The 72089-nt window shown below is 40.4% G+C and overlaps 1 protein-coding gene across 1 annotated transcript; it reads right to left on the bottom strand.

Moving 5' to 3' along the window:
* Positions 1-36329: 36329 nt before the first annotated feature.
* Positions 36330-71832, bottom strand: crispld2 (cysteine-rich secretory protein LCCL domain containing 2). Its single transcript, XM_072279892.1, has 15 exons — positions 71644-71832; positions 70005-70295; positions 67560-67678; positions 66573-66705; positions 64278-64393; positions 63068-63168; positions 60534-60686; positions 50738-50798; positions 49942-50008; positions 49169-49302; positions 47996-48039; positions 47821-47893; positions 45288-45363; positions 39758-39891; positions 36330-38549 (listed from the first exon to the last, which is right to left on the bottom strand). Exons 2-15 carry the CDS (start codon positions 70227-70229, stop codon positions 38498-38500), a joined length of 1488 nt encoding a protein of 495 aa, XP_072135993.1. The 5' UTR covers positions 70230-70295; positions 71644-71832; the 3' UTR covers positions 36330-38497.
* Between the last annotated feature and the right edge of the window lie 257 nt (positions 71833-72089).

Raw genomic sequence — 72089 nt, 5'->3', positions numbered from 1 at the left:
ATTATGGAGTTGCATAACGATGATTCATGCTGTCATATGGTGCAGTGGTTATTCCACCTCAGCTGAAGACAGAACATCTGTTAATTGCAGTATGCTTGGAAGGAATAAGTGACTTTGGTTTTTTTACTTTCTGAAGTTTTCCACATTTTCCATGTCTTGCTGTATTGTGAGCTGATTAATGGATATTGATTGTTCTGTTAGGCAGTGGCGTCCATAATGGTTGTGTCAAACCTGGATGTCAGAAGGCAAATCTCACGGACTTCGGTCTTCCCAGATAGCACTTTCCACCTTCCTATGTATCAGTCAGCAAGATTAACAGCCTCGTGTAAGTTCTCATAACTTTGGCATGCTCCCAACACTTAAAATTAAATGTTAAAAATCATTCGCTGTTTCAGCCATACTGAACTATTAATCTGTGAAATAAAATTTATGCATTCAGAGGTTCCGTCCATGCGTTCCAGAAGGAATTCACCAAAATAAATATAAGTGCATCAAGGAATTTCTTGTCTGCTAGCCTCATAAGATAATCTTTTCAAAGCGTATTTAATAAATATACTATTACAGAAATGATTGCAACATTGGGGCTTGAAAAATGGATTGTGACGCACAATTCAATTTGGCAGAAATTCTGTCCTCAAGTAGCAACTGCAGTATTCTGGCAAATCTCACACTACTTATCAAATGTACTGTGCTTTCAATGTAATCAAAAGTTGGTAAGTGATGATCTCAATCCTTCTGTAATTTTTATTTGGCATTTGCCCTGCCAAACCCTTCCTAGTAAGTACCTTCCTAATGTCTCAGGTAATCATAGTCATAGAGCCACAGCATTGGGTGGCATAGAATCAAACTTTATGCCCAGCATGTCTCTGCGCCAACCATCAGTTACCCTTCCACACTAATTCCACTGGCCACCACATGGCCTCTGGCCTTCTCAGTATTGGCAATTCAAGTCCAGATACATTTTAAATCATGTGGACGTAACTGACTCCACCATCTCATGTCCATTACATCGCACATGACACAGCCAAATGAACACATCACACCAATTAATACTAAAACTAAACAACTGGTGAATAAATTCCTCCCCTCTCCCTTCTGTCACCTACCCTTCTCCTCTCTCTGTTGCCCCTCCTCCCATGGTCTACCATACTCTCTTATAAGACTCCTTCTTCTTCAGTCATTTATCTCTTCTACCTATCACCTCCAGATTTTTACATCACCCCTCCCCCACTCACCTATCTTCCCCCTCACCTGGCTTCACTGATCACCTGCGTGCATTTCTCCTTCCCTCCCCCCACCTTCATATTCTGACCTTCCTCCTTCCTTTCCAGTCCTGATAAAGACTCTCAGCCTGAAATGTTGACTGTTTATTCACCTCCATAGATGCTGCCTGACCTGCTGAGGTCCTCCAATATTTTGTGTTTGTTGCTCGATTTTCCAACATCTACAACATCTCTTGTGTTTATGAACTACTGAGTAAGCACCATTGTCCTATCCTTAGCTTCTGAAATTCTTCCCTAATAACTGCAGCCAACCATAGAGTTTTCTCCTTTACAGAGATGGATTAACCCAAAGCAGGCTGGAGTTGGAAGGCATTTCATAGAAGCGACAACATTATGGTTGATGGCTGACAGACAACAGCAACAGCAAAGGGACATATGAAACATGGGATCATCAATGTTGCTATCTTGATAGAGGTTCTCTGGAATTACAGCATCTCCTCTGGAGCAGGGAATCATTTAACCTGGTGGAGAACAGATTGCTGTAACAGTGTGCTATCTTCCAACTTCCTTCAGAGACTGCAATCCAGAATACCGGAGGCAACATCCTCTGTTTGCGTGGGAGAAAAGGATGGGTTCCAGTCTGTCTGTAAAGCTAGAAGTGATCTTCCAGGTGCTCTTCAGTCTTTCATGCAGTTACAGGTTGATTGTAGCAAATGCAAAATGCAGGTTCATCAGCATTCAGTCATGTTCACTTCCTCATCTGATTCCTCTGGAGCTGAATATGTGTTGGTATCCTCCAGGGAACTGGCATATTGCACCATAGGACCGTAAGGCATAGAAGCAGAATTAGACCATACAGCTCATCGAGATTGCGGAGGCATTAGCGATGATCTTTCAAAAGTCGATAGATTCTGGCATGGTTCCGGAAGACTGGAAGATTGCAAATGTCACTCTGCTATTTAAGAAGGGTCAAGGAAGCAAAAAGGAAATTATAGACCTGTTAGCTTGACGTCGGTGGTTGGGAAGTTGTTGGAGTCGATTGTCAAGGATGAGGTTACAGAGTACCTGGAGGCATATGACAAGATAGGCAGAACTCAGCATGGATTCCTGAAAGGAAAATCCTGCCTGACAAACCTATTACAATTTTTTGAGGAAATTATCAGTAGGCTAGACAAGGGAGATGCAGTGGATGTTGTATATTTGGATTTTCAGAAGGCCTTTGACGAGGTGCCACACATGAGGCTGCTTAACAAGATAAGAGCCCATGGAATTACAGGAAAGTTACATACGTGGATAGAGCATTGGCTGATTGGCAGGAAACAGAGAGTGGGAATAAAGGGATCCTATTCTGGTTGGCTGCCAGTTACCAGTGGTGTTCCACAGGGATCAGTGTTGGGGCCGCTTCTTTTTACATTGTACATCAACGATTTGGATTATGGAATAGATGGCTTTGTGGCTAAGTTTGCTGATGATACAAAGATAGGTGGAGGGGCCGGTAGTGCTGAGGAAACGGAGAGTCTGCAGAGAGACTTGGATAGATTGGAAGATTGGGCAGAGAAGTGGCAAATGAAGTACAATGTTGGAAAGTGTATGGCTATGCACTTTGGCAGAAAAAATAAATGGGCAGACTATTATTTAAATGGAGAAAGAATTCAAAGCTCTGAGATGCAACGGGACTTGGGAGTCCTCGTACAGGATTCCCTTAAAGTTAACCTCCAGGTTGAGTCAGTAGTGAAGAAGGCGAATGCAATGTTGGCATTCATTTCTAGAGGAATAGAGTATAGGAGCAGGGATGTGATGTTGAGGCTCTATAAGGCGCTGGTGAGACCTCACTTGGAGTACTGTGGGCAGTTTTGGTCTCCTTATTTAAGAAAGGATGTGCTGACGTTGGAGAGGGTACAGAGAAGATTCACTAGAATGATTCCGGGAATGAGAGGGTTAACATATGAGGAACGTTTGTCCGCTCTTAGACTGTAGTCCTTGGAGTTTAGAAGAATGAGGGGAGACCTCATAGAAACATTTTGAATGTTAAAAGGCATGGACAGAGTGGATGTCACAAAGTTGTTTCCCATGATGGAGGAGTCTAGTACGAGAGGGCATGACTTCTGGATTGAAGGGCGCCCTTTCAGAACAGAAATGCGAAAAAATTTTTTTAGTCAGAGGGTGGTGAATCTATGGAATTTGTTGCCACGGGCAGAAGTGGAGGCCAAGTCATTGGGTGTATTTAAGGCAGAGATTGATAGGTATCTGAGTAGTCAGGGCATCAAAGGTTATGGTGAGAAGGCGGGGCAGTGAGACTAAATAGGATAAAATGGATCAGCTCATGATAAAATGGCGGAGCAGACTCGATGGGCCGAATGGCCTACTTCTGCTCCTTTGTCTTATGGTCTTATGGTCTTATGGAATTTCTTTCACCATTCAATCATGTTTAATTTATTTTCCCTCTCAATCCCATTCTCCTGCCTTCTCCCCATAACCTTTGAACCCTTTTAAGCAAGAACCTATCAGTCATTGAAAGTGGGCATGCAGGTACAGCAGGCGGTGAAAAAGGCGAATGGTATGCTGGCATTTATAGCGAGAGGATTTGAGTACAGGAGCAGGGAGGTACTACTGCAGTTGTACAAGGCCTTGGTGAGACCACACCTGGAGTATTGTCTGCAGTTTTGGTCCCCTAATCTGAGGAAAGACATCCTTGCCATAGAGGGAGTACAGAGAAGGTTCACCAGATTGATTCCTGGGATGGCAGGACTTTCATATGAAAAAAGAATGGATGAACTGGGCTTGTACTCGTTGGAATTTAGAAGATTGAGGGGAGATCTGATTGAAACGTATAAGATCCTAAAGGGATTGGACAGGCTAGATGCAGGAAGATTGTTCCCAATGTTGGGGAAGTCCAGAACGAGAGGTCATAGTTTGAGGATAGAGGGGAAGCCTTTTAGGACCGAGATTAGGAAAAACTTCTTCACACAGAGAGTGGTGAATCTGTGGAATGCTCTGCCACAGGAAACAGTTGAGGCCAGTTCATTGGCTATATTTAAGAGGGAGTTAGATATGGCCCTTGTGGCTACGGGGGTCAGGGGGTATGGAGGGAAGGCTGGGGCGGTGTTCTGAGTTGGATGATCAGCCATGATCATAATAAATGGCGGTGCAGGCTCGAAGGGCCGAATGGCCTACTCCTGCACCTATTTTCTATGTTTCTATGTTTCTAATCTCTGCTTTAAATATACCCAGAGCCGTCTATGGCAATGAATTCCACTGATTCATGACTCTCTGGCTAAAGAAATTCTTCCTCACGTCTGTTCTAAAGGGACATCTTTTTACTATGAGGCTGTGCTCTCTGGTCCAAAACTCTCCCGTGACTGGAAACATTCTCTGTATGCCCCCTCTCTCTAAGCCTGTCAATATTCAATCTGTTTCAATGAAATTTACCCCCCCCCCCGCAATTCTTCTAAACTCCAATGAGTATAGACCCAGAGCCATCAAATACAACTCAAATATTAACCCTTCCATTCCTGGGATCATTCTCATAAACCCCCTCTGGACATTCTCCAATGCCAGCACACCCTTACCTTACATCAATTCCTGGCTAGACACCACTTGAGTCATTCCATGCAAGGCCTCCCTGTATACTACTCTTCACTTACATCACAGTGTCAGTATCTGAGCTGCAGGTTGGTTTCAAACAGTGACTGTAACTTCGCAAACTGTACCCCATCCACGAGCAAACCAAAGGGCACAGTTGACTTTGGACAGACCCTGTAATCTTGTTAATGAGTGTTGCATAAATTAAGATGGAAACTGCACCAGGCATCTTGCTCATTCCAATATTTTGATTCCAATATTTTCAGCAACTGTCAAATTTCCAGACTTATATGTTGACCCTCGGTTGGTTTACTGAAGGAGGAACAAGGTTATAAGTCCTTTAATATCCACAATACTTAAACAGTGGAAACCATCCTTCACAATGCATTTAATAACAAATCTGCAGTAAGTCGCTGAAATGACTGATGTAAGGCTGTCAAACTGCAAAATAAATTGTTTCTTTCACCGCAGATGCTGCTTGACCAGCTGATTATTTGCATTAATTTTTGCTTGAGGATCCTGGATGTTGGAATGCTAATGATTAATGGCCAGGGACATGATTGTGTACTCACAATAGATTCTACAGTTGCTGGAAATCTTGATCAACACACACACAAAATAGTGGAGGAACTCAACAGTTCGGACAGCATCCGTGGAGGGGAATAAAGAGTCAACATTTTGGGCCAAGGCTCTTCATTAAGACCATACATCAAGACTGGAATCTTGTTAAGTAGCAATGCCCTGAGCAGAGAGATATTGGAGGGCAGAATCCACCAAAATAAGATAAGGGGCTTTTTACTTAAGGTTGTTTCTTACTTAAGGTTACTTAAGGATTATTGGTGTAATCTTGTGATGAGCCTTAGACTTGCTGTCCCCAAGAGAAAAGAGATAAATTACAGAAAGCAGAAGAGTTTATTTTAAAACACATTTGAAAAAAGTAAGTCTCCCAAGTAAAGCATATTACAAGACAGCATCTGAACAGTGATACCTTGATTGCATCCTTATTTTCTGAGACTGAAATCATCCTGTACAATTTTGAGTTAAATATTATATTGGTGTGGTCATGTGAAATTTCTCAGTAAACTGCTTCAGCAAAGCTGCTATTTTCAGAAAGGTATTAAATGGGCTAATATGCAGTTAAGGAAAGAAATTTGGTGTATTTAACACTATTTTTATGACCTCCAGAAGTCAGAAGATATATCACAGCTATAATGAGAGATTTTGCCAACAGAAGTTAAAAGCTTGAAAGCAGGGCATTCTTAACAAGATTTGGGTCCTGAATGCAATTATGAAGATTGGCTGGCAATTAAGAGACATAGAGTAGGCATAAATAGATTTTTTTTTCCCCTGGTTGATGAAAAGTAATGAGTGATGTGCCAAAAAAATCAGTGTTGGGATCTCAACTTTTTTACATTGTATACAAAGGTTTTAGATACAAATACTGTATATAGCTAGGGTGCCAAAGATCTTTGCATAGGACCGTAGAAATTTTATGTATTGCACTCTCCTGCTGCGCCACAAAAGGAACCTAATTTCATGACGTATATTCGTGATGATAAAAATGATTCTTATATTGGACTCTATTTGGGTTGAGATTGCGAAGGGAACAGGGAAAAGGGGAAGGGTGAAGGGAGGGAGTGGGAAACACCAGAGAGATATTCTGTAATTATCAATAAACCAATTGTTTGAAATCAAATAACCTTACTGATGTCTCAGGCTGGGTATAGTTTGTACCCGCACCTGGCACACTGTCTCTGCCTCCTGTCCCACACCCCTCCCATGGCATTCCACCCTCATCATTCCCAACATCCTTTACTCCCGCCAGATTTACAAACTTGCCCTCCACTCCACATCAACAAATAGAATACTATGCAAAAGTCTTAGGCACACTAGCTATATATGTTGTATGCGCTTAAGACTTTTGCTCAGTACCGTGAAGAACTTGGATGTAAGCATTGCTAAAATTCCTGCTGACATAGAGCAGGGTGGGCAAGTAAACTGTGAACACCACATAAGGAGGCTATAATTCATACGGATAATTTGAGTGAAGGGGAAAAGGTTTGGCAAGTAGAGCATAACGTGGGAAAATGTGAGTTTTTGCATTTTTGGCAAGAGAAATCAAATCAAATCAGCAGGAGAACTTTCAGAATTCTGAGATGTAGAGAGATCTGACTGTGATAATGTATGATTCATGGATGACTAGTGAACTGTTATAACAAGTGGCTAGGAAAGTAATTAAAATGTTACTTTTATTGTAGGGGAATTGAATGAAAAAGTAATGAGATCATGCTTCTGTTAGATCGCACGCTGTGAATAACCATCTGGTGTCCTCTGTACGTTAGTGGTGCCCTCTTTAATAGACATTATTAGTGCATAAAGATATTTGTGCATTGAAAGCAATTCAGGGAAAATTTACCCAAATGACTGCCTGTAAGGAGTTTGTATGGCTCCCCCATGACCACTGTGTTTCCTCCAGGTGCTCTAGTTTCCTCCTACATTCCAAAGACGTGCGGTTAGGGATAGTGAGTTGAAAGTATGCTATGTTGGTGCCAGAAGCCTGGTGACATTTGCCCACCACAATCAACTCTGATTTGATTTGATGCAAATGATGCATTTCATTGTATGCCCGGATGTACTGTACATGTGACAAATAAAGCTACTCTTTAATTTGAGAAATGGCTGGAGAAGCTTGGCTAGTAATGGCCGGAGTTTAAAAGAGCAGAAGGAAAATTAATTGAAGCACAAGGAGGCCATGGAGGTTTCCTCCTGGAGGAGGATCTCAAACCAGGAGTCATTATCAGATAAGGGTTTTTTTTGCTTAAGACATAAATGATTTTTAAGGGCCGTGAGCATTCAAAATTTCCTGCCCAAAGGGCAGACAATATTTTTTAAAGCTGTGACATAATGATTATGGATAAGCAACATAGTAAAAGATCAGAGCCGTTCAAGTCTGGAAATCAAAAATGCTACAAGGTGTAGGTATGATCTCCAGAAAGCCATCTCACTGACAAAGTGGATATTCCAGACTAGACTGGAATTAACGAGGGATGCTCAACAGCTGTGGCAGGGTTTGAATGCCATAACCTCCTAAAAGTTAAATCTTGTGACAAAGGGGACAGCTGAGCTTTGCTCCCAGATGAGCTCAATGTCTTCTATGCTCACTTTGACCACCAGAACATGGAGAAATCATTGCACAATCCCATGTCTTCAGTTGATCGTATGGACTCAGTATCTGAAGATGTCATGAGGGCTGCCCTCAAGAGAGCAAATCGAAGGAAAGTATCTGGTCTGGACAGAATACCTGGCTGAGTACTGGAGACCTGTGCTGACCCTCTGGCAGGTGTGTTCACGGATTTTTTCAAACTCTTGCTCGAGCAGCGTGTGGTTCCCATCTGCTTCAAGCAGACGTCAATCATAACAGTGCCCGAGGAGAGCATGATAACCTGCATCAAAGACTATCACCCACTGGCACAGTGATGAAGTGTTTTGAGAGGCTGGAGATGAAACTTACCAGCTCCTGTCTGAGTGGCAACTTGGAGGTTCACAAGGATTATTCTGGGAATGAAGGGGTTAACACATGAGGAGCGTTTGGCAGCTTTGGGACTGTACTCATTGGGGTTTAAAAGAATGCAAGGGGATCTCATTGAAACCTACTGAATGTTGAAAGGACTACAATCTGGAGAGATTGTTTCCTGTGGTGGGGGTATCCAGAACTAGAGGGCACAGCCTCAAAATTGAGGGGCGACCTTTAGAACAGAGGTAAGGAGGAATTTTTTTAGCCAGAGAGTAGTAATTTGGTGGAATGCTCTGCCGCAGACTGTGCTGGAGGCCAAGTCTGTGGGTATATTTAAGCTGGACATTGATTGTTTCCTGATCAGTCGGGGCATCAAAGGATATGGCGAGAAGACAGGTGTATGGGGTTGAGTAGGATCCAGGGTCAGCCATAATGGAATGGTGGAGCAGACTAGATGGGCTGAATGGCCTAGTTCTGCTCCTATGTCTTATTGTCTTGTGAAGCAACAGCTCTACAGCGGATGTCATCTCATTGGCTCCTCACACAATGCTGGAACATCTAGACAGCAAAGATGTATACATCAGGATGCTCTTTATTGATTACAGCTAGCATTTAATACCATTACCCCCTCAAAACTAATCTGTAAACTCCGATACCCCGTGTGCAATTGGATCCTGGATTGCCACACTTTAGACCCTGTCAGTTCAGATTGGCAATAACATCTCCTCCACTATCTCCTTCAGCACGGGCCACAACAGTTATGTGTACTGAGCCCCCTGCTCTACTCACTTTACTGCTATGACTGTGTGGCTAAGTATAGCTTCAACAACATATACAAGTTTTGGATAACACCACTGTACTGGGTCATATCAAAGGCGTTGAGGAATCAGCATACAGGACGGAGATTGAAAACTTTGCTGAGTGGTGTAATAACAACAACCTCTCACTCAATGTCAATAAGATGAAGGAACTGATCGTAGACTTCAGGAAAGGGAAATCAGAGCCAGTACTCATTGGAGGATCAGAGGTAGAGAGGGTAGTATCTTTAAATTCCTGGTTCTCATTATCTTATTATTGGACCAGTCCTGGACCAATAATATAAATATAATTGCAAAGAAAGTATGACAGTTCTTCTACTTTCTCAGGAGCCTGCGGAGATCAAGCATGCCATCAAAAACATTGGCAAATCTCTATAGACATGTGGTGGAATGTGCGCTGACTCACTGCATTATGACCTGGTATGGGAACACCAATGTCTTTGAGAGGAAAATCCTACAAAAAGTAGTGGATTCAGCCCAGTAAATCATGGATAAAACCCTCCCAACCATTACATGAAACAGTGCTGTAGAAAAGCAGCATCGATCGTCAAAGATCCTCACCATCCAGGCCAAGCTCTTTTCTCGCTGCTGCCATCAGGTAGAAGGTACACGTGCCTCAGGACTTGCACCACCAGGTTCAAGAACAATTATTACCCCTCTATCATCAGGCCTTTGAACAAAATGGATAACTACACTCATTCCACTTCTGGTGTTCCCACAACCAACGGTCTCACTTTAAGGAAACATTATCTTGTTACCTCATGCTCATTATTTATTGCTATTTATTCATATCTTCATTTGCACAGCTTGTTGTCCATTGACCCTGTTTATAGTTACTGTTCTCTAGATTTGCTAAGTATGCCTACAGTAAAATATCTTAGGGTTGAATGTAGTGACATATATGTACTCTGATAATAAATCTTACTTTGAACTTGAAAGATGTTATAGCAGGTAGATGGAATATTTTGATGTTATTATCAGGTCAGCCATGATTTTACCAAAGAACAGAGCGGGCTGCTCTTGCATATAATTAGTAATACAGCTGGCCATCAACTGCACTCTTTGTTGGGCAACATTGCAGCTGCTTAATTATAGTATTTGGGTTACAAAGGTTTTTAAGACAGATGCTTATATGTGTATGTTGTGCCATCTATAATCTCAAAAATGATTTGTTAACCTCCATTGTTTCCCCTTTCAGTTCCTAGTAGGTTTGAAGATTGAACGCTGGGTGGATGTGGCTGTATTGTCCCCCGTGCAAGGCCGATGTAAAGTCCATTATGTACAAACAAATCATGGAATGAAGCAGTGTAAGAGATCGAGTAAACAATTTGCTGTTCGTTCTAGTTTATTACAGCAACACCCAAACAGCCGAGAGTGCTGGTCCTGCAGCCCATTTCTGCAATGCCAAAGAGTCATCGTTTCCCCCGAATGTAGAGTTAAGACCGAGAAGTCATTATTTTGTCAATGCACCTACAGTTTAGAACTGGATTTAAGAAAACTTTAAGAGTATTGTGAGTCATTAAAAATACTGGAAGTGTCTATTCCAGAGACTGATGAATAAATATATTCAAATTACATGTATACTAACCTGAGCTTCATTTTCTTGCATTCAAGAAATGGAATAGAATCTATGAATAACTACACAGAAAGACTGACTAACAACCAATATGCAAAAGAGGGAAAACTATGCAAATACCAAATAAATAAATACATACATACATACATACATACATGCATACATTCTAAAAACATGAGTTGTAGAGTCCTTGAAAACGAGTCCATAGCTTGTGGAACCAGTTGACTGTTGAGGTGAGTGAAGTAATCTACGCTGGTTCAGGAGCCTGGTGGTTGAGGAGTAATAACTGCTCTCAAGTCCTGTGGTGTGGGAGCAAAGGCACTTTCTTTCCGACAACAGCAGCAAGAAAAGAGGCCAGGATGGTGGACGTCCTTGGTGAAGAATATTGCTTTCTCCCAAAGCAGACCATTGTTTTCCTGATAGGCTTATCAGTGAAATTCTATTGTGTACTAGGTAAGGACAAAACAGATTCATAAAAATAAAACGCTATAAACTTTCTGGTCTGTGATTAGTATAATTCCCAGTGTTGAACTGGCATCAACTATAAACATTGGCACATTTCCTCTCTGCCTCATCTGATGAGCTTTTCCAGGATTGTGTTATTATTTTGGATTTGCAGCATTCACAGCAGAACACAGAATAGTACAGCACAGCACAGTACAGGCCCTTCGGCCCACAATGTTGTGCCAACCCTCAAACCCTGCCTCCCAGATAACACCCCACCTTAAATTCCTCCATATACCTGTCTAGTAGTCTCTTAAGCTTCACTAGTGTATCTGACTCCACCACTGACTCAGGCAGTGCATTCCACGCACCAACCACTCTCTGAGTAAAAAACCTTCCTCTAATATCCCCCTTGAACTTCCCACCCCTTACCTTAAAGCCATGTCCTCTTGTATTGAGCAGTGGTGCCCTGGGGAAGAGGCGCTGGCTATCCTCTCTATCTATTCCTCTTAATATCTTGTACACCTCTATCATGTCTCCTCTCATCCTCCTTCTCTCCAAAGAGTAAAGCCCTAGCTTCCTTAGTCTCTGATCATAATACATACTCTCTAAACCAGGCAGCATCCTGGTAAATCTCCTCTGTACCCTTTCCAATGCTTCCACATCCTTCCTGTAGTGAGGCAACCAGAACTCGACACAATACTCTAAGTGTGGCCTAACCAGAGTTTTATAGAGTTGCATCATTACCTCGCAACTCTATCCCTCGACTTATGAAAGCTAACACCCCATAAGCTTTCTTAACTACCCTATCTACCTGTGAGGCAACTTTCAGGGATCTGTGGACATCTACCCCCAGATCCCTCTGCTCCTCCACACTACCAAGTATCCTGCCATTTACTTTGTACTCTGCCTTGGAGTTTGTCCTTCCAAAGTGTACCACCTCACACTTCTCCAGGTTGAACTCTATCTGCCACTTCTCAGCCCACTTCTGCATCCTATCAATGTCTCTCTGCAATCTTCGACAACCATCTACTCTATCCACAACACCACCAACCTATGCGTCATCTGCAAACTTTCAACCCACCCTTCTACTCCCACATCCAAGTCGTTAATAAAAATCATGAAAACTAGAGGTCCCAGAACTGATCCTTGTGGGACACCACTAGTCACAACCCTCCAATCCGAATGTACTCCCTCCACCATGACCCTCTGCTTTCTGCAGGCAAGCCAATTCTGAATTCACCTGGCCAAACTCCCCTGGATCCCATGCCTTCCGACTTTCTGAATAAGCCTACCGTGTGGAACCTTGTCAAATGCCTTACTAAAATCCATGTAGCTCACATCCACTGCACTACCCTCATCTATATGCCTGTTCACCTCCTCAAAGAACTCTATCAAGCTTGTTAGACATGATCTGTCCTTCACAAAGCCATGCTGACTGTCCCTGATTGGACCATGTTTCTCTAAATGCCCATAGATCCTATCTCTAAGAATCTTTCCCAACAGCATTCTCACCACAGACGTAAGGCTCACTGGTCGATAATTACCCGGACTATCCCTACTACCTTTTTTTCACAGTATTTGAGTTGATTCAGATCCAGCCTGATCTTATGGTATGGGAGAGATGGCCATATGAGATTGTACATTACAGCATTAAGGTTTCTAAAGTGAATGACTGGCGTTCGGCCTCCTCCATGCAAGCAAATCTCAAACTTAGCCAGATCTGCTGAATTTGATACATGCTGAGTAATCCATCTCTCTGATTTCATACTGGGTTAGAGCTGGTGTACAATTCATACTAGAGAATGAGAAAGATAATTGTTTCATTTTAAAGTTATTTTACTTTAGTTTATTGTTCTTAATTGACTTCTGAGTACTTTAAGATGTCGTTTTTTTAATTTTGAGTGCTTACAGCATTTTTAATGAATATCAGATCATTTTAAAAAATTCTGAGATTTTGACAGCTCCACCCCCAAACTCTGTCTCCTGCCAGTTTATTCCTGCCCAGGACCATAACATTATTTAACAGGAAGCCTACACACTTTCAGGATTTGTTAGATGCCTCCTGGAATTAGAGGCTCTGATCAATCAGTCTTCTGAGCATTGCTGGGCAGGGATAGAACCAGCTCAGTCGCAGGAGAAATTCAGTATTTTAATCAATGTGATTTGTTAGTTAAGCACCAATGTAGAGACTTCATGTGGACACGATCCAGATGGGTAGATGAAAGACATAATAAGACAGATCCACGTCTCAGGCTGTTGCCTAGTGAGTTTGATGAGGAGTTCTACATGTTTGAAGTTACCAAAAATGTGCTTGGCACCTGAAATAACCAAAGTTCTTACCAGATCATTAAAGTGACAACTCAAACATTCTCTTACCATCCTCGCTTAATACTATTTGACTTGTCTGATATACTGCCTTGCTGTGAAAATGACGCACAAAGGATAGGATATTTGCAAATATAAGGCTAATTTAATAAAACTCCTAGCTGACTGCTTCACAATTCACTTCATAATTACAATATTTGCTTTCTGGTTAATGTCAAGAGAAGTATTAATACTTAGAATTTCTGTCTGAAACAGAATAAAATAAATATCTTAATAATAGTAAAGCTGTAAAAAATTGAAAAAGTTATGTATCGTGCATTTCACCCACCTCTTTACATGAAGTGCACTTGTATTTTATATTTTTTTGGTAAGTAATTGAAATGCAATCCATTTTCAAACTTCCCTCATCACACATCCCTGGACTGATCTCCAAGCCTGATCTTCACTCAGCACTTCCCTCAGGAAGTAATGGACACCGGTATGATTCCTGGCAACTCACTGGTGAGTGAACAGAATCGACGATGATTGAAGCAATTCATCTGTCTGTACCATCAGTCTGAGATCAGGCTGAAGAAGCAACTAAGGCTATTTTAAGAAATGCAGATATTTCATTCTAATTTCTTTTAGGGAGAGACATTTTATTTAAGCATTGACATTAAAAAGTACAACACACAAAATAATTTATTTTCATAAATCCCTGAGCTTAGACAAGTATTCTTGTATAAAGTCTATATCCCATAATCTTTGACACATTTAAAATTTTATGCCCATGCTCTTTGATGTGATTAAACATATCCTGGCATATTTAGCATAAGAATCCAGAAACATTCTATGAAATTATTTTGTTATTTTAGAGCCCTATCTTGTTTAATCATGTCCTATAAAGGACAACAGAATTGTTTTACTTGTTCCCAGTTTTGCTCCTCCAAGTCATGCAGCAATGCTCTTCAGTGAGCAGGTAACACTTAGGCTTAATGACGACTCTTTGAATATCTCCTGGTTGTAGTCAGGAGTAGGAGGAACAAATTTTTCTTCATCAAAGTAAGGAGGAGGAAATATTCTCCTTGCATCAAGATGAAACAAGCCTGAAAAACCTTTTAGGATTTTTTTTGAAATAACCAAAAAGAAAGATAGATGAAGGTAGGCCAGTAGATGTTGTCTGTTCAGATTTTAGCAAGGCCTTCAACAATTTCCAACGTGGTACGCTGAAGTGGAGATCTAGATCCAATGGAATTCAGGGATTTAAAATTGCCTCAGAGGTTGGAAGCAGAGGGTGGTGATTGGGGTTTGTTTTTCAAAATGAAGGCCAGTGACTGCTGGTGCACCACTGATAGACCAAAAAACAATTCACAACCAAGGCAAAGAAACCATTCTTTGTGTTTACACTTCACCAGAAGGCCATAAAGCATAAGAGCAGAAATAAGTTATTCAGCCCATCAAGTCTTGCCTGCCATTCCATCACACCTGATTTATTACCCCAGTAAACTGCATTCTTTTGACTTTTCTCCATAACCTTTGACACCGCGAATAATCAAGAACCTGCTAATCTCTGCTTTAAATATACCCAATGATTTGGCCTCCGCAGCTGTCTGTCGCAATGAATTCCACAGGTTCACCACCCTCCAGCTAAAGAAATTCCTCCTCTTCTCAGTTCTAAAGTAATGTCCCTCTATTCTGAGGCTATATCCTCTGGTCCTAGATTGCCCCACTATTAGAAACTTACTCTGTATGTCCAGTCTATCTAGGCCTTTCAATATTCAATGGGATCCCTCCTCATTCTTCTAAAACTCCAGCAGGTGCAGGCCCAGAATCATCACCAGTCTTTTTATCTCTAGGTAACTTGCTCTATGTTGGCAGTACAGGAACCATGTTTCCAGGTAGCAGCAAGGAAGAATTGGAAATACATTTCAATTCAGCAGCAGGAATGCACAATTTTGTGCTCAGTAATAGGCGAAGATGCTGTTATATGACTGAAAATGAAGGATCAATTTTAGCGGCAGCAAGGCAGTTAAGCCAAGCAATGAGGCTGAACTCGCAGCTACAGTGTTACCTGAAGGCTCTATCACAGTTCAGAAAGCATCTGCAATCAAGTAACATGTCAAATAAAAATTCAAAATATATGAACTAATTGGAAGACAGCTGTTTCAGTGCAGCAGTAACATCACTTTGCCAATATTTCTCACAACTGGGTCAGGAAAGTAAGTTTACACAAGAACGTACAATGTCCCTCTTCTCTCTGTTCTGGAGGACAGCCAGCCTGAAAACAGAACACATCTGTTAACGTGAAGTTAAATTATAGTCTAGGAAGAAGGGTTTAGTTACACTAATATCTGTACAGACAAGGATTTCTAAAAAGTGCATATAAATAATGAATGATATTCTCAGATGTGAATTACCTTTATTAAGGTCTTGGTTGTTGTAGCCATCTGTTATTTATATTCAAATGCCTTCAGTGTTAAAATCACCAGTTAATGTAAGTTTACTATTTTATTCCATAAGGCAGTCAATAAACCAAGCTGATTGAGAGCAACTTGCTGAGTCAGATCACGTTTTAAGCTACCAATAATTGAACGAAATATAAATTTCAATGAACTGTGTGGGAGGGTGGAGGGGAGAACAGGCCCTCCTGCATTTTTAGTAGCATTCAGTTAACACACTGCAGTGTCTATTTTGGCAATAGCTCTGCTTTCACCAACATAATCACTTCAACTTTCCATTCTGCAGCATAGTCACAAAGTCTAACCACTAACAACACAAAATTAATGCTCAATTATACTAATTATTATGAATCTTGCTTGACCATTGGAACTTGGTGCTCCTTGAATATTTTATTCTGGAATTTGCTTTCAGCAAATTTCAAAAAAAATTATAAATAATCTATTATTAATTCGTTAATTTAGAGAAGAGGAAAATCTTTTTTTTAAACAAAACACTTGTTTTAAGGCAAGAGAGGTAAAATTTATCTTTATCTAAAATTTATCACACCAATATCACCTGGCCAATTGCTCCATATTGAAACTGACAAGCTGTAATTTCCAGAGTTATTGGAATAGGAGAAGGTTATTCAATTCCTTATACCCAACCCTGATATCATGATAAAGGTGTATCCCCTAAGTAACATCACAAAATAACTCATCTCACAGCTATTTGAGGGATTTTTCCATGATGAGATCTTCAGACTTTATAATGTCACATTATGAAGTCAAAATGAATTATATAGGAAGAAAGTTTTCTGTTTAATTATGAGGTAAGGACCTCAATGGATTAAAGTGCATAAGCACAATAACAGAGAGAGGTGGATACAGCCCAGCCCGTCACAGGGAAAGCCCTCCCCAACATTTGCAGAGTTGTGAACAGTTTTGGGCCACATACTAAAGAAAAAATATGCTGGCTTCAGAGGAGGTTGATGAGAATGATTTGGGAATGAAAGGGTTAATATTATGAGAGTTCAAAGTACATTTATTATCAAAGTATGTATACATTATACAACCTTGAGGTTTGTCTCCTTACAGGCAGCCTCAAAACAAAGAAACCCAACAGAACCCATTAAAAAAAGACCACCAGACACCTAATGTGCAGAAAAAAAAACAAATCATGCAAACAATAAAAGCAAACAAGTATCGTTCAGAACTGACATGCACAAAAATGTGAGTCCACAACCAATCCAGGAGCTTGCTAGTTGCAAGCCACAGCTTCAGTTCAGCACAGAGATGGGTTAACCTTGAGAAGCAATGAGCCGAACACTGGCCCTTCCCTCCCCATCCCTCCCCTCCAGCCCAGACACCCTGACCTTTTCAATCCGGCCCAACGCTTAAATCTGCCAAACAGCAGATCATTCCTTGCACTCCGACCCACTGCCCACTGCTTTGATATATTCACTGAGTCCACACTCGCTGAAGTTTAGAAGGAAGGTGGAGGGTGGATATTTTTGAAACCTACTGACTATTGAAAGGCCTAGATAGGACATGGAGAGGATGTTTACGTTAGTGGGTTAGTGAGAAAGTCTAGAACTAGACACCATGGCCACAGAAAACAAGGAGAATTTCTTTAGCCACTATTTCAAACGTTCTCTACCCATCTTTGCCACCTCCTCTTGACAGTTTGTTCCATATACGTACCCTCACCCCTCTGTGTGAAATACATACCCACAACCCTCTGTATGAAAAATGTGTCGCTCATATTCCTTTAAATTTTTCCCCTGTTAGCTTAAACCTACACCCTCTAATTTTAGATTTCCCTATCCTGCGTAAAAGATTGTGACCAACTTCCCTATCTATGCACCTCATAACTTTATAAACCTCTAACAGGTCACCTCTCAGTCTCCTTCACTTCAGGAAAAACTCCCTCTCCTTATAACTCAAGTTCTGTCCATGCAATATTCCTATGAAACTTCACTGTTCCTCTCTAGTTCAATCATATCATATCAAATACTTCCTTTCCAGAAGGTTTGCTATTCTCTCACTCCTTGTTTTTGTGAACAGTGGTGTAACATTGGTGTAACATTGCTCACTTCCAATGTGCTCTGACTGTTCCAGAATGAAGGAATATTTCCAATGTTAAAACATTCTCTATCTCCACAGCTAGAATCAGAATCAGGTTTAATATCACCAGCATACATCATGAATTTTGTTAACTTAGGGGCAGCAGTACCATGTAATACATGATAATATAGAATAAAAAATAAATCAATCAATCAATTAAAGTAAATATATACGTATATATTAAAAAGTTAAATTGAAAATAGTGCAAAAATAAAAATAATAGAAAAGTGAGGTAGGTTTCAAAGGTTCAACGTCCATTTAGAAATCAGATGGTAGAGGGGAAGAAGCTGTTCCTGATCACTGAGTGTGTGCCTTTAGGCTTCTGTACCTGCTTCCTGATGGTAGCAATGAGAAGAGGGCATGTCCTGGGTGGCTTGGATCCTTAATGATGGATGCCGTCTTTCTGAGGCACTGCTCCTTGAAGATGTTTTGGACACTACAGGGGCTAGTACCCATGATGGAGCTGACAATAATTATCACTACTATAAAAAAATGCCATAATAAAGGTAAGGAAAGACTTCATTCATTGTAAGAAAATAATAAATATCATTGATGGAAAGGCACTGAAGAAGCTAAACAGTCAGTTTCTCTGGACTTGATGATCGCTTGCAAATGAAGTTGTGGCTGCAGTGTTGGTGAATGGACTAATGGTGATCATTATACAACCCTCTTACTTCGGCATTCTGTTTTCTTCCACTTTACAAAAATTATGGTTATCTGTTGCTGGCTCCCAAATTCCTCCCAGTCAGCAAACTTTGCATTTTTCTTGCCAAGTTAAATGCCTCTTCTTTTAATGCAAAGCTAACCTTCACTCAGAGGAAGTTTTAGACAAGCACGTTCACGTAGGTTAGAAAGTGAAAGTGAAAGGTTAGAAGCATAGCTTGGGAAAGACTGTCCAGAGATTTTAAAAAAGGGCAAGGATGAGATTGTAGAGGCCAATTGTGGCAGCCTCTGCTTGACACAGAGTCAGACTAATTCAGCGCAGGTTGAACCATGTCCTTTCTGAGACTATTTTATTGAAATGATTTAATGTGTAGATCTCTCAGTACTACTTGCATTGTACATAGGGATGAAGTATATTTTGTTTAAGTGTGATTATTACCTTATCCAATGCTCCTCAACCAAATTGCAGATAAAATTCTTCAAAGGCAGAAAGTCCAATTGTTGTATTTCCTGATACTAATCAATTCTTAATTGCTTTGAGACTGTCTCTGAGGCCATTCAGATATTTAACAAAGTGGGATGCTTTTTCTTTTTTTTAAAGTGACAACAAAATTTATGTGCTTTCTAAAACTGGTGCAAAATATATCCTACCCATAGAATAATGGGAACATTACAATGTAGAGGTAGCCCATTTGGTCCATCAAGTCTGTGCTGACTTATTGTTCAGTAAGCCCAAACCAGCCATTCATCTGATTTTTCCCTGTAGCCTCATAAACACTCAGTGGCCACTTTACTGGATACCCCTTGTACCTAATAAGGTGGCCACTGAGACCATGTTCATGGTCTTCTGCTGCTGTAGCCTATCCACATCAAGACTCAATGTGTTGTGCATTCAGAGATTTTCTTCTGCACACCACTGTTGTAACACATGGTTATTTTGTTGCAGTTTCCTTCCTGTTAGCTTGAACCAGTCTGGCCGTTCTCCTCTGACCTCTCATTAACAAGGCATTTTCTCCCACAGAACTGCCGCTTACCGGATGCTTTTTTGTTTCTCACACCATTTCCTATAAACTCCAAAGATTGCTCGGCGTGAGAATACCAAGAGATTAGCAGTTTCTGAGATGCTCAAACCACCCCATCTGGCACCAACAATCATTCCACAGTCAAAGTCACTTAGACCACATTACTTCCCCAGTCTGATGTTTGGTCTGAACAACGGGTGCACCTCTTGACCACGTCTACATGTGGTTATGCATTGAGTTGCTGCCACATGATTGGCTGATTAGATATAGCATTACTGAAAAGATGTACAAGTGTACCTAATAAAATGGCCGCTCTTTTTTTAAAATTTGATATGATCCTGTTTCCATCCCCATCCCTACCCTAACTCAGGTCTCCCCTGACAACGATGCTTGAACCCAACAGAGAGACAGATCAACGTTAAATGATTTATGTGCTTGCAAATAAAGCGTTAAATTGTGATTTATTGCCTGGCTGGTAAATGTGGGTGGTTACTCTTTATTTACCAGTACAGTAGATGTAAAAGCCACAGACCAGACAAGCCCACTATGAATGCCTTAGAGTTGATGGTAGAGGGCAATGTTCAAGCCAAAGATGCCTCAGAAACCAACCACATGCAAAATGTCTCATCACACAGTTTACTCATTGGTGAATCTTGAAAGGACTCATGCCATGTCTATCAAGTCAGTAGGTGAGAATGCGGCTACTTCTCATCCTTATGACTGAAACAGTGGGACAGTTAGAATATTTGTTTGCTATTGAACAGCAGCCCACTCAATTGGTTCAAATCTGTATTTATACTTCACTTTGAAAATATGAGTCACTGTCCAGTGGGGACAGACAGAGTTTGTATGTTTAAACCCTGCCCACAGGCTGGAGCTGCATCTTGGTGTTGTCTCCTGCTGCTGGCATTTATTTTCATAATCCCAGCTATTTCTACATTCTATCATTTACTATTCCAACCCCAGGCCTTCATTTACTTTCTCCATCTGGGAAGGATGTCAACTCAGCCAGAAGACACATAGAATTTCTTTCTTCTTTGATTCGGAGGATAGCCGGGTTTATCACTTTTTCAATCCATTGCAGAGCAGCTGGTTCCATTTATCGCCTACCAGCCTCAATCCCACCATCACCCCTCACCACGCTACACCCACTTTCCCCCTCATCTGGTTTCACCACCCTCTCCCCCACCTTCTTCTCACCTCTTTTTTTCCAGTCCTCATGAAGGGTCTCAGCCCAAAGCGTTAACTTTTTATTTCCCTCCATTGTTTCTGCCTGACTTGATGAGTTTCTCCGGCTTTTTGTTTGTGTTGCGCATTTCCAGTATCTGCAGAATCTCTTGAACCTACAAACTGGCGACCTTTCCTGTTCCCATTCAGTCCAGGTGCAGGAACTTGGCCCAGAAAGTTGACTCCCATCTTTTCCCTCCACAGATGCTGCTTGACCCCTGAATTCGTCCAGCACTCTGATTTTATTTGAGATTCCAGCACTGCAGTCTCCTTTGTCTTCACTGCGAAGCAGTTCCTGGGTCGAGTTCCTGCATCTGGACTGAATGGGAACAGGAGAGGTTGCCAGTTTGTAGGTTCAAGAGACTGTGCACGTACTGGAAATGAGCAACACAAACAATAAAGAAACTGACCCGAGTTGACAGTGCGAGTAACGTTTAATCACAAAGATTTTAGTTTTCAACTTCAGCTGTTGTGCTTTAAGTTCAAAAGGTTGCGGGTTTGATCCTCACTCTAGTACATAATGTAGGCTGACACTTCAATGTGTTGAGGAACCTGTAATTCAAATGAGGCAGAGCAAAGCCCTGGGTGTCTAATCTGATGGTTTAGCTACATGCTAAAAATTAAAGAAAAGGAGCATTTGCCTCAGTACACAAACTTCCTTTTTTGAACAACAGTGGAAACAGAGGACTGATCCTTAATCAGAATGGAAATGAAAAACCTCTAGTGAACAAGGCTCCTGTTATGTTTGTACATATCATGATAAAATGTAATAGCATTTTTGTTTAATGCACTTGCACTGAGAGATGTGATGTAAGCTTTCCGATTGTGAGTTATTTTATTTAAAATAGTGTTAATTTTAAAGAATGTGTATTTTGCAGTGATCAAACTTTTTGACTGTGCTGGGAAACAGTTGGAGCAGGCTACATTTAAAGAAGCCAGGGACACCAAAGAGCACAGCCTGTTTTTGTCGCCATGGTATTTATGTAGCTAGTCCCAAATGATCTCCTTACCAGGGCTTTTGATGATAGTGGGGAGGTTTGGGAATTGTAATACCATTGGATACCAGGAATAGACTTTCTCTTGTACTTATCATACTTATTTCGAGATAACAGGCTCTTGCAGCCCAACAAGCCTGCAACACCCGAATACAGACAGGTGACCAATTAACCTGCTAACCTGTAGGTCTTTGGAATGAGAGAGGAGACTGGAGCACTCCAGGAAAACCCTCACGGTACAGGGAGAACGTACAAACCTCCTCACAGATAGTGGCGGGAATTGAACCGGATTTGCAAGTGCTGCAATAGCGTTATGATGACCACTATGCTGCCATGCACCCATCCCACCCCTAAACACGTATGTGTAACTATCAGTTATTTTATTTCTTTGTCTATTGTTTTGGTTCAGTTGCCTGCAGACATTCTTTCCTAAAATATACTCTATGACACACTTAACATGCAAACCACAGCTTTCTGTTCAGATGATAAAGGGACAGAAGATGTTCTGTTTTCCAACCCTCTGTGTACAACAATGCTGAGACTCAAATCAGTTAATGAAAAATTTAGAGGATCATCTCACTTCAAAATATCCTCCTTCCCTTCTTTTCCATCTGCTTGCCTGTGAGAGATTCTTTTCACTTCTCTGATGCCAAAGCAGTGATCAGGAAATTACTGAAGTGTAACTCTGTGTCTGACCACTCCATGGCACATCTCCATCAACGTTCCACCTGCTAGACATCACGCAGATTAAATGACATTGGGTTCAAGCCCTTCTGAAATAAGCCTGAAACCACTGGAGTTGGCAAAGGAAACTGAAACTGATCAGGTCATCATAAGTTCAGGTTTAATGGATTGGACTAAACTGTGCCTTTGCTGCCAAAAGGTTGACCTATCACACCACCATAAGCTCCAGAGAAGTTTCATAAATACCGGAGCACTCTGTCACAATTACAGTCCCAGAATTAGAATGTGGAAATAAATTAAATTATGCTATATCCAGTTAGACTATGACATGGCACATAACGATGATGATGAATGAGACCGAGCTCTACACCAGCTTCTTACCACCTGACACAAGCCTCCTCCACCACTGTCAATCATCTTGTTATATATTTTATAGAACAACAAAAGCTACCATGAAAAAATAAAGCATTTTAAAAATGCTGAATTGCCCATTTGAAGCTGAGTTGCTCTGAAGGTCTTGAATGAGGCCCAAAACTACCAACGTGGAACTGCTGAGGCGTGAAAACCAGCTCATTCACAGCTGATCCCCAATGAATCTCACAAAGTCTGGCTCTGGGCTTCTGTTGGAGTAATCTTTGTTTCATAGCTGGATTTTTCAGGATTCGCCTCTCTGTTCAATATATTATGTGCAAACAGAAATTAATGACAAAGGTGCTTATGTAATAAATATCATTAAGTGTGAAGCATGCACCCGTGCCCCGTGTCAGGTGAGTTTGTTGCTATTGAGACAGTCTCGTCACCTTGAAAGGTGGTGAAGGACTGTCTTTGTGCAATTTGACACAGCTGAGTACTAGACTTCTCCTAAGAGCAGCCAAGTGTTAACTATACTGCTGTGGAATTGAATTCGCATGAAGGTCAGGCCAGGTGAGGAGGTAGAGACTGGGGTTTGTTACTGAACGTAGATTAATGAAACTGATGGGATATTGCAATAATCCAAAGGTTTTATACAACTACAGTAAGCCTACAAACTTTCTCATTGATTGAAAATAAACAACAAAGTCTTTGTCAGTTTTTTGATTAGTTTTAATTGTCACATGCCCATCGCAACATGGAAACATACAGTGAAATGCATCATTTCCATCAATGACCAATACAGCTTGATTTTAAAAACGCAAACAACAGGAATTCTGCAGATGCTGGAAATTCAAGCAACACACATCAAAGTTGCTGGTGAACGCAGCAGGCCAGGCAGCATCTTGATGATGTGTTGGGGCCACCAAGATAGCATGACCACAAATTACTAACCCCAACCCGTATTTTGGAATGTGGGAGGAAACCAGAGCACCCGGAGGAATATAAATGGTTAATTTATTTCAGGCATCTAGATTTAGCAATTGGTTTCAAATAATAGTTATTAAGTAAAGAACATGCAGAAAATGTATGCATATGAATTGATCATTTGCTACACAGATAAGTGTAAGGGCTCCAACCCATTCCATTGCAAAGTCACAAGTAATGAGGAAAGCCAACTTAACCCAGAGCAACACGCACAAACTGCTGGAGGAACACCAGGTCAGGCAGCACCTATGGAAATGAATAAACAGTCGACATTTTGGGCCGAAGCCCTACTTCAGTACTGGAAAGGAAGGGAGAAGACGTCAAAATAAAAAGGTGAAGGGAGGGGAAGGAGGATAGCTGGAAGGTGATAGGTGAAGCCAGGTGGGTAAGAAACATAAAAGGCTGGAGAGGAAGGAATCTGATAGGAGAGGAGAGTGGAAAATAGGAGAAAAGGAAGGAGGAGGGGAACCAGGGGGAGATGAAAGGCAGATGAAAAGAGGCAAGAGGCCAGAGTGGGGATTAGAAGAAGAGGGGAGGTGTAGGGAATTTTTTTTACTGGAAGGAGAAATCAATATTCATGCCTTCAGTTTACATAAGAACATAAGAAATAGGAGCAGGAGTAGGCCATCCGGCCCATCGAGCCTGCCCCGCCATTCAATAAGATCATGGCTGATCTGTTCGTAAACTCAGCTCCATCTACCCGCCTTTTCCCCATAACCCTTAATTTCCTTACTATGTAAAAACCTATCTAACTGTATCTTAAATATATTTAGTGAAGAAGCCTCAACTGCTTCCCTGGGCAGAGAGTTCCACAGATCCACCACTCTCTAGGAAAAACAGTTCCTCCTCATCTCCATCCTAAATCTTCTCCCTTGAATCTTGAGGCAATGTCCCCTAGTTCTAGTCTCACCTACCAATGGAAACAACTTTCCTACTTCTATTTTATCTATCCCTTTCAAAAATTTATATGTTTCTATAAGATCCCCTCTCATTCTTCTGAATTCCAGAGAGTATAGTCCCAGGTAACTCAATCCCTCCTCATAGGTTAACCCCTTCATCCCTGGAATCAACTTGGTGAACCTCCTCTGCCCTGCCTCCAAAGCCGGTATATCCTTCCTTAAGTATGGAGATCAGAAATGCACACGGTACTCCAGGTGTGGCCTCACCAGTACCCTGTATAGTTGCAGCATGACCTCCCTGCTCTTGAATTCAATCCCTCTAGCAATGAAGGCCAACAGTCCGTTTACCTTCTTAATAACCTGTTGTACCTGCAAGACAACCTTTTGCGATTCATGATCAAGCACTCCCTAGTCCCTCTGCACAACAGCATCTGCAATCTTTCACCATTTAAATAATAATCTGCTCTTCTATTACTCCTTCCAAAGTGGATGATCTCGCATTTACCAACGTTGTATTCCATCTGCCAGACCTTGGCCCACTCACTTAACCTATCTATATCCCTCTGCAGACTCTCCACATCCTCTGTACAATTTGCCTTCACACTCAGTTTAGTGTCATCAGCAAATTTTGCTACGCTACACTCAGTCCCATCTTCCAAATCATTAATGTAAATGGTAAACAGTCGCGGGCCCAGCACCGACCCCTGTGGCATCCCACTCACCACTGACTGCCAACTGGAGAAACACCCATTTTTACCAACTGTCTGCCTTCTATTGGTGAATCAATCCACTATCCATGCCAATACACTTCCTCCGACTCCATGCATCCGTATCTTATTTATAAGTCTCTTGTGCGGCACCTTATCGAACGCCTTCTGGAAATCCAAGAATATGACATCCACCTGTTCCCCTCTATCCACTGCACTCATTACGTCCTCAAAGAACTCCGGTAAGTTTGTCAAACAGGACCTGCCCTTTCTTAATCCATGCTGCGTCTGTTTAATGGATCCACTCCATTCTAAATGTTTCACTATTTCTTTCTTAATGGTAGCTTCAAGCATTTTCCTGACTACAGATGTTAAGCTAACTGGCCTATAGTTGCCCGTCTTTTGCTTACATCCTTTTTTAAAAAGTGGCATGACATTTGCTGTCTTCCAATCTGCCGGGACCTGCCCAGAGTCTAGAGAGTTTTCATACATGATTACCAATATGTCTGCTATAACCTCTGCCAATTCCCTCATCAACCTGGGATGCATCCCATCAGGACTAGGTGACTTACCTACCTTAAGGCCCTCTAGTTTGCTCATCACTATCTCTTTAGTGACTGAGATTTTATCGAGGTCCTCACCTCCCATTTCGTTCATAACTTCCTTCTTTAGCATATTAGATGTGACCTCCACTGTTAAGACCAACACAAAATAGTTGTTCAATGCCTCAGCCATTTCCTTATCACCCAATATCAATTTCCCCTTCTCGTTTTCCAAGGGACCTACATTGACAGTGTGGACATGGTGGAGGATTACAAATACCTGGGGATACAAATTGACAATATGCTGGACTGGTCTAAGAACACTGAGGCTGTCTACAAGAAGGGTCAGAGCCGTTTCTACTTCCTGAGGAGACTGAGGTCCTTTAACATCTGCCGGACGATGCTGAGGATGTTCTACGAGTCTTTGGTGGCCAATGCTATCATGTTTGCTGTTGTGTGCTGGGGCAGCAGGCTGAGGGTAGCAGACACCAACAGAATCAACAGACTCATTCATAAGGCCAGTGATGTTCAGGGGATGGAACTGGACTCTCTCACGGTGGTGTCTGAAAAGAGGATGCTGTCTAAGTTGCATGCCATCTTGGTCAATGTCTCCCATCCACTACATAATGTACTGGGTGGGCACAGGAGTACATTCAGCCAGAGGCTCATTCCACTGAGATGTAACACAGAGCATCATAGGAAGTCATTCCTGCCTGTGGCCATCAAACTTTACAACTCCTCCCTTGCAGGGTCAGACACCCTGAGCCAATAGGCTGGTCCTGGACTTACTTCATAATTTACTGGCATAATTTACATATTACTATTTAACTATTTATTACTATTTTTCTATTACTATTCTATTACTATTTATTATTTCCATGACTATTACTATTACTATTTATTATTTATGGTGCAATTGTAACGAAAACCAATTTCCCCCAGGATCAATAAATTATGACTATGACTATGACTATTTGACTTTAGCCACCTTCTTACGCTTTATATATTTATGAAAACTTTTGCTATCTGTATTTATATTTTGTGCTAATTTACTTTCATACTCTATCTTCCCTTTCCTTATTTCTTGTTTAGTTGTTCTTTGTTGCTTTCTAAAGTTTTCCCAATCCTCCAGTCTCCCACTACTCTGTGACTTTGTACACATGAGCTTTTAATTTGATACTATCTTTTATTTCCTTAGTTATCCAAGGCTGGCTCTCCCCACACTTACTGTCCTTACTTTTGACTGGAATATACTTTTGTTGAGCACTGTGAAAAATCTCTTTGAAAGTATTCCACTGTTCCTCAACTGTCCTACCAAATAGCCTGTGCTCCCTATCCACATCAGCCAACTCCTCCCTCACCCCATTGTAGTCTCCCTTGTTCAAGCATAATACACTAGTTTTAGATCTAACTATTTCATCATCTGTATGTGAAATTTAATCATATTATGATCTCTCTTTCCAAGAGGATCCCTGACTACAAGATTGTTAATCTTACTTGTCTCATTGCACAGGACTAGATCTAAGATAATATTTTCCCTTATATGTTCACTAACAAGCTGCTCAAGAAAGCCATCACAGATGCATTCTATGAAGTCCTCAAGACTTCCTTGACCAACCTGATTCACCCAATCTATGTGGAAGTTAAAATCTCTATGACAACTGTCGTTCTGTTCTTACAAGCCTCAGTTATTTCTTGGTTAATCGCCTCTGCACTGCAACATCTTTATTAGGTTGCCTACAGACAACACCCACCAGTGATTTTTTCCTTTTACTATTCTTAATCTCTACCCAGATGGACTCAACATTCTGTTCTGTAGATCTTATATCGTCTCTCACAATCGCTCTGATCTCATCCCTAATCAAGAGCGCCACCCACCTCCTCTGTCTTCCTGTCTATCTTTTTATATTACCTGATACCCTTGGATATTTAATTCCCAGATACTTCCACCCTGCAACCCATTTTCTGTAATGGCCACTAAATCATTTGCCTTGGTACTGATCTGTACCACAAGTTCACTAACCTCTTTTCTAATACTACGGGCATTTAGATAAAGTGCCCTTATACTCATTGCCCTTTCAGTGACCTATGTGATTTTTGCTTTTTACTTTTATGCACTCTACTCTTACATTTTTCTTCACTAACTCTAACTTTGGTCTCTGCATCACTACCCTCTTCTTTCCTGTGTGGCTTCCCATCCTCCTGCCATATTAGTTTAAAGCCTCCCCAACAGCACTAGCAAATGATCTCCCTAGGACATTGATTCTGGCCCTGCCCAGATGTAGACCATCCGGACGGTACTGGTCCCACCTCCCCCAGAAGCGGTTCCAATGCCCCAAGAATCTGAAACCCTCCCTCCTGCACCACCGCTCAAGCCACATATTCATTCTAGCTATCCTGCTATTCCAACTCTGGCTAGCGTGTGGCACTGGTAATAATCCTGAGATTATTACCTTTGAGGTCCTTCTCCTAGCTCCCTAAATTCAGTTTGTAGGACCTCATCCCGCTTTCTTCCTATATCGTTAGTGCCTACATACACCACGACAGGTTGGAGGCTACCTTGTTATTTTGCTATGTCTCCCCTCTCGCTGTGAAATGGGGACAGCCCTTTTTCCCTTATTAGGGAGAGAGAGAGCCTGTGATATGTCGAATTATCAGGTGATCATCTTTGGGGTAGTGCAAGTCTGTGTCTTTATTGATGCTTTGCTGCATGCTTGAGTGCTCAGTGGAGGGTGCAGATGATTTTTTTGCTGGTGGGTGGGCTCGTCAATTTGCTGCTTTGGGGTTCTAACATTTAACTATCATTCATTCCTTGGGACACCCCTCTGTTTTCGTGGATGTTTGCGAAGAAGAAGAATTTCAGGATGTATATTGTATACATTTCTCTGACATAAATGTACCTATTGAATCTATTGAACCCAGAGAGCATATAAGATATTGCTCCTCTGCCCTGAGTGTGGGCCTCACTGTGGCATAAGAGGAGGCCATGGACCAACATGTCGGAACAGGAATAGGAATCAGAATTAATATATTTGACCACCGGGAAGTTTTGTTTTTGGCAGATAGAGCAGTGGTGCTCCATGAATCAGCCCCCCAACTTATGATGTGTCACCAATGCAGAGGAGCAGCATCTTTAACCAGAATGCACCAGGCAAATTTGAATACAAAAAGTCACACACAAAACTGTCTTCTATCAATTTATTGAAAAGATTGCATTTTCAGTCCTGGTATTTTGGAAGATTAAAGCTGAAGGGTTTACTTCCTACAACATGCTTGTGGCTTTGGTTTAAGTTACTCAAAATATTCAATTCAGGCAGTACTTAATTGAGTGCATAGATGGGTCAAGTAGTGAGAAACCTTTTCCTTAGTGGTGTCTAAAGCCAGAAGTAAAGTTTAAATATATAGGGTTGGTGATTTAGGGTAGAAATGGAAACATTATTCCCGTTAGGGGATGATTAAAATCTGGAATGCACAGACTTATGGTGTGAAGGGGGGTAAACTCACAAGACTTAAGAAGCTTTTAAGTGGCCACTGGAAATGGCTTAAAAGGCTGAGAACTGGAAAGGGATTAATGTAGTGATGGTCGGCACACTCAGTGGGCCAAAGAGCTTGTTTCTGAGCTGTGCAATTCTATGCTAAGTCTTGTGAATGAAACTGTGGTACTTATAATGTGTTGAAGTAAATTTATTTACTGTAGAAAGTGCATTGTCTGTGGTTTGTTCTTTTACAACTAAAAGGAACAGTCAACTTAAAACACTGACGTGACAACAGCTGCAAAAACTTAAAATGCTCAAGTATGGAGAAAATAACAAAGTAAGTCTGCCGATGAATGGCTAAAATGAACCCATGAGCAATTATGAAGAAAATAGCCATTTGATATAAGACTGATCCTTTAATATGACTACTTTTAAGGGATCAGCATTACAGACTCTCCAATCCAATTCATCCTTGAGAGGCAAAATAGTATTTACACACAATTAATAAAATATTCTTTCAGCCTGTATAACTCATCTCCTTCTACCTTAGGCCACAAGCTTATCAATCACCCCTGCTGTGGACACTTTCTGGAGGTCCAAGATCCGTATGCTCCACGACCGCTGGACTAAGTGTGTAAATGTAGGAGGGGACTATGTTGAAAAATAAATGTGCTAGATTTTCTAAAATTGACTCCTTCTACCTTAGGGCACGAACTTATTAATCACCCCTCATATGCTACACTGGAGACTCCTTCGATAATTGCAACTTTTTTGTTCCTGTCAATCCTGAGCTATAACTTGCTAAAATGAACTGCCAGAGGAACTCAGTATGTCAGACTTCATCCATGGGGGTGAATGGACAGGTTTAAAACCCTCCATCTAAAGCATTGGGTGTTAATTTCCCACCTTAAATGCCACCTGATCTGCTGAGCTCCTCCAGCAGTATATTTCTCACAGCAGATTCCAGTATCCAGTCTTTTCTCTCTTTCTCTCTCGGATCTATCAGTTTACGTCTTAGTCAGCCTACACCCTGCAGTGGATTGAGGGCACACACAGCAAAGGAGTCAAGTGAGCTTGATGATCATTTGTGAATGCCAAGAAACAGTGGGGAACACTATGTCACTCCCACTCCATCACCTCGTTTTAATGGCAGGCTTTCCTGTTGCTGTGCAAGTTGTCCATGCCTGTTGCCATGTGGAGAGTTCTTTCCTCTGATGCACAATGGTCAATACATCAACTATGAACTCCTAAGAAAAATGCTTTGTGCATGAAACCTCAGTGTTACCTTTAAGAGGTTTGTGCCCAGTTTTCCAGAATATTTTCAGGACATCTAAGAGTACATTAACACCATATTCAGCATATGTTCTGTGCACTGAAAGATCTTTGGTTGGTTAGCTTGAGTTGTCACATGTACATTGAAACATACAGGGAAATATTGTTTGTGTCAAATCAAATCAGCGAGGATACGCGGGGGAGTTGGCAAGTGTCGCAACACTTCCAAAGGCAACATGCCATGCCCACAATTCACTCTGCCATATGTCAGATGGAAAACCAATTTCTGAACACATTCTCTGCAAATTTAAATTCAACTATCCAGCAAAGGCATTAAGTGATTATTAAAACTTTTTTTTGGCAGCAATTTCTAGGCAAGATCTTCTACTTAGCATTTGCAAACAGGTTGATACACAGTCCGTGCATTTTTAATTTTATTTTGCCACATGGTTAAGCAATTTGCACGACTTTATGAAACATGCTTTTAGCTACTACATGGGTGTTTATTATATAAGATTTCAACAAAATATTTTTAGGAGCTGCAAATATATCAAAGTAAGAAGTATTGTAAGAAAGGCATACTATGAAAGGGCTAAATGAGATAGAGTTTGTCAAGTGTGTTCAGGAAAGTTTCCTTAATCAGTGCCTAGAAGCCAATACCTGATCTGCTATTGGATAATGAAACATGACAAAGTTTGTGTAGGGGAACACTTTGCATCGAGTGATCATAATGCCATTAGTTTCATAGTAAATATGGAAAAAAATAAGTTTGGTCGGCAGGTTGAAATGCTAAGTTGGAGAAAGTCCAATTTTGATGGTATCAGAAAGGAATCGACATGTGTGGATTGGATTGGGCTGTTCTCTGGCAAAGGTCTAGTTGGTAAGTGGGAAGCCTTCAGAAGTGAAATTTTGAGAGTACAGAGCATGTACGTGCCTGTCAGAATAAAGGTGAAGATAAAAGGTTTAGACAACTTTGGTTTTCGTGAAATATTTAGGCTCTGGTTAATTAAAAAAAGGAGCATAGCAGTTATAGGCAAGTAAGAACAAATGAGGTACTTATGGAGTATGAGAAATCAGGAGGGATAAAAGGAGGTATGAGGCTGCCCCAGCAGAAAAGGTGAAGGGGAATCCTGAGAGATTCTACAGATATATTAAAAGCAAAGGGACTGAAATCAATGAGTGGAGCAAAAGTGATAGGGGAGATCTTTAATGGATTTTTTGCATCTATATTTACTCTGGAGATGGACACAGAGTCTATAGAAGTGAGGCAAAACAGTATTGACTTCATGGACCCTATACAGATTACAGAGGTGGAGGTATTTGCTGAATTGAGGCAAATTAGGGTTTGACTAGGTGTTCCCTTGGACTCTGTGGGAGGCAAGTGTAGAAATTGCAGGGGCCCTAGCAGAGATATTTAAATCCACAGGAAAGGTACTGCAGGATTGGACTATAGCTAATGTTGTTCTGGTGTTTAAGAAAGGCTCTAAAAATGAACCTGCAAATTTTAGTGCAGTGAGCCTGACATTAGTAGTGGGAAAGTTTATCTAAAGTTTTCTGAGGGACTGGATATATGAGTACTGTATTTGGATCGACATGGACTGATTAGACATAGTCAGCATGGCTTTCTGCATGGTAGATCATCTCTAACCAATCATAGAGCTTTTCTAGGATGCTACCAGGAAAGTTGATGAAGGCAAGGCAGTGGATGTTGTCTGCATAGACTTTATTGAACTGAATTGACTTCATTACTTACATCTTTCATATACATAAGGAGTAAAAATCTTTACGTTTCCATCTAAATGTGCAATGTGCAATTTATAATAAATATTATGTACAACAGGATAGTCCATATCACATAGAAAAAGAATTGTATCAACATGAATTAATCAGTCTGATTGCCTGTTGGAAGAAGCTGTCGCGGATCCTGTTGGTCCTGACTTTTATGCTGCGATACCGTTTCCTGGATGGTAGCAACTGGTACAGTTTGTGGTTGTGGTGACCCAGGTCCCCAATGATCCTTAGGGCCCTTTTCACACACCTGTCTTTGTAAATGTCCTGAATTGTGGAAAGTTCACATTTACAGATGTGCTGGGCTGTCCACACCACTCTCTGCAGAGACCTGCGATTGAGGGAAGTACAGTTCCCATACCAGGCAGTGATGCAGCCAGTCAGGATGCTCTCAATTGTGCCCCTATAGAAAGTTCTGAGAATTTGGGGGCCCATTCCAAACTTCTTCAACCGTCTGAGGTGAAAGAAGCGCTGTTGTGCCTTTTTCACCACGCAGCCGGTACGTACAGACCACGTGAGATCCTCGATGATGTGTATGCCAAGGATCTTAAAGTTGTTCACTCTCTCAACCCCAGACCCATTGATGTCAATAGTGGATAGCCTGTCTCCATTCTTCCTGTAGTTCACAACCAGCTCCTTTGTTTTTGCAACATTGAAGGAGGTTGTTTTCTTGACACCACTGTGTCAGGGTGATGACTTCTTCTCTGTAGGCTGCCTCATTATTGTTTGAGATTAGACCAATCAGTGTAGCGTCATCAGTAAATTTAATTAGCAGATTGGAGCTGTGGGTGGCGACACAGTCATGGGTATACAGAGAGTAAAGGAGGGGGCTTAGTACATAGCCCTGAGGGGCACCTGTGTTGAGGGTTAAAGTGGCAGAGGTGAGGGAGTCCACTCTTACCACCTGCCAGCCTTTGACAAGATCTCGGATGGGAGGTTAATCAAGAAGGTTCAGTGGCTTGCATTCAAAATGAGCTAGTAAATTGGATTAGATACTGGCTTTGTGGGAGAAGCCAGAGAGTGGTAGTAGATGGTTGCCCCTCTGACTAGTGACTAATGGAGTGCCGCGTGGATCAGTGCTGAGTGCATTGTTGTTTGACACCTATATCAATGATCTGGATGATAATGTGGTTAACTGGATCAGCAAATTTGCGGATGACACCAAGATTGGGGGTGTAGTGGACAGTGAGGAAGACTATCTGAGCTCAGAGTGGGATTCGGATCTGCTGCAAAAATGGGTTGAAAAATGGCAGATGGAATTTAATGCAGACAAGTGTGAGGTGTTGCACTTCAGTAGAACCTACGAGGGTAGGTCTTACACAGTGAACAGTAGGGCACTGAGGGGTGCAGTACAACAACGATCTGGAAACACAGATCCATAATTCATTGAAAGTAGCATCACAGGTAGTTAGATATGGTCATAAAAAATTTTTGAAATATTGGCCTTCATAAATCAAAGTACTGAGAACAGTAGACAGGATGTTATGTTGAAGTTGTATAAGACGTTGGTGTATTGTAACTTGGAGTATTGTATACATTTTGTCACCTCCCCACAGGCAATATGTAAACAAGTTTGAAAGAGTACAGAGAAAATTTACAAGAATGTTGCTGGGACTGGAGCATTTTGTGTTATAAGGAAAGATTAAATAGGTTAACACTTTATTCCTTGGAGCTTAGAAGTTTGAGGGGGAATTTGATAGAGATATACTAAATTATGAGAGGTATAAAGCTTGCAGAGGGATTTGGACCAGCTGCAAAAATGGGCTGAAAAATGGCAGATGAAGTTTAATACAGACAAGTGTGAGGTAATGCACTTTGGAAGGACAAATCAAGGTAGAACATACAAGGTAAATGGTAGGGCACTGAGGAGTGCAGTAGAACAGAGGGATCTGGGAATACAGATACAAACTTCCCTAAAAGTAGCATCACAGGTAGATGTAAAGAGATCTTTTGGTACATTGGCCTTTATAAATCAAAGTATTGAGTATAAGAGTTGGAATGATATGGTGAGGTTCTATAGGCAGTGGTGAGACCGAATTTGGAGTATTGTGTACAGTTTTGGTCACCAAATTACAGAAAGGATATTAATAAGGTTGAAAGAGTGCAGAGAAGGTTTACAAGGATGTTGCCGGGACTTGAGAAATTCAGTTACAGAGAAAGGTTGAATAGGTTAGGACTTTATTCCCTGGACCGTAGAAGAATGAAGGGAGATTTGATAGAGGTATATAAAATTATGATGGGTATAGATAGAGTGAATGCAAACAGGCTTTTTCTACTGAGGCAAGGGGAGAAAAAAAAAAGGACATGGGTTAAGGGTGAAGGGGGAAAAGTTTAAAGGGACATTAGTGGGGGGGGGCTTCTTCACACAGAGAGTGGTGGGAGTGTGGAATGAGCTGCCAGATGAAGTGGTAAATGCAGGCTCACTTTTAACATTTTGAGAAAAACTTGGACAGGTACATGGATGAGAGGTCTATGGAGGGATATGGTCCGTGTACAGGTCAGTGGGACTAGGCAGGAAAATGGTTCGGCAGAACCAAGAAGGGCCAAAAGGCCTGTTTCTGTGCTGTAATGTTCTATGGTTCTATGGTATAGATAGGATAAATGCAAGCAGGCTTTTTCCACAGAGGTTGGGTGGGACTTCAACAAGCAGCCATTGGTTAAGGGTGAAAGGTGAAAAGGTTAAGAAGAACATGAGAGGAAATGTCTTCACTCAGAGGGTCGTGAGAGTGTGGAACGCACTACCAGCACAAGTGGTGCATGCAAACTCAATTTCAATGTTTAAGAGAAGTTTGGATAGGCACATGAATGGCAGCTGTATGGAGGGCTATGGTCTGGGTGCAGATTGATGGGACTAGACAGTTTAAATGGTTCAGCATCAACTAGGTGGACCGAAGCATCTGCTTCTGTGCTGTACTTTCCTATGACTCGAGGCATCTGGTATAAAATGCTTTGTTGGGTGTACTATCTGTATTGAGATCCAAACTGTAATATATTCAATAAATGAGGAAATGTTAAATGTAATAAGTAGTTCAGGATTTCATATACATTTTGTATAATACTATGAGAAATAATATATCAAATGGTAAAATAAAAGAGGCTTCTATCTAATGCTATCCCATACCTGTTACAAAATAATGAAATTCACATAAGATGGTTTACTCTGTGAATGTCGTGCCCTGACCAACACCCCACAGGAAATTCCTAATACATGTACATGTATATGGTGAATAAAGTTGATCCTTGATCCTATCAATTAGCATAAATCTATCCTCACTGTTGCTACTTCTGAATTAAACTGGCAACTTTATAGGACTTTCTTTCTATTTCTTTGCCTGCTTTTCACACATGTCCCAGAGATTAAGGATAAGGGGAGTTTTGTTCTTATGGAGAGATTTACTGTGAAAAAAGTTTACACCCTGTCAAGTGTTAATGGGCAATGAAAGCTAACAGAGAACAATTTTCCTTGGGAGTGCACTAAATGGTTGTGCACAATTTAATAATACTAAAACTGCAAAATAGTTCACATTACCAAAAGTCTTGAACTCCCTCCTCCTAGTCTTTTATCATATCATATACACAGTTTCTGTCTTGGTTACCCCTTCTAATTATTTTACAGCCAACAAATATTTCCGATGTCAATTCACAGCAGAAGTTTATAAATGTGCAGCTCTAAACCAATACACTGGGTAATCTGAGAGAAAAATAACATTTTATTGTGAAATAATGCACTCAGTTTTATAAAGTATTAAAAATAGTTAGCGGCCTGTAAGTCTATTTAGTCTTAAACATAGATATGAAAAAATATACAATGTGATGCAGTAACAAAAATCAAAGTGGTTGAGCGGTCATCTTCATCCCTGTTGCCCGACGCAATAAATTATATATAATATTGTCAGAATTTGCACATGCAAGTCTTCATTCCGACAGTTTGCAGATATCCAATAAAGAGAAATAAAAGATTTTTGTTCACAATTAAAGAGCTAAAAAAATCCTAAACCACAGTGGTGAATCCAATGCATTAATCCAGGGGTTCCCAAACTGTGCTAGCATGCCCATATTTCTTGTTTACTTTAGACTAGACAGGTTAGTCATTGATAAAATTTGATATAGTGCTGTATTCTTAAGTAACAAATGGAACAGAAAAAATATGTTGGGCACTTTTAATATTATTTAAAGTTAAATTGTTAAAAAGTTATTTATAGGCTTATAATATTAAACATGATGGTAACTTACAAATAAACAGTTGATAAATTTTAAAGTGGGCATGCAATTAAAAAAAGAGTTTCAGAACCTCTAATCCGATTCATTTATTAAAATATTGCTTCTGTTTCTTCATTGCTACCACATTATCCATTGATTACATTGATTACTGGGTAATCAAGGACTCTTAATAGAAAATTCTTCTTACTTTCCCCTCTGTTTTAACTATCCACTGTGCTAATGCACTTGAACTGTTAAGTTCATAAGGTCATCAATTACCTATAATTCATAAAAAACAGTAATAATAGGGTCATGTGGTCTCCATGACAGAGCAAAGAGTGCTCTGAGCAAATAAATAAGAAACATTTGTCAAAGACTGAGGGTAATTGAATAGGGGGAATGAGGGTGGTATCAATGTGAAAGGAATGATTTCACCAAGGGTTAGTTTATTTACAGAACATTAGATGGACGAGGGTGAAGTGCAGGGCTGTGTGTGGTCCTCTATTAACTTGAGCTAGTATTTACACGAGTGGCTCAGCCACAAGACACTTATAATCCTCAGTCAACAAGGCACCACATACACCTGTGTGCATCTCATTCCTTGCTTGCCGAAACATACAAATTCCTTCCTTTTGTCCCCGGTCATGCATGACTCATTTCATCTTTTACCTTACTCCTGTCAGGTGCTAGTGCTGAAGGACAACTGATGGGGAGGCAGAGGCAGAGAGCATTATTCACAAGGTATCTGCTTATGCACTGATTCAAGAAATGAGTTTGCATTCATTAGAATGCAACAGACCCATAAGACAAAAAAAATGTTTGCACAAAATGAATTCTTGGAACTTCAAGCAAATTCTTACATTATTAGCTCCTGAGGTTCCAATTAAACTCAAGGAACACAGGCATTTTTTGTTGTTGTGCAACTGAAAGCAGCTTTTTTTTAAAAAACATTTCACACACACACACACACACACACACACACACACACACACACACACACACACACACACACACACACACACACACACACACACACACACACACACACACACACACACACACACACACACACACACACACACGAGATTCTGCAGATGCTGGAAATCCAGAGCAACACACATTCTGGTAGATGAGCCTGCATGATCACCAGACTTATCAGGTACACCTCTGGGTGAAGAGAAAGCTGACGAAGCTCTGAAAGAGTCACGAAGCCCTGAAGGCTCCGCCATTAACTGTTCTCCAGGGTTCGTCTCCGGCACTGTGCACACACGGTACTTCGTCCATTCGCACTGATGCAAACAATTGTAAATGAGACATGCACCCATCATTTCCAATAGATTGCACTGAGGCAGAGATCAAATTAGGAGTAAATACTTAACTATGTTATACTGAGCAATATAACTTAGCAGCACTGCTGTAAATAACTATATTTCTGCATTTAAACAAAATATCAAATTTACTATGTACACTAATGAGAGGAATGTTCGAACCAGAGTCCATTTTTCTTTGTAGCCAATGAGATGCAAGATTTATAATCTGAGGATGGTGTTCGATTCTTCATTGATGAGGTTGATCACTACCGTTAAGTGCACACGGTTTGTGTAAATGTTTCGTTCGCTGATGCTTCCAGAGTAGTTCTGTCACAATTACCTTCTCGCTCATGCCACTGCAAATACTCTGAAGGCTTTTCCATCAGGAGGATTTTTTATACTGGAAGAGAAGAAAGTCATTGTCTCATTACTCCTGAGAGAAAATCCGTTAAAAGTATACCAGATTTGCTTCCCTGTGTTTTCACAGCATCCTTACAATTCAAATGGAGCTTTGCTTCTTCATGGAAGCCTATCTGACACAATTTGAGAATTGTTGTGGAGGTGCATGAGACAACAAGTTTAGGGGGATTTGTGTTTACTGTTGAGTTTTTAAAATATGAACATCTTGAAGATTTGCTATCCAACAATACACATAAAACGGTTAGGAACTCAGCAAATCAGGCACCATCTATGGAGGACAATGAATACTTGGCATGCCGGGCAAAGACACTTCATCAGAACCAGGGCAGAAGCCAGGTTAAAAAACGTAGGGGGAAGAGAAGGAGCACAAGCTGGCAGATAAGAGTCCAGATCAGAGGGGGAAGGTAGGTGGGTGGGCTGGGGGGTGATAGAAAGAGTCTCTTATGTCTCCAAAGATTTGCTTTCCCCATTTTGCAACAATACCCACAGTAAAAATATGACCTTAAGTTATTTTTCACCTTTGCTTAGAAGTGTTCATGCTTCATCACGTTCCATCAACATAAAAGAACATTCAAGTAGCACAGCTCCATCCCATATCGAAATTTAATGGGAACTTGCATTGCTTCAGATGGAAGCTTCTGCCAACTAGCCCAAATCCCAACAGGAACCAGAATTATGGATTCCTTAATGCACCATCTATACCCATGCCTCTAGCATATGGGTCTGTATGCATGGCTAAAGTCCTTTAAGGTAGCGTACTACAGTGGATTCCAGTTCTTCCTGCTCCCGCCCCTCTCCCTTTCCTTTTCCCAACTATGATTCCCCTCTCCCTGCCCCCTTCCCACTCACAGTCCACAATAGAGACCCAAATCAGAATCAGGTTTATCATCACCCACACGTCATGAGATTTGCTTCTTTTTTGAGGCAACAGTACAGTGCAATACATAAAATTACTACAGACTTAGCCACCCTAGCTATACTGTATATATGTGCCTAGGAGTTTCGCACAGTGCTGTATCTCAGTGTAATTTATGGCATTTTTATATACCCGCAAACAACAAAATTCATGACATATGTGGCTGATTATAAACCTGATTCCGATTCTAATTCTGCTCTATGCAGCACTATAAAAGAATTGAATTTCTCATATTGTGCAACGTGTTTTTCATCTGTTTTTCCGGTGCTTACCTCTCTGACTGAATTCCATTTTTGGAGGTTCCTTTATATCGGTTCTTCTTCTCCACTGGCATCACATCGACAAGTCCACCAATGTGGTTCTTAATTACACCAGCATGCACCGCTGTTCGACAGATACTGGATCTCTAAAAGATGAGCAGAAAGAGTGAGCTGAACCCTTCACCGCTCCATATAGCGCAGCTATTTCCAGATATCCACAGTTAAAAACGCTATCTCTAAATGGCAAAGATAAAATGAGCCTTTATGTTACTACTTGCTCTCAAGAGTGAGTGCCTTTTCTCCTCCAATACACTTATTGCAATCTTAACCAAGTAAGAAACTGTCCTTACAGTCTTGATGTAAGTGCTATTGATTTTTATTCAGTCTTGTTTTATTTGCAGTGCCTGGTCCCTGTCTTAAAAGATACTACTCTCTTGTTCATCCCTTCATCTCAGATTAGCAGCAGGAAGTCAAAAGCATCACCATCCTTCCTAAATGTGGCAAGTAAGGTGAGGGGACAGAAATTAATCATGTTTCCTCATTCCGAATTGAAGAGGGTTATTTTTCTTTTACTGTTCTGCAGCAAAAATACAGGAAATCTACTCAGGCTCCATCATGTCACTGACTTGAATAGACTAATACTTTCACTGGACATTGATGGATCTTGTAGTAATGAGATCAAATTAAACTGAGCTTCATATTCTGTTCAAAATGTGGCACTTGGTGCAGTTTAAACAAACTCCGTGAAGTGTACAGGTTCTCCCTCCTGAAGGTCTGCGGTACATTCCAGTTGATAGAAGGGATCATATGTGCACCATACAATATCAAGAGCTAAAAAATTCATAGCTTTTATGCTAAGTTATGCTTGCTGACATAGTTAATTTGTTTAGGTTTCACTTTGTGTGCATTAATATAGCTTTTAATGCAGCTTCTCTGTTAGTAAATAGTAAGAGGCTGGCCAAGGACAACTAAAGCTGCTATTAATAGGCACTGTAATCCATGGTGTTACACAATACCAGCAATGTGACCATTTACAGTGAAATTGTGAGAAAGTATCCTCGATAGTGTTCACCAAAGTCTGAAGGGGGGGGGGGGGAGATAACCTTTCAGATTTTAATAATTGGTTTGTTTAACATTTAGTTTTCTACAGAATCTAAACCCAGACATTAATCCTAGTACAAATTGCTTCCGAAATAGGTCAGGAACACAGACCCTTCTTGGCCAAGACCCCAAAAAAACTTTAAAGTACAAAAATATCTTCACCACAATGCCAATAAGACTTGGATGCAAACTTCACCTCAATTAATTAGCTCACTGTTGACTGGTCTAATAAAATCTTCATTCTATAATGTCAAATCAAAATTGCTTAAACTACCCCCCACCCACTTCAATCCCACTTGTACTGAGCAATCACAGATGAGACATGAGATGAGACATTTTGTAACTTTCCATTAGGTTAATAAGACTCAGGTACTTGTACCTCATCAATATTTTATACCTCAAAAAGCAATCACTTCCCAGGTCTTCCCCTTGAATCCTCACAAACAAGAAGCTGTGTCTGGGCCTTCCTTACACAAAGTAAATAAAACCCTCAGAGATCCACAGATTGACTTTGATAAACAACCTCCATCCATGAGCAACCTTTCAGGCAAAAGCAACCACAACAAGAGCCCTGATGGTAACCATCGAGTTGGAGAGAGGAACTAAAAACCTGCCTAAGATGATAGTTTTGAAGAAGCTTTTGAAGGGAAGTTGAGCAGACACAAAGTAGAGATGCTTGAAAAGATTGTTAATGATTCATCCAGAGACAAAACAGATAGAAGGCCTGGAAAAACATATGAGAAAAGGAATGGAGGCAATACAACAGTGCCTGAAATGAGAAGAGCATTCTTAATACCACATTTTGGGATGTATAACTACATTAAAGGTGCTTTGAGTGCAAAATTTGGCTGTTCTGTTGTAGGACAAAATTGCAGAATTTAGGAAAGTAAAGAACATAAAATTCAGTGAATTGGAATCGGAAGACAAAGATGAGTGTGAAAGAAAATTCAGATATTAGGGATGGCATATGAGTAGAAGAACTCTGAGTGAGGATTTACAACGGTTAGAGAAGGGCCTGGAGGTGTGGATAAGAGACCCAATAACTATGTGGGTGAGATAGGGAGTGGAGACATGCAATACTGGACCAGTAGAATGAAGCCATCTTGGTGATAGTTGGGATGTGGGTTTTGGACTTGAGCTTAGCGCCAAACAGTACGAATAGGATGTGCACACCACAGTGCAGTCTTCTGTAAAAAAGCTGAAGGGAAGCCAATATGCAAAAGTCCTAACGGAAGCAGAACAGTCCTGCTGTGTTGTTATCTATCAATAATTCGATACTCTACAGGCAGTCCTGTAGTCCCCCGTTGGCTGGGTGATGATTGCTGCAAGGACCCACAAGATCCAAATGAGGTCTGAACAATACATTGAGACAATGTCATCCAAGGGCAGCAGTATCAGTGAGGAAAACTAAAGAGCCAGCATACATCATTAAACCGCCAAGAAAACTTGGACACATTTGATGAAGACACAGGTGTATTGAAACCCCATATCTACATTCAAGTATTCACATACACGTCTACTGTCCCAATGCAAACAGAAAATCAGGCTTTCTTTTATCATTAACACCTAGCAGTTCAGAAACAAGAAAAATTTGTTAATTATTAAAATAATAATTCAGCCTAGGGAAAATACTCATGTTCATAAATTTAGTTAAATACAGAATAGTCAAGTTCCCTAACTGTTAAACAATAAAGCAACCATAATTTTTGGTCAGGATGACATAGGTCTCAGTGTACTGCAATAAAAATAACTGGTTGCATCCTTAAAGTTCAAAGTAAATTTAGTACATATATGTCATCCTTAGATTCATTTTCTTGCGGGCATACTCAATAAATCCACAATAGAATAATAACCATAACAGAATCATTGAAAGACCACACCATCTTGAGTGTTCAACCAGTGTTCAAAAGGCACAAACTATGTAAATACAAAAGTAATAACAGTAAATAAATAAGCAATAAATATTGAGAACATGAGATGAGGAGTCCTTGAAAGTGAGTCCATAGGTTGAGGGAACCTTTCAATGATAAAGTGAAGTTGAGTGAAGTTATCCTCTTTGGTTGGACTTCCCGATGGTTAAGGGTAATGACTATTCCTGAACCTGGTGATGTGAATCCTGAGGCTCTTGTACCTTCTTTCTGATGTTAGCAGTGAGAAGAGAGCACGTCCTGGGAGATGGGGGTCCCTGATGATGGATGCTGCTTTCCTGTAATAATGTTTCATGTAGGTATGCTCAATGATGGGGACGGCTTTACCTGAGATGGACTGGACTGTATTCACTATTTAGGGTAGGATTTTCTATTCAAAGGCATTGGTGTTTCCATATTAGGCTGTGGTGCAACCAGTCAATATACTCTCCACCACATATCTATAGAAGTTTGTCAAAGTTTTAGATGCTTTAAGAAATGTTATTACATTCTAGCTAGACAACAGTAATGTCTCATTGTTCTTTTTTCTATTTTGGTCACTGGTGAAGAAGCCGTACTCAATTGCTGGCAAAGCTCCACCTGTCAGCCACGATTTACTGCCACTGGGTATAGGAGTGTACGCTGGAGATGTGCAGGAATGCGTTTACTTTAATCGCAATCACACTGTGTCTCCACACGTTAACAGAACTTGGTTTGTTGAAGAGTCATGAGGATTTATCACTTCCAGACTCTTTTCCCAAGAATTGTTTATGTACAGTTTTTCATAAATTCTATTGTATTTCTTTATTTTTCTGTAAATGCCTGCGAGAAAATGAACCACAAAGTAGTATACGGTAACATATACACACTTAGAAAATTAATTTACGTTGTTTTTGAAATGCAAAAATGTTGTATGACAAAATGGACTGAATGACGGTAGGGTCTTTTAAGAGACTCAGGTACATGGAGCTCAGAAAACTAGAGGGCTATGGATAACCCTAGGTAACTTCTCAGGTAAGGACATGTTCGGCACAGCTTTGTGGGCCGAAAGGCCTGTATTGTGCTGTAGGTTTTCTATGCTTCTATGAACGTGAACTCAAAATCTTATGCATTTAATCTTAAATGGTATTGCCTCTTAATCTGGAGTCATTTAAAGTGTCGGCTTGAAATATTACAGGAGGTTCTTTTGCTGTAATTACTAAGGAGATTAGCCCACATATAAACACTGTAACTTTCTATTGTTCTTTCAGGTTTGTTAGTGTAGTTAATGTTATTGTGGATTCTGTCATAGGATGCAAAATAGTTAGTCCTCTCACAGTATACAAAAGTATATACAATATACGAACTATCAGCTCAGCTGAAAAGGTCAGTGGCTGCAGTCTATCATCACTGCAGGACTTGTATGTGGCAGCACAGGGAAGTGGTCAGGAAATGTAATTGCAGACACTACCAACCCAGTCTTTTCCAAAAGCTCCCTTAAGGAAAGCCCTATAGGGCTATTAAAGCAAAAACTTCAAGCCATCTTAAAAGTTTCTTCTTCCAGGGAGTTAAACTCATTAGCCATTCTAGTTAGGTCCACACCCCTCTCTATTTATTACCCCAGTCACTGATCCTTGAACCATTTTGAATGGAATAAAATGGAGACAAAGTAATTGTGATCAGGGTTCACTATCAGACCCAGTAACATCATTAGATCCTTCTCTTTAAAAAAAAAGTGGGTTTGGATTTTTACTCATTTGTATTGAACGTTAAGAAAAGTAAATTCTAAGAGGTGGTAGAGCAGTGGCAGAGACAGAGGGGGAGGGCACAGTGTGAGCTTATAGAGGTTTTGCCGGCTTCTCGCTCAGCAGAACCCACTCAGTTATTATACAACATTCTGCAACAGTTTAAGTAGAACTTGAGGCCTAGGGAAGGGAGTACAATCAAGCCTAATGCATCAGCCAGATAATATCTGTCTACTGTTGCTGCATCTGTCACTGAAGAAATACATCAATTTCCTCTGGATTTTTCTTTTTTCTTATGAAATGTACAGGCAGCAAAATAAGTAAACGAGAGGGGCACAGAACAGCAGAACGATCTAGAATGAGCTAGTACTAAAACCGTAATTGTCCTTCAAATATAAAAACAAAATTCAGAAAGAGATTAATCTCCCTGAAGGTTCAAATTTTCTGTAGTGAATCTATAGTAACCCCAGCAGCTTCAGCTCTGACTTTTATTTTCCTTGTTACAATTATCCAGCAATCAGAAATGTGTTTTTAATATTAATAAAAGAATGACGCATAATGATTAATGTTTTATGCAGATAGGCAAATTTTCTTTCCCAATAGTATATTGCATCGGATTAAAATCAAAAATTGAGAAAGTAAACATGGACATCCATACCGCAAAAGGGGAAGCAAGAGGGCGAATTGTGACATCTCAGTTTTCCTACTGCAATATTGTACAACATGAGGTAGTTCCCTATGATGCTGAGGCAAACATCTACACTTACTGACAGGATCTCAATCAATGTAAGAAAAGTACAGTGTACTTACATCAGAATAAATTTTATTGCCAATGACCCGTGCCCAGAAGGGAAACTCCTCTAAACAGTTTGATGGACAGTTAATCCTACAAATCAAAGAAAGAACTCTCTGAACTGACAATTGCACAATAAAATATCCATTATAGAACTTAATTGCATGAATGAGATCAAGTTCGCAAATCTACTGGTTGATATAATAAAATCTTCACCTTAAATACACGGACAAACTTACATAAAAGTTTTAAAAGCGATCAATTAACTCAATCAACTGTAACAGTAGTAACAGAAAGTGGCACGTAGAGACAAGCAATGTATATTACTCTGTGGTCTCACAAAATGGCAAGCGGTTTGACTTTTGAATTACACTTTACATCAAGTGGTTTAGATAGAGAGTGCGTGACAAAGCCAAGACTGACGCAGTGATTGATACCCACATAATGGGCAAGGATGCAGCTTCATTATTGATCTTAGTGTCCCAAGGTGTTCAATAAATGGAAATATACTGAGAAAACAGATACCTAGTCTTTACGGAAAAGGTTGGTGGGATGATAGGGGAGATGGGTGTAGAAAAATCCTTAGCTGAGAGAGAAAAGCAGAAAGAGAGGTCCAGAGATTAGGACCAAGATGTTGAGAACCCATTAATTCTTATGAAACAAAGGGAGAGAGTACACACAAAAGAATCAGAGGATTGCAGATTGCTTGAGGATGGGATTAATATTGCAGGAAGAGGCTAAGGAGATATGCAAAACAACATGAAATTAAGATACGGGTTTTAATTAAAATACATGTGGGAACAAAGAGCTAATATACAGTAGGTAAATAATTTAAGCATGAAAAATATAATGTCTGTCACTCACACAGGTGAAAGCGATGGACAGCAAGAAGGGCAAATGCAAAATGATCATAGCATTACAAATGACTTTAGCAACGTTAAGACTGGAGAATAGCTGGAGACAGAGGTGTTACTGATAGATTAGCTAAGGGATTTGAAACCAAAAATAAACAGGAGCACCTGATGCCAGTGTAAATGGAAAATATAGAACGGGTATTCTGTGCTTCAGGGAGGTGGTGTGAAGTGCAAGGTGCTTCTTCCCTCCGCTAGCCTGCAGGTCACCTTCGGGCAAGGTGTAGCACCTGCTTAGGGTCAGGGTCATGTGAAGCCATGGAAGCAGATAGTGGATGGTCGTAAAAAGCAGCTGGTGCATATCACAAGTCCTGGTTATAAATCTCCGAAGAGTATTGATAAAGGGTAGGGTCACCCATCCTGTAAAGACACTGTCCAGAAGAAGGCAATGGCAAACTACTTCTGTAGAAATATTTGCCAAGAGCAATCATGATGAATACCACAATCACATAATGATGACGATGATTCTGATCTTCAGTTGGAAGAAGGGGCAACTTGCAGCATGCAGCCTATTGTTGGGAAGGATACTATGTTGATGAGAGGGGTTGTAGGGACTGCGCCACTAGCTGCAAATAAGTGGTAACTGAGGAATGGCCAAGGATGTACGCATAGAAGACTAGCAAAGTGATGAAGGTGGAGCCATGGAACAAGTCATTGTTCTGATGCATTGACCTTGTTTGGAACCACGTAGTTAGAAGATGCAAAAGAGAAAAGTTCTACGCTCAAACTTGACTAAAAATACTATTAAGAACAGTAAAATAATAAATACTGCATAAAATGGGAACGTAAAATATTCCAAGCAACGTCCTTGGATAGGATTAATTCTGTATGTCAATAACCATGAAGGAGTAGTAATCACCAGCTTTGGCCAGACTTAATCCAATGTTACTATTTAAGAATAGCAACATCTATGTGCAAGAGCAAAAGAAAGATGTTTTCATTGGATAGGAGGCAAATACACTGAATATTCCAAACTGTAGTATTATATTAACACAAAGCATTTCCAAAACAATAATTATGAGGAGCTAAACAAGAGAAAATCCATAGATGCAGGAAATCCAAGCAACACTCACAAAATGCTGGAGAAACTCAGCAGGCCAGGCAGCATCTATTGAAAAAAGTACAGTCGATGTAAAGTAACGTCGACTGTACTTTATTCCATATATGCCGCCTGGCCTGCTGAGTTCCTCCAGCATCTTGTGTGTGTATTACGAGGAACTAACATGTAGAATCCTGTATTACAGTTAACTGCATTTTAAAACAACATCACTAACCACAAAACATCTGAAAAGTCCTGAGATCTGGAATACTTTCTATAAAAGGATAGTTTTTTTCCTTTTCCCCCCCCCAATAAACTACCTTATCATCTTAATCCAAGTTTCACTATACCATCAGTGAACTGAATCTACAGGATATTTTCACTCTTCCTTTAATCAGTTTAACAAGATCTGTTTAACAAGTTTATGACACACATTTATCATGGACGAAGGGTTTGAAACTACATCTTCATCCATGCAAAACCTACTTCTTATTAAATGTTCAATACATAATTTACTAGTAAAGTTCTTCCTAACCAACCATAAAGTTGTTATGAATTTTGCGGGGACTAATAAGTAAATAAATGTTTCTACTATCTTACCTTGGACAATGTGAAAATGGCTTTCTGTAAGGACAGAGCTGAGCCACTGTGGCATAACAGTCAACCGACCGGGCTGGTAATGCAAATTTATAAAATTACATTCAGTACATTGGAAATATTCAGAGTAAAAAAAATGTCTTTTGCAATTTATTAAAATTTGAAGATGTTATCTTACTGGTCACTTTAGAAACAGTAAATCCGTTGGCTTGCTTGAACTTGCTGTAAATAAATATCACACAGATTAAACTGAAGGTTAGCATTGGTTTATGAAGACAACGATTTTAAAAATTGTTGTTATATCTGCTATGTTTTGTAACTTCAAAACATTAAACTAATTCAAAGGAAGCCAAAATGTGAATCTAACTTTATATTTTACTTTAAGTGAGGTGGACATTATCACCTGGTAGCATGATGACATATACAGTTCAGTATTTAAACACATAATCTGTAATGAATTATTTAAAAATGCTTAATCAATATATACAAGATTACTCAAATATTATTTAAATATTAAATACACAACAATATCTGCTTATCAATTCATGATATTATGCATATTACTGCAATAGAATCAAAAAGAAGCCGATTCAATGTGCTGAATGGCCTAATTCTATCCTATATCGTATGGTCGTATGTCTTATGGAAACACAACTAAATCTGAATCTCAATAGATCTGCATAAACTCCCTTATTCTGTCACTGGGTGAAACTGTTATTGGCAAGAAAACCACAAGCAGCCAATAATAAACAGATTGATTTTGCATCCCAAACCTCACAAATTGGGTGGGTATTATTAAGTGTGTGCACACATTCACAAGTGCACAAGGGAGGAAGATGGAGCTGTTCTGATCCATATATTTATCTTCCATCTCCTGCCTCCTTAAGAGGTTACAAATAATGGCACAGCTTCACTTCTTCAAGGGTTTATTCAGCAGACAGATAGGACAATTCCCACACTGGACACATCCTTTAGGCCTTGTACTGTACATAACCCTCCAAGTGTGTGATATTCCACACAATACCATATTTTGAGCTCATGTCTCATACTAATGGAAATCAGATCAGGGAGCGTGAATGCTAATTTTTAATTTCTTACTAGGCTACCTACTTTGATATCCAGTAAATTAATTCATCACGCCCAACAGCAACATTACACAGTCTTTGATGTTTTCTCTCCAGATGACCAATAATCCTAACCTTTTTATCTTTATGGTGTCAATTTAAATTATTATGTGGTGGTGTATGGGGAAAACTGAAAATTCATATGGATAGCCATTAGGAATTTGTTGCAGTTAAGTCAAATACAGGGAAAATTATCCAACACTTTAAGTAAGTCAGGATGCTCTTACCTTATGGACTGAATATGATTTTTGGTAGACTTGATAAAGAATGGGATTTTTTTTTTCCGAGTGATATCCACAAGACCACCATATTCGTTCCTAATAATCCCTTGGTGTATTGCAGCCCGACAAATACTGGATTGCTAAAAAATAAGCAAAATAAATCGGTTGAAAATCTCCTTCACTGCTTGATAAATCCCTTAAAAACTCCATTTTGGTTCTAGAAACCTGTGACTGCAAGGCTGAAGTAAGCCTACCAAATACCAGATGTTCCAACCTAATTAAGACATGCAAGGATGGGCTTGATAAAAGCCCCCACCTTTGCCTTAAATAGAGAGGTGGCAGATTTTCTGCCCCAGGGCTTACTTAATTGGTATTGAGCATCAGTATTAGTCGGCAAATCTCTGCTACCTACAGAGGGGTTCCAGAGATGGGCTAAGTTCTGGATCTTAGAACTGGGCAGGGCAATTTATTTTTTTTTTAATAATTAACTGTTGTTCCTTTCAAAGGAAGAAGTTGGCCCAAGATGCATTTGTTTCCTCATGGCTATGAGGGCTAGGGTGGGTAAAGCTGATCACCTTGGCCTATTCCTGCAGAGGGAAAGAGTAATGAAGGTTGAAGTTTATCCCAGATAAATTCTTGATCTCTCTATCCACCAAAGACTTCCTTCTTCCAGCTCCAACTACAACGCCATACATCCTGCTAAGGTTCATAGGCATAAACTCACAAGCACATTGGGAAAGGACCTTGAGGCATTAAGTGAACTGAGAGAATGTCCTTACCGTTTCATAGTAGAGTGTCCCAATTACTTTAGCCTTTGAGGATTTGCAATTGGCTGGGCACTTGTACCTAATCAAAAAGGTACCCAATTAGACAACATTTTTAGAAAGTGCAGAACATGTGGGAAATCCGCAGGTCGCACTTTGAAGATACATTTAATTGTTTTAAGTGCTAAAATACTGCACGTCATTACAGTGTGTTCCCCACTGCCTAATTGATAGTGTAGGCTTTCTGCTTGCTACTCCCGCATAAAATTTTCTGTATAATTAGTATTGCAAATTAAAGAATAAACACAAGAAATTCTGCAGTTGCTGGAACTCCAAAGCAACACACACAAAATGCTGGAGGAACTCAGCAGGTCAGGCAGCATCCATGAAAATGAACAAACAGTTGACGTTTTCCGACCGAGACCCTTCTTCAGTAATCAAGAGGTCACAAAGAAACAACCTGCCCGAAACATCAACAATTTGTTCGTTTCCATGGATGCTACCTGACCTGCTGAGTTCCTCCGGCATTTTGTGTGTGCTGCAAATTAAATAATAAATATAAGTGGGTCAGATGGAAGCCATCATCTCCTTTGGAGGACACTTTGTGTAATAGTCAATTTCAAGATTAAGTGTTCTACTGTCACAATTTTTGAAAATACTTCCTCTGTAAATAAACTAAAACTGCCTCAGACAACTGAATTTGTGCTAGCTGTGATAATTATGCCTATTATTTCTGTCAATGTACAACTTTATAAATAATGAAAATGAAGGAATAATACACAAATAATACAGACAGAGAAAGTAATGATACCTGTTGCATGTTGTCCCTTTGCATTTGTCTCTCATTTTCGTTTCACATTTGATGACTTGAGCTGGAAGGCAATCAGAGTTTATATAATGATCTGAAAGCAAGACAATTCAAGTCCAAAGTGAAAAAGAAATGGCAACCAAATAGCATTTAGGATGCAGTGGAGAATCCATAACATTCTCAGTGAATCAATAGGTATTGTACAGTGAACAGTTGTGGCTTTGGGGCTCCAGAAAGAACTCAGAATTCAATGTCTAAGTACTGGGAAGCTGCCTAGAATGAGAACATACAAACACAAAGGAGGACTAAAAACAATATTTTAATTTGAACAAAAGAGTGATTTGATACAAGCATTTGAAGGGATGAATGGATAAGACTGGGCAGTTTGAAGAAAACTGCTACCATAAGGTCTAGATTAAAGCGATATAGACACAAGTTGAAATAAAAGATCTAGGATAGAGAAAGATAAATATTTTTTTCACTGTTGCATAGTTATAGACTTGACTAGCAGCGAATTACTAATACAGTATTAAGCTAATAGGTGAAAAACACAATAAGGGAATATAGCTAGCACAAAGATATTGAACACGAGAGGATAAAAAGTGAAGATTGACCATGCTGATCATTTCAGGGTATTTTAATCTGACACAAGAGGTTCTGCAGATGCTGGAAATCCACACAAGGTGCTCAAGGAACATCCATACATCATGAAATGTCTCAGCCCAAACGTCAACTCTTTACTCCTTTACAAAGATGCTGCCCAACTTGCTGAGTTCTGCCAACATTTTGTGCCTGTTGCTCATTTTAATCTGACACATAGCTCGGAACAGAATCAGTTGCAAAGGAGACCTGCTAGTATGCACTTCATTGAGAGCTATCTAATTACTTGAGTAGATTTAGAGGATTCAGGCAAGTAGGAGAATAGTGGTTTGGTGGTGTAAATTCTGAAATTGCCTGCTCAACATTCCTAAAAAAAGGCCCTTTACGAGAAGAACTGCAGCAATTCAAGCAGGCTGCTGACACCACCTCATCTGTTGAGGTGGACAACAAATATCTGCCTTGTAAGTGACATCCAGATCTTCAAAAAGCAAACTTTTAAAAAACTGAAAACTTCAGCAAATGTGAAATAATTGATAACGTGATTTTTCTGCCTTTGCGGGAAGCCAGCGGAAACTAATGTGAATGTGGCAGCATTTATAAAGAGCTGAAAGACCAAAGGTAATTGTTCTCATTACTGCTCTACTCACACAAAGAGATAATAATCACAGAATGTCCTCCAGTTGTTTCCAAGACACTAAAAATGGGGCCACATGCATTAATTTGTAGATCAGGCTGTAATGTATGTTTCTGGTCCATTTCTGGACAGACAGATCATTTCCATACATGGTGGGTGACGAGAACATTGCCTTACAGTGATCAAATTGCTTGCTTCACAAATACACAGGAAATGTTAGAAAAAAAAAAGCTTGCACGTTAGGGAGCATTCGAAAAAGAGAAAAGTTAACGTGAATTCTAATTAAAAGTCATTGAACTGAAATGATAACTGGTTTTTGTTTACACAGTTGCTGGCTGCCCTGCTAGCAACAAATAAAATTATAGCAAAACTCAATAGGGTAATTAGTATCTGTGTGAGGAAAGGAACTGTCCACATTTTGGGTTCAGCACCTGCATCACCTGACCTTGCTCCAGATTCCAACATCTGCAAACTCTTCTGTCTGCCTGACATGCTCATTTTTTCTAGCATTTTCCGATTTTGTTTCAGATTTCCAGCATCTGCAGTGATCTTTTCATACTTTATTTTGTACAACTAACTTAACCTTAGAAATGTGATTATTTCACACCATTAATTTTCATGAAACCACTTTTATCCTGCAAACAAACCCAGTCTGATTTTCATATTTGCTTTTGTTGTCATATATATTATAATAATGAAGACAAAAACTCCACATAATCCCATGTTGTACATGTTAAATATATTTAGACTGAATCACATTTTAAAACAGTTTTAAATGCCTATAATTTTAAAAAATGCTTATAATTAAACAATATCTTAAAGAAGCAATATTATTTTAATAATAGGAAAATAATACTAAGTTCTATCCCACACCACCATAAATTGCTTTCAGGCTTTGCTCTGTTCCGCACTGTACAAGTAAGTTATATGATTTGGCACTTTCTTTCTGGGTTCATGTAGTCTTCTGTACTTGGACAACAGTGGATCTCAGCTAAGGTGATCTAGTCCTTTACTGAAACTACACAAGACCATTGCAGTTCAAGCAGACTTGATGGGCCAAATGGCCTAACTCTGCCCTAATGTCTTATGTTTTAAGAACCGTATAACTCAAGAACAATAAGCCTACAGAACCACAGGCTGCTCAGAGTTACCGCCAATAGCAAGACTTCATCTGCAAGAATCAGTCTGGACAGCTACCTTTCTCATTATAGCTGAATGGAGAATTCATACAATTTCTCACACAAGTCTTAAATTACAATGAGATGCAAGGAGAAAGCTGTGAGCAAAAAACAAGTTATCCATAAAATAGTTATGACCACAGTAAGGACTGTCCATAAACTGCGATCCCAGCATATTTAGATTTATCAGTAATTTTGTGGAATATTTTATAATGAATATAGAAAAATTATGTCAGCAGGTAATTGCATCCTGATCTAGCAATGGTTCATTGAATAAGGGTGCCTGAGCAAAAAGAGAAACCCATTGTAGTTACATTCCCAGACTCCGGAAAGTGCCTGGAAGACAACAAAGGAGAGCCAGGCAAAGAGGCCAGTGCTGCAGCAATTGTGTGAGGATATAGAATCCCCTCCTGAACAACGTAATCACCAGTCAGAGGTGTATGTGCAATTGGAGGGGTAAAATCAGGAGCACATCCCCACATATAATCACATTAAATGAAAGTAAATAAACATGCGGTCTTGGTGCATGCACATCTCTGCTCTGCAGCATCAATCATGCATGCATTTGCCCCAACAAGAATCAGTAAAGATCCTCTCCACAGGAGGTGACAGATACTGGAGCTTACAGTCTCAAGATCCACAACTGCTCAGCTAATGTCTAGGAAAAGAGCATATAAATAGCAAAGAGGCAGCAGAGAGTCAGAGAGAGATAGATAGGCAGAGAGACAGCAAGAGAGAGAGACAAAGAGAGACATGCAGAGATGTTTTCCAGGGTAGAATAGTAGTTAGTGCAATGCTACTACACCTCAGGGCATCGGAGTTCAGAGTTCAATTTCAACGTCATCTGTGAGAAATCTGCATATCCTCCCATGGAATGTGTGGGCTTTTAGGGTCGGCACAGTAGCGTCGTGATTAGCACAATGCTTTATGTACCAGCAATCTAGGTTCAATTACCGCTGCTTTCTAAAAGGAATTTGTATGTTCTTCCAGTGACAGCATGGGCTTCCTCCCATAGGTAGGTAAATAGGTTATTGTAAATTCTCCCGTGATTAGACTACAGTTAAATTGGGGTTGCTGGGCAGTGCAACTCGAAGGGCCAGAAGGGCATATTCCATGATGCATCTCAATAAATAGATTAAATATAGAGGGGGAGAGGGGGAGAGGGGGAGAGGGGGAGAGGGGGAGAGGGGGAGAGGGGGAGAGGGGGAGAGGGGGAGAGGGGGAGAGGGGGAGAGGGGGAGAGGGGGAGAGGGGGAGAGGGGGAGAGGGGGAGAGGGGGAGAGGGGGAGAGGGGGAATGAGAATGATTAAAGATTAAGAACTTTCTAGGTAGAAGTTCAGTTTTGCAACTCAGGAGAAATACATTGAGGAGTTATAAAGACATGAATTCAAAACTGAAAGAGAAGAACAAATGGAGATTTGAGGAAGTGATAACTAAAAAAAGGAGTTAAGCTTAGCAAGAGAAACGGGAGTGCTCAGAAATAGATCTAGGTATTACTGGATAAAGAGTAGTTGTGTCATTTTCATAAAGTGAATGAGAACAAGACGGACTTTGACAGAACTCGCTTCGCCCAGGCCTCCTTCCACCCACCCTTATTCTATGGCTCCCTGCCTCTTTACTCCATGTGGAGGAAAGAAAAAAATGTTGGCAAGCAATTGGGATTAACTGTAGCTCTTACAAATGACAAAGACTATTCAAAGTGACCTCAACTACTCTCAACACGTGCAACAAACAACAAAAATTAAACAATAATCATACAAGAGATGAAATTAAAAGAGTAGGTTATAAGATTTGTGCGGTTTTCACGGAATTGTCTCTATAATACCATCTGAGACTGATCAGTTTTTGCAATTGTTACTCTTACAGCACTTCTACAGATGTGTGCGGCATGCTCCACACCTTTTCCTGTCTGCAGTGTTAACCCATGCATAGCCCCTACTTTAGGTACAGTAAGGCTTTTCCTATTATTCCAATCTCTGTTTACCCCATAAGACAACCTTTTAAATTTGATAGTCTACTCTTCTCCTGTATTTACACGCTTGTGCCAATCTGAGACCGCCTGCATACCTGAGTCAGAAATAGAAGAAAGAAGAAAGCCCTTAACTCTGAGTGGAGTCATCGGGACGCCATCGTGACAGTGTTTTTTTTAGCAGGCTTTCTTATTTTTAACGGGGCCGAATTGCTAGCTCGACGCTCAACCCAGCACGGATGGAAAGTGTGCAAGGGAGCCGGCTGGTTTCGAACTCGGGATCCTTCGTTCTGAAGTCTGGCGCTAATGCCACTAGACCACCAACCCGCACACTGAGTCAGAAATGACCCTGTATAATTGACCTGGCTGCTCTGACTGTATCTGATCAAGTTATTAAAATATAAGTCAGGGCTCTGTGGAAAATAGTGTAATTAAATTATTGAACAGTTTCTAATGTCGTCACACATAACATGAATTAAATAAAGGGCTATGGCAGAAAATATGCAGCCTTTCAGCATCTTTAAGGTAACAAGGGCTACTAAACACTGAGCAAGGGGTCTAGCTTGGAATAATTCTCTAAGGGCCATCCATTTCTTAAATCAATTTAATGTAGTGCCCCAGATTTCTGGGAGATTTTGATTGGCCTCTATGTGCATAGAATGGAGGGAAGAAGTACCATGCTTCACTATAAATGTGATGAATACTCTAATTCTGTAAATAGCTCAGAATGGTGTTAAACAGTGAAGGTGAAAGTGCAATTAAACAACCTACGGCTTCTACTTCCTTGGGTTTTCTGTGCTTTAGGTGTCCCTTGCCTTTAAAACCCTTGTTTTTAGCTATTCAACAAAAGTGTAGTGCTGATATTGGAAACACCATATGCGGAGGCACAGTAGCGTAATGGTTAGCACAACGCTCTCCAGTATGCCATCTTGGACAATGTCTCCCATACACTACATAATGGACTGGTTGGGCACAGGAGTACATTCAGCCAGAGACTCATTCCACCGAGATGCAACACTGAGCATCATAGGAAATCATTCCTGCCTGTGGCCATCAAACTTTACTACTCCTCCCTTGGAGGGTCAGACACCCTGAGTCAATAGGCTGGTCCTGGACATTTCCTGGCATAATTTACATATTACTATTTAATTATTTATGGTTTTATTACTATTTAATTATTTATGGTGCAACTGTAACAAAAACCCTTGGGATCAATAAAGTATGACTATGACTATGACTATCAGAGACCCCGGTTCAATTCCCACCACTGCCTGTAAGGAGTATGTACATTCTCCCCGTAACCACATGGGTTTCCTCTAGGTGCTCCGGTTTCCAGTTTCTTCCCACTTTCCAAAGACATACCAGTTGGTCATTGGCCACTGTAAATTGTTCTGTGACTAAACTAGGATTAAATTAGGGGATTGCTGGGCGGCGTAGCTCAAAGTGCCAGAAGAGCCAACTCTGCATTATATGTCAATAAATAACTGTTGCCTGTTTCATAATAAACACAAGAGATTCCGCTGATCCAGGAAATCTAGAGCAACACACACAAAATGCTCGAGATGCTCAGCAGTCAGGCACCACCTATTGAGGGGAATAAACAGTCCCACATTTCGGGCCGAGATCCTTCATCAGAACTGAAAAGGGGGCAGAAGTAATAATAATAAGGTGTGGGGAGAGGAAGGAGTACAAGCCGGCAGGTGATAGGTAGGACAGGTTAAGGGGTAAAATGGATGGGTTGGGGAGGGAAGATGAAGTAAGAAGCTGGGAGTGGATAAGGGAAAGAGGTAAAGAGCCAAAGAAAGAACTCTAATGGAGAGAATAGTGGAACATGAAAGAGAGGAAAGGAGGAGGGGGACCAAAGAGAGGCATTAGGCAGGTAAGGAGAAAAGAAGGGGCAAGAGAGAAACCAGAATAGAAAATGGGAAAAAAAAAAGAAAAGGAGAGAGGGCGAGAAATTACCAGATACTGGAGAAATCAATGCTCTCAATGCTCCTGGTGTGGTCTCCTCTACATCGGTGAGACCCAAAGCAGACTATAGGAACTGCTTTGTCAAGCAGCTTCGCTCTGTCCATTGCAAAATGCAGGATGTCCCACTGGCTACCCATTTCAATTTGTCTTCCCATTCCCATTCTGACATGTCAGTCCACGATGAGGCCAAACTTGGGTAGAGGAACAACACCTCGTATTCCGTCTGATGATATGAACATTGATTTCTCCAACTCCTGGTAACTTCTCTCCCACTCCACCCCCAATTCCTTCTCTCTCTGCCTGTCGCTGTTCAGGCAAATGGTGTTTGAAACAGGATCAGTACACTTATTTTCATGACTCAGATCTGTGAATTATGTTTTTCCAATTCAGTTATGAATCTTTATAGTTTACTTGACATGTGCATTGCTTGAGATGCTATGATAAAGTAAGCTCAGAAGTTCATTTACTGACCATAGAGACCTTTTAAAATGCTTTGTATAATTTCAGCCCCACTTGAAAATTCACTGGGCAAGGACCTTTACTAAGTTGCAATGTTGAGCATAAACAGATCATGCTTTACCAAGTGTCAAGTTTCAGGTTAATCTAGCATGTCGATTTAACACAGACATTTACAAAGTGATGGAAAGAGATCAGAGAAAAAAAAATGAACATCCAGACAGTGCATGCCATGCAACATTAAACATTCCAGAGCTCTCCAGAAGAAGCATGATAGATGCTGGTCTTTATTACAGGTGATCATAGTTCCCAGGACCGCGATGGTGACATTGGCAAAGGAGCTGCAAGAGTACTTCTTTTGCAGGAAAAGATATTGGTGCGAGAAGGAGATCCAGCAATGATTACGGGTGTGGCTCAAAACCATTGAACTGATAACACAAAAAAAAGCCATAAGAAGAAATATTGCAGAGTGAATGGAAGGGTTAAAGACGCGCAACATGATCCCCTACTGGGTGAACATCAGCAGTAAGCATACCAGATAGTGAACAGCAATGAATGGATGATACAAAGTGGCCAAAAATACGGACTTAAAGTCATTGTGACCACTAAAGCTCAAACCTTGTTCCATTTTTTCATGTACTATAAAACATGAGCAACATAATTAGAGACAAAACTAGAACATAGAATATATAGATCGCATTCGAGGTCCTTCGGCCCACAAAAGTTGTGCTGATCTTTTGATATACACTAAGATCAATCTAATCCTTCCCTCCTACCTAGACCTCCATTTTTCTAGCAGCCATGTACCTATTTAAGGATCTCTTAAATGTCCCTAATTGCCTCTACCACCACCTCTGGCAGGGTGGTGAAAAACTTACCTCTGACTTCAACCCATACTTTACTCCAAACACCTTAAAGTTATGCCCCCCCCCACCATACTTATTAGCACTAAACTTAATTTGCACAGTGTTTGCGGTCACAAAAGAAAAACAGGGTATTGAGAATAGTTAAGAACATGAACAGGAACCAGGCAGTCGTGTTAAATGACAAGAAAATAATTAACAGGAACTTGGAACGCAAGGCGTTCATTAATATTAGGAAAGGCGAATTGGAGAATATTTGGAGTAAGTGAAATTAATGTTAACTGTAACCTTGATTTACAAAATAATATCAAAAACTATAAATCAGCTTTTATGGAAGATTACACTTAAATCAGATCTAAAAAATATTTTAAACTACAGAGCATTAGATTCCAAATTTTATAATGATACAATATATCACGTCAACATTCAATATGGAATGGTGTCTTGGAAAAGTTTCTTTAATATCAGAAAGTCTGTAGCTTGATCAGGGAGGTCCTGAGAATAATTCTGAAAGCAGTAGCTATCATATGCTGATGGAGATCAGTAAACCTATGGGTTCCTTCATCTTCAGCATTCTAGATCGATACAGGAAGCATGCAATAATGTTGGTAGGAAGGCAGTGGACACACAGGAAAGACCAGGCAGTGACAGTTCAGATAGGATGATTTGCATTGCCACTTTGTGGCATCGATGTGGATAAAGCATATTCACCACCGTCCCCTACACGTTCTGTGCAATTTCAAGCATAGAGCAGGACAAGGATGACACCATTTGAATGAGTTATTCAGTGGCCGTGAGCGTTTGCTTAAAATTTTCCAACCTGAGGTTGAATATTGATACTTGCACAGGCAACGAAATAATTCAGTCAGGCCCATCCTCAGGGCAGGAGCTACAGTAGATTTGGACAGGAACTGTTCTCACAGTCATTTAAATCTATTCAGGAGAGAAACAGAACTTTGCAGAAACATTAGTGAATGCTGGTACACAGTGATTCATGAATCCTGTAGTTGGAAATGGATAGGTGGGGGAGGGGGTACGTAAGTGTGGTGTTGTACAAGTGGGATTAGCACCTTTGGCTCAGAATCATGTCTACAATGTTCACCACAAGGAGATAATAATTTTAACCACCTGATTGTTGAGGTAAGAAGTCCCTGGATGAGTTGAGATGAGATGAATGAAGAAGACCAAAAGAAATAGTAGTCATGCCATGGCTACTAGTGCTGAAAAACTGATAGAACCCTTCATGATTAAATGCTTTGTTATCCTTCTCTCATAATAATCCCGGTTTCTCTTGAAGGGCAGGAATTCTCAAGGACTGTTCTGGTTAATCTCTACTGAACCCTTTCCAAGGCTTGAAAATCATCCTTAAAATCTAATAACCAGCATTAGATACAACACAACAGCTTGGGTCTAACCAGTGATTTATAGAGATTTTGCATGACTTTCTAATTTAACTCTATGCCTCAAGATTTAATGTCAAATGATCCTGTAAATATTTTCCACAGCGTTCTCAATAACAGTGCACGTAATATTTGAGAGCATAACAGGGAACTATGGTTAACTGGGAAATAATAGACACCATCTACTACAATGAAGGTGCAAAAAAGCTAAAAATTAGGAAAGAGGAGAAGAGTTAAAACATGAGGAAGGGGATAAAATGATGGATAAGAGAAAAAAAAAATCAACAACAATCGAAAGGAGAAATCTGCCTCCAGAGCTGGATAACGTTGGTAGAAGTAAAGATTGAGAACACCCCTTCCTGGGCATTGGTGAACTTCCATTTCTATGGTAATTATTAAAACATAGGGAGCTTTGGAAGCAAGAAGATTCCAATCCCAGCAACCTGCACACAGGTTCCTAGCGGATCATCATTTCCACGTGCACAATTACAGCCTTCTCTCAGAGTTCAGGAATTCACTTTGCAAGGCAAATGACCAGCCTTTCTAATGCTATGTTGCTGAAGTAATACTAGCTAGCACACTCTCATCTTATTTTGAACCATACTTTCCATCTGAGCTCCTGAGACTAAGCACCGAACATTTTGTTTTAATTCAGCAGCACATAAACATCTTGAAAATATTAAGTAGCATTTAAGTAAACAGCATATACAACTTAAATGCTTCCTTACTCATGTAATCATAGCCGCTATGTTCCCCATTTGGTCCTGGCTTTGTTTTTGGTTGGATCTCTGGTACGTTCCAAGGACTCAGCACATCTGTATTGATCTGTGGAGGCTCAACTTCATTTGTATGTTCATGCTGTGGTCTTTTCATAGTATTGTCTGTAAGAAGATAGTGAAACATAACTAAATAATCTTTCATGCAGATGAGCTAAGAATTCCATTTCAGAGGGGAAATTCAAGTTATTTTCCTGCCTATTTTTTCTGCTTTCTTGTTACCCCTCTCATATTTACTGCAGTGCTGATGGCAAACTTGTTTTTAACCTTGCATTCCAATGCTGACAATATCCAACACCTTGACAACGAAGCCTCTTTGAATAATAACTTCTACCAACTCAACCTTTCCTCACTTCTCCCTGTGGTGGCACTGTTAAAACTCGTTGCTGAGATACTCAAACCACCCCATCTGGCAGCAACAGTCATTCCACTTAGTCACCTAGATCATATTTCTTCCCCATTCTGATATTTGGTCTGAACCGCAACTGAACCTCTTGACAATGTCTGGATGCTTTTATACATTGAATTTCTGCCATATGATTGGCTGATTTGATATGTGCATTAGTGAGCAGGAGTACAGGTGTGCCTAATAAAATGGCTACTGAGTGTAAATGTGAATGAGCACGATGGAGCAGTCCAAGTAATTGAAAGATAGAAATTTATCTCTAATTGCTAGTGCTAAATAGGCATTTACAGCCGATTGAATATCCCACCTTCTATTAGGGTCCACAATGTTCAGACTGCATCCTGAATGGTAGCGGGTTAACTAAACGGTGCTGTGTCCAAGCACTGTTATCAACACACCCATACACTTCCAAAAACATTCATTGCATAGCGACAGAGCAAGAAACCTGCTCTGCTTCCTTCCCCCTTTATAAAGCCATTGTTGCGGCCAAATGGATAAATTAGGGTATATGAGGAAAATCAAAACAAATTGGTATTAGGCAATGTTTCAGTCAATACAGTTCCTTTTCTCTGGTCTGAGACATTAACGGTAATTTTCCTCATATTTGTGTTTGCTTCTGCCCTACTATATTTGGATGACAGCTAATTATCATTCATTAGAATAAATCTGTGCAATACTGTTCATAAACGTCATTTAGTATCAACAGTTAACAGTGTAACTGGCATCTTAAACTGGAATGCTCTGTTTAGGAACAGGCAGCTATTCATTACAGTGGAGTTTTTTTGCTAGCCAAAATCAACTGGATTAACATTTTCAAATTGGTCAACTGAAAATTACATTAATTTAGTCTGAGGAAAAAGAAGCAAACATTAAAATTATTTCCCAAATGTAAACAGAAAAAATATACTGGAAACCACACACTATTTTTCCCCTAATGCCATATTTATGTCTGCTTTTAAACTCTCTCAATAAATCAAATATCATACAACCAATGTTAAAATGTTGTGTTGTATCAATGTTATAAAAGATGGACCTGCATAAAGTGTTAAAGTAATTGTTAAAATACTTAAATTAATTAAAATGCAATCACCAGTAATCAGATAAATTGTAAACATTACACCGAATTACAGTATATTTGCCGGGGCTTTTTGTTTGCCTTCATTTTTTTTAATATAACCAGTATTAAATGTGCCATCAAAAGTCATATTTTATATGTTTCTTATCTGGTTTGTTAAAGCAATGCTAGTCCTCGTTCCTCATTATAACTGTTGTTCTGTTTAATTCCATTACTTTGAAACACTCTGAATTGGAGTGGGAGGGATAACTTTCACTTCATCTTCTCCAACTCTGAGCAGGTTTAATAAGCCATTGGCCTTCCCTTGTTCCAAAATTTCAATTCTTATTTTCACATTCTTACTAAGGCTTTATATCAATTACCAGCTCATCTGTTTAGTCACGTTATCTATCTCCTCAATTCCAAGTTCAGTCTCTGTTTTCGGTGAACCCCAACTTCTTTTCTCTGGAACAACGCATTGTCACAGCAGCCCACCCTCTCATCCAAAGCAGCTCCTCTGCCCAACACCTTACATCGAACAAGATTCACATCCGCAGTTACTTTGCTGACTCAACAGTAACTCAACGAGCACCACCTTGTGCCACTGACACAAAATACTAAGCAAACAGCACAACACTCAAATAAATGAGGACCGATAGTTAACCCACTGCTATTTCAGCACCAGCAACCCAGGTCCAACTCCTGCGGCTGTTTGAAAGGAGGTTGTATGTTCTCCCCGTGACTGCATCCGGGTTTCATCCGGGTGCTCAACATGCCGCCCACATTCCAAAGATGTATGGATTGGTAGGTTAATTAGTCATGTGGGTGTAATTAGGTGGCACAGCCTGCTTGGGCCAGAAGGGGCTGTTACCATGCTGTGTCTCAAGATAAATAAATACCCCAAATAACCCCTACGGCTTATTAAGCATAGCTGTAGGTTACTTTTGGAAGTTTGGTGGGGACGGGGTGTAAATGTTTAAGTTTTGTTTTCTTTAAATAAGGACGTGCACTGTGTGTCCTCCATACCTTTGTAGCAGAGGTTGTTCTTGCAGCCTCCGCCATAGCTGGGCGGGCACTCTGAACATGGACGGCCATATTTATATGGAGCTTCTCCAATCCAGTTCCCCCTGGTTGATTAAACAGCAAAGAATACCAAAGTAAAGTCAGTGTACAGGAACTAATCTCATTTTGAGCTTTGATTCTATTAGCCTTTATCTCTAAAATGAAGGACAGAGTACAAAAGCTCCAAAGTCTGGCCAGTACTGGTACCAGCATGAAGTACAATGCAGCAGCCAACGAATCAGTAACAAATGGAAGGGAACCTGCCACTTCTCTGAATCCTGGCACATTTAAGTGGACAAGTGAGAGCAGCAAACCAGTCATTATCCAAAAGTTGGTTGAATAATCCAAACAAATGTTTACCCATGCTTTAGCAAAAGTTTAATTGCTTCTATCTGATGGCAATTGATTCTGAACCACAATAAATAGCTCTGATACCAGCTAAATAATAATGAGTCATGTCAAAATGGGTAGTGGCTAGGTAGGCATCCTACCATACAAGATAAAGAAGTGGAATATACACATCTTTCAGCAATAATTGGAGTTACATCCAAGTGCTACCATCAGGAAGAAGGTGCAAAAGCCTGCAGACACACTCTCAGCGATTCAGGAACAGCTTCTTCCCCGCAGCAATTCAATTTCTGAATGGACACAGAACCCATGAACACTACCTCACTCCTTTTTTATCTCTATTTTGCACCACTTATTCAAATTAACTATGCAATACATATATATTTACTGTAATTCACAGTTGTTTTTCTAATATTATGTATTGTATCCTACTGCTGCTGCAAAGTCAACAAATATCACGGCATACAGTTCGCTGGTGATACTAAACCAGATTCTGAATATGTTAGTTCAGCACTGACAGAGTTCCAAGGGCACAAGATGATCGAGGGTCACTGTAGATGTAAATCAGCATGTGGAGTGAAATAAAGTTGCAGATCTGCCCTCTCCCGGCTTTTCTTTGCCCAGGTAAATGAAGTATTTAGCAACTTTAAACACTCTCAATGGCAATTACATTTGCTTCAATCAACAATTTTTACATTATAAATAAAAGACAGTAGTTAAGTAAGAGCCAAACACTCTGAGCTCCATTTATCAATTAGCCAGCAACAACTACCCTCCCCGCCCACCCAAACATACATAAAAGCAATGGTGAGGATAAATAGCATACTTTGGTGAATAGTTGCACACTAAATAGACAGCGTTCTCCCAGATTTCTCCCCACACATTCATTCTTGCGCAAACATTGACAGCACAGCCAACTCTGTTCGTTGTTGCCCACACCAACTGTGAAGAAATGATAAAGAGAAAGCTGTTAAACAAAGGATCAGCAAGTTTGTCCTTTGCTCTTAAACAACTTGCTGCTAACCAACACAGGTAATCTAATTTTGTTTTAAAAGTATAATTCAATTAACTATTAGCTTTTCATATTCAAGCCCAAATCTGGTTTAATATATGGCAAAATAATCTGCAGCATAAAATTGAAAATAAAGGAGGAAATAGGTAGCATTCATTAAGAATGCAAAGTTATGTAGGTTTATGAAAGGAAAAGTGGTGAATTATCCTTTGATCTGAAGTCAAGCTAGTACCTGAATAGTTAATTATTAAAAGCAACACACACGAAAAATGCTGGTGAATGCAGCAGGCCAGGCAGCACCTAAAGGAACAGGACAGTCGACGTTTTGGGCCGAGACCTTTCGCCAGGAAGGGTCTCGGCCCGAAACGTTGACTGTACCTCTTCCTATAGATGCTGCCTGGCCTGCTGCACTCACCAGCATTTTTTGTGTGTGTTGCTTAGAATTCCAGCATCTGCAGATTTCCTCGTATTTGAGTTAATTATTAAACATATTTTCAAATATTTAGGATAAAGGATCGTTGGAATACATCTTAAATGTATTTTAAGGTGTGTTTCCTGATGTGTAAATTATGGGATAGCTAACTAACGTTGGCCACCACAGCAGCATTGTGGTTATTACAACTCAGAGCATTCAGAGTTCAGAGTTCAATTCCGGCACTGTCCCGTAAGGAATATCCCTGTGGAATGCGTGGGTTTTCTCCAGGTCCTCCAGTTTCCTCCCACAGTCCAAAGACAAACTGGGTAAGTTAATTGGTCATTGTAAATTGTCCCATGATTAGGTTAGGGTTAATCAGGTTTGTTGGGGGTTACTGGGGCGGTTGCTCAAGGAACCAGAAGGGCCTACTCCGCATTGTATCACCAAATAAATAAATACTGCAAAGTACATAGAGAATTGTACCAAACTTTGTGTAAAGAAACTCTTTAGCAGCTCAATGGTCTGCCCAAGTTTAGTTTCTAAATTTCTCTAAAACAAGCTTTCACCTCTCTCTCAGACTCCTGAATATCCAAGGAACTTTAATTCTAATAGATAATAAGTAGTAAGCTTCATCAGAAATATCCTGCGATTTCATAACCCACACGTTTCAAAGCAATGTTTGCTTCACGCTCAAGCCAAGCTTCCTCTTACAGTGAGATGTAATGGCAACTAGATATTAATCACATTCTAAAGATTGTTGGGAATACCAACAATAAAATGACTGCCTAGAAAGAAATCTTGCTAGAATGCAGTCTGGACGTAGCAACATATGGGCTTGTATTTTTCCTGGGAGAACAGCTGTTACCAGATGGACTGAACTTTAGAACCTCCTTCTTAGTGTCTGTTGTGTTTCTATTCCATTTTCTGCTGCAGTTTCCAAATGACCTTATTTAAGATAACTATCTCAGATAAGAGGAATAGATAGAGCGGATAGCCAGCACCTCTTCCCCAGGGCACCACTGCTCAATACAAGAGGACATGGCTTTAAGGTAAGGGGTGGGAAGTTCAAGGGGGATATTAGAGGAAGGTTTTTTACTCAGAGAGTGGTCGGTGCGTGGAATGCACTGCCTGAGTCAGTGGTGGAGGCAGATACACTAGTGAAGTTTAAGAGACTACTAGACAGGTATATAGAGGAATCTAAGGTGGGGGCTTACATGGGAGGCAGGGTTTGAGGGTCGGCACAACATTGTGGGCCGAAGGGGCCTGTACTGTGCTGTAATATTCTATGTTCTATGTTCAGATCAGGAACTGTTATTAAAGGTAGTTAACAGCTATTACTGTAGCACATACATTCAGCAGTATTTGTAAGCAGAGTAAACTATCATCAAGGAAAGGAAGATCAGATAATGGGTTATGCATCTACATTAATAATGTTATTCTCTAAGAATCTTTAAACTATTTCAGAATTGCTGGAATATACAAAAGCTAACTACTTGAAGTAGTCTAACACTGCAACTTTAGTTTGATTTTTGCTATAGACAAAGCATTACTCAGCCAAGTTCCTCACCTTCAGAAGCTTGACCATGTTTGTCAGAAGTGCTTGGATTGATTCTTGCACCCAGGCAAAATCCACAATAGATAGATTTTGCTTTTCAAAGCATACATTCAGCCAAGGTAGAGTATCTTTTACTTACTTGGGTGTAATGGGTGCACATTGTACCAGAACATCGTTCAGGACACCACGGATTACACTCATGTGGATATGGGTAGGTGTAATCTTTGACTTCATCGTACCATGCCTGCACATGTGAAGCTGGAGAACGATACCTGAAACCACAGAAACACCAGTTAGTCACCATTTCAGTTTTCAACTGAAGTTTTGTAAAATATGAATACACATATAAATGCAGATTTAACTTGTAGTGGTCTGGAAAATGAAAGTCAAATTCTACAATGCTTAACTTTACTCGATGAATACAGTGGAGTAAATATCACACCAGTGTCCAAGTCCCTCCTGTTTAAAACCTCTTCTAAAGATACCCATAAAATAAACTTCTACAGAAGCTTTAATACAGTTAAATATTATACACACATTTTATGGGGATGCAGAATGGAGCAGTGGGCAAACACTACCAACCACAGATCAGGAGAGAAATATAGCGGATGCTACTACTGCCCCTACTGGTGAATAGCTGCAAATGCAGACTTACAAATTTCTGTTGTAGTTATTAAATTATAAATACCAGTATCTATATGTTAATCTGACAGGAAGGATGTATGGACATCAGACTTATAAAATAATTTAGATCATCTACTGGATATTTCCAGACTGATTGCCTAAGGAGATCAGGAAGGAATTTACTAGATTTTTTTCCTCAAAATTACTCTGGGCTTTATCTGGCTTATCAGCTCTAGCAGGAAATAATAATATTAGATAGGGTGAAAATAGTACATATTAGCATGAACAAAGTAGTCCTTTATTGTGGGAGAAGTTGGGTGGAATAAAGGGTCTTTTCCACCCATCATTGCTTGCATAAACACAAGATGTTTGGAAGTAGGAGCAGGACTTGGCCATGCTACCTGCTTCACCATGGCTAAGATGACTATAGCTGCCGTCTTGTCCAATCCCCATAAGCCTTGGTTTCCTCTACATTAAAAGAAACATTCTGTGATCAGCTCACCTGCCCCAGTGCACTGCCAGGTTCTGACCTATTGACTTGATTAGGTGAGAAGGGCCATGATCCCAGACACACTGTTGGGCCCAGCTTTCAGCAGACCGTTCCAATTCATTATCCCACTCCTACAAAAAAAAGTGTGCCACACATAAAATTAAAAAATAACCCACTGTGAAAGTAAAGCAGGAATTGTAGCTCAAATCTGGAAATGTAAAATAATAACAGGAAATGCTGGAAAAAGTGGAAAGAGTAACAGAATTAATATTTCATGTCAAAGATACCTCTATTGCCCTCCCCCACTTTTAACATTTCCAATTTCCTGCTCCCAATAAACTCATCTTCACTATAGACTGATAATCCTTTTACAAACATTTTACAACCCCACTAGGCTGTGCTAACAACTAAACCACACTGACCCACTTTTCCTTTGAAGAAAACCTCAACCAATTCCCTGTCTCTAACACACACATTTATCTGGTTGAAATATCTGTCTCTCCCCCACTCTATCTTCAACTTGAAATGATCTTGTTATCTTGGTTTGCTCCTTTTTTTTCCAAAGATGTGGCCTGACCAGATGAGTGTTTCCAGCATTTATTGTTTTTATTGTAATTACAACATTCCTTAAAATTGCCCAATCATGCAGATTTATCTGTCAATCTGTTTAATTATGCATGTTTCCATGTACTGCTTATTCATGCCATAAAGGATTTTATACTGTGAATTACACGAGAAATGCACTCGCTCCATGTAGAAATGATTGTGTATACAGTATGTCTATCACCCTGTCTGCATGTTCCCTACAACTTGTTTCTTTTAATTATGCAACCTATCTAAAATTCCCTTGTAGACATTTAACTCAAGGATGAAAGGACAACTGAGAGAGATGCAACAATTATGACTATCTGGGTTTTGTTTTTTTAATGACTATATTGAAACATGGTAAAAAAGTTGTTTACACAAATGCCTAAGCTTTTTTTCCCCATTTCTGTGGTTTATCACTAAAACCCAACTTCTTTGTGTTATAATCTCTATTGAGATGTCCCCTGTCTACTTAGAACAGAGAGAACAGGAACGTTCTCCGAACAAAAACCACAAGCAAACATTGGAAAGGCGTGCCAAACAAAGGCACATAATGGAAGGCAATAAAACTGTGGTTTCTTCACATTTTGTCATGTTTATTCTACTTAATTTGATCACCTGGACAAAAGAGTGGAAGTCATTAACATGTTTTTGGGAGAAGAGAAGGCGACACCACCCTTAGCAGAGCTTCAAGAACCGGGCGCTCTTCCTCAAAGTCTTTGAATATTTTTGAAGCACAGCAGGTAAATATTTGATTAACAAGGGGATGAAAGGTTGCAGTGTGCAGACGAAAATGTGGAATTGGAGGTCTCAATCAAATTGGCCATGATGTATTTAGTGGCAAAGCTAGCTATGGGGCCAAGTGACCAACTCAAAGTATACAGCACAGAAACAGGCCCTTCCACCAACAAGTTCATGCTGACTAAATTGCCTATCTGAGCTACCTGAGCTTAGTCCATATCTTTCTACCAACTATTTTTCTGCTATGCAGCCTTACCATTAACCAACGGATCCATAGATCCCAGGTTGGGAACCCCTGGTCTAAACCTTTCCAACTTCTAATTTGTCCGAGCAACGTACATCAGGTTCTGATACAAAAATGCAAGGGCCACCCCAAGATAAAATGGGAAACCAGACACTTCATACAAAACACAAGGAGGTCTGAAGAATTGTCATCTATTAAAATAAAATAAATTTATTATCTAAGTATATAAATGTCACCATATACTACCTTGCAATTCTTTTTATTAAGCAAGCATTTGCAGGAACATAAAGAAGCAAAATAGAATTTATGAAAATGTACACAAGAACAAAGACTGACAAACCAACTACAAAGGAAGACAAATTGTGCTAATAATAAATATTAAAAACAAATAAGTAAATAAATAATACTGAGAACGTGAGCTGTAGAGTCCTTGAATGTGAGTCTATGGGTTGTAGAGTCAGTTCAGTGTTGAGGTGAGGACATTATACAGAGTTATAAGAGTGAAGAAATACTAACTTAGATTCTATCTTCATAGATTCCACTGACCTGTTGGATCTTATCTTGAATTTCCAGCAACTGTCATGCTTTGATTTTGGATATACTGCATCTACAGTCCCAAGTCTACCCTCTCATCCCATAAAACACACACAAAGAATTCTTAATTAAAAATGAAATGATAGGACCTGAAATGATAAAAGGAGGATATGGCAGAGTTGTATTGAACTGATTGCTTTTTAGTTCTTCAGGACAAGCGTACACAAGCTTTTATTGGTCTCATCAGATCTCTGAATGTTCCCAAGCACCTCAAGGTCCAATGCAGTACAATGGGAATCCCAAGCACTCTGAAGGTAAAGCCTGACGTCATACAAACCTGGGCAGGTACTCACCATGTATTCCATATTGGAGGATGATGGATAGACCTGTCCACGCAGGTGATTGTGAAGCTGCAAAATCTCCTCTTTGTCAATCTGGGAGATGGCTCGCTTGCTCCTCAAAGGGACGTGCCCAAACATATTTTCGACGTATGAGGCATTACGTAAAATCCCGCAATTCGATTCCTGAGCCAGGCCAATTAAAATAGCGACAGAGATCCAGGTGTAAACAGGGCTCATGGCTGGGAGATGATGTGGCCTACAATAACCCACTAAAACGGTCTGTGAAAACCTTAAGTAAACAACCTAGAACAGAGATAACAAGTGATCAGACTCACCTGGGGCTAGAATAACACCACCGTGCACTCTCAGGAAGAGAGACCAGCCATGTCAATGTGCAATGAGGTTACTTACAACTGCATGACTTACAGCCCCACTACTGAATGGGTGGCGGGGTGGAGATGCCTCTCTACCAAAGGAGGTGTAAGGCACTCCTTCCCTCTGCTATACTTCAGGCCACCCTTGAGCAAGGTGTAGCACCTGCTTAGAAAACACCCCCCCCCCAATTCAGGGTCAGGTGAAGCCATGGAGCAGGTGGGGGTTGTAATTTAAGCAGGTGGTGCATATCACATAGCCTGGTAATATGAGTACTGACACCAGGCAGACAATCTCAGATGACTATTAAATGACTGGGGTTGCCCATCCTGTAAAGACACTGGCCAGAAGAAGGCAGCGGCAAAGCACTTCTGTAGAAAAATTTACCAAGAACAATCACGGTCAAAGACCATGGATCACCTGTGTGATGCCACAAGGCACATAATGATAATGATGACTGGTGGCACTAAGGTGGAAAGGTTGACTGGACATTCAGACGGAGAAGCCAGGATGGGATCTGCTCTGTAGGTTGGACTTGCATCTATAGGAAGGGTGTCCATTGGGGGCAGATGCTTGGCCCATAACACATAATCTCCTCTCTACTCCAAATACAGTACAGCCAATTAGGTTCATTACCACCGATTCAGAATCAGTTTTCTTATCACTTGACATACGTTGTGAAAGTTGTTGTTTTGCGGCAGTAAGGCATTAAAAAAAAATAAGAAATATATAAAATAATTAGTGCAGGAAGGAGCAACAGAGAGGTAGTCAGGAATCTGACGGCGGAGGGGAAGAAGTTGTTTCTAAGAAGTTGAGTGTGTACCACTCTGAACTCCTTCAAGCGCACTTTTATTTTGCCGCTTAATCTTACACCAGTGTCATCTCTCACACAATAGCTCCTCTGCATCTCCCCTTTAACCCGAATGCCAGCATTAGGACTGCATTCCTCTACGTTTTACTTCAGTATCTGTCTGAATGTCTCTCTAATCCCTCTCTCCGAAACAGCCTGAAGGAGCGGGACAAGAAGTCTGCTCGCCTGGAGACCACTTGAAGTTAGCTGCAAATCAGCGGCGGGTTAACGGGTGTGTGGGGCTTCTACCTTCGTTTGGAACCTCTGCTGTGATAGTCTTCTGGTCAAACCTAGCAGCTCGCACTTCCAGTTTACAATCCGCTTGCTGCAGGAGTTCGCCCGCTTTAAATAAAACTGTTATTGCTGGGGAGCGGGGGGGGGGGGAAGGATGCATCTTGTGCAGAAAATCCAATGTTTCCTCTCACTCACCGTGCAGCGGCAGCAAAAGGATAAGGAGAGCTCAACTTCTTCGCTGGAAGGGCTTCAGTGCAGAGCGGGAGTGATGTGGAGCTGGAGGAGCGCACGCACTCGCTTTCAAACGGACTCCCTTAACGCCGCTTCAGCAGCTGACTGGCGGAGCTCAGGTTGACGGTGCTCTCTGCGTCTCTGCGGCAGTCGGCGGCGGAATTTATATCTGGGATCAGATAGGCTGGTCATATCCTGCGAAGTGATTTTGTTGGCGCCGGACCTCGTGATGACGCCATCAGAGCTTCGGCCGCTGCGACCCCGAGGCAGGGCGAGAGCCCAAACCAGAGTTTATTTGATCATTTTAGTGGGTGGAGGGAATTTCCCCCCTCAACGCACTTACACCCGATTTTTACTGATGCAGCAACAAATTTGGAAACATCCCGACTGTGAACTGTCCCATCCAGACC

This window comes from Mobula birostris, chromosome 15 (assembly GCF_030028105.1).
Source record: "Mobula birostris isolate sMobBir1 chromosome 15, sMobBir1.hap1, whole genome shotgun sequence".
Lineage (NCBI taxonomy): Eukaryota > Metazoa > Chordata > Chondrichthyes > Myliobatiformes > Myliobatidae > Mobula > Mobula birostris.
This window is presented reverse-complemented; position numbering and strand designations above follow the sequence as displayed.

What these genes read in the sequence shown, in the direction of transcription:
- crispld2 (XM_072279892.1), bottom strand. Translation starts at nt 70,229, where the DNA reads ATGAGCCCTGTTTACACCTGGATCTCTGTCGCTATTTTAATTGGCCTG. An exon ending in GTGTGCAACTATTCACCAAA is followed by an intron (nt 63,169 to 64,277) that starts GTATGCTATTTA and finishes TTAATCAACCAG; the next exon opens with GGGGAACTGGATTGGAGAAG. An exon ending in CCATTTTCACATTGTCCAAG is followed by an intron (nt 45,364 to 47,820) that starts GTAAGATAGTAG and finishes TTTGATTTGTAG; the next exon opens with GATTAACTGTCCATCAAACT.